At 50.6% G+C, this 71,202-nt stretch overlaps 2 protein-coding genes across 2 annotated transcripts; one reads left to right on the top strand and one right to left on the bottom strand.

The window, feature by feature from the left end:
• The first annotated feature begins 48,657 nt into the window (after positions 1–48,657).
• Pomgnt2 (protein O-linked mannose N-acetylglucosaminyltransferase 2 (beta 1,4-)) lies at positions 48,658–50,857 on the top strand. The gene is given in 2 exon segments (XM_051202794.1): positions 48,658–50,389; positions 50,392–50,857. Coding segments are annotated over 2 exon segments (1,866 nt in total). The 5' UTR covers positions 48,658–48,678; the 3' UTR covers positions 50,547–50,857.
• Positions 50,858–54,031: 3,174 nt separating this feature from the next.
• Gask1a (golgi associated kinase 1A) lies at positions 54,032–66,707 on the bottom strand. The gene is made up of 4 exons (XM_051173679.1): positions 65,463–66,707; positions 56,418–56,540; positions 54,842–54,945; positions 54,032–54,242 (listed from the first exon to the last, which is right to left on the bottom strand). Exons 1-4 carry the CDS (start codon positions 66,669–66,671, stop codon positions 54,032–54,034), a joined length of 1,647 nt encoding a protein of 548 aa, XP_051029636.1. The 5' UTR covers positions 66,672–66,707.
• Between the last annotated feature and the right edge of the window lie 4,495 nt (positions 66,708–71,202).

The raw sequence follows: 71,202 nt of genomic DNA, 5'->3' as shown, positions 1-71,202 counted from the left end.
AGCACCAGCCGAGCTTACTCCTTAGCTGACCACTGTGGGAGTTATGCCTCATCTCTATCTGGGACAGAGGTGGCAGTGAGGTCCCGTCAGAGGCAAAAGCAAACTTGTTAAGGAACAAAAGGCCCAACTCTCTTTCTGAGAGAATGAGAGTTGGACAGGCCAATCCCTGAATAGGTGCATGAGCCGGGGGAACAGGAGGCTGGAAAGGGTGCATGTCAGTCCTAGCTGTGGATCACAGGGAGGAGGACACACAATGAGCTCTATGGAAGAAAACCTGAGTCCCTTTGGTTTGTGAGTGTGTACTGCGGCCTCACCACACCAGCCAGCTCCCTCCAACACCCTGGGCCAGTTTGCCGTATCCCATGTCTGGGCCATCTGCAAAGTTTGTTCACAGAGCCCCCACCCATCTCCAAGACCCCAGAGGACAAAGTAGGGCCTTTTGACTGGATTCACTGAGTGAAAACAGAAATCACCCAGATCTTACAGGACTTGAACAAGAGAAATGTGTCCAAGAGAGCCAGGAGCAGATAGATCAGGGAGAGCAGGCCATTATCCGGGGTTGCTTCCCTACGATGGGCATTCCTGGGAGAGCAAGGTGGGTTTAGAGTAACAATTCTACCAATGTGGAGAGCATTTCCTTGTGAAAATGGGCTACGGTCATTGAAGACACGGGAGAGAGCAAACAATGCTACTGCCTCATTGTTCTTTAGACATTCTGGAAACACGAGCCCAAACTAGAGGCGTCATGCTATTTGGGGTCTTTTGGAAATTTAAATAAAGAAAACTACTCAAGGAATAAGATTTGATCCTAAGATTGGTTTTATTCCCCCACTGTGACACACACACACACACATGTGCACAACACACACACAGACACACACATGTGCACAACACACATACAGACACACACATGTGCACAACACACACACACAGACACATAGACACACACAGACACACAGATGTGCACAACACACACACACACAGACACACACACAGACACATACACACACACACAGAGACACACACACACACACTGCTACCACCATCATCTTTTCTCCTAGAATCTCAGCCTTACCTCAGCTTCCCTGCTCCAGTGTGGTTTAGATTCCAGCTCCAGCCTCGTGAGTACGCATAACCATATCTATGAACAGCAGCATCGGCGTCAGGGACTTCCTCCATGAAATGCATATTCATCATCCCTTCGTAGGGTTACCATGGAGATAAAATGGGATCCTGGGCACCTGCTCCTGTACCTTCCTTTCACCTAACACGGTGCCTAAGGTATGCTTCTCCTGGAAAATAACTCAAAGGCCATGCCAAAATGCCAGACATGCCTCTGTTGGAGTGTGGTGATACTTTGTTTATGATCTAATAAAGCTTGCCTGAAGATCAGAGTGCAGAGCTAACCCATTACTTAGCCACACACCTAGGTAAGAACTAAGCCACTAGTTAGCCACACACACACTAAGCCAAAGAGGGCAGGTAGTGGTGGTAAACACCTTTAATCCCAGCACTTGGGAAACAGATGCTGATGGATCTCTGTGAGTTTGAGGCCACCCTGAGCTACATGAGATAGAATCAGTCTAAAAGAGAAACAGACTCACACTTTGATCCCAGCACTGGAGGTCACAGGCCTTTAATCCCAGCACTAGAGAGGCCTATAAGGCGGGAGGAGACAGAGCAGTCTAAGCAGTCTGAGGACAGGATCGCCCCTTGGATCTGAGCATTGGTAGAGGTGGCTGGCAGCTTTGCTTCTCTGATCTTCAGCTTTAAGCCTAATGTCTGTCTCGGTTTTTATTATTAATACCAATTATTATTCATGCTACTCTGGAGAGAATCCTGCCAGAGCCTGGACACCAAGGCCTCTCTTCAGTCTTCTGCTTTTCAGTGTCCCTGGGTTATGAGTAACAAGAAGCACCCTTCTGTGGCGTCCTGACTGAGCATGCTCCAACACCCCAGGCTCAGGTCCTGCCACAGTCACGTATTAATGCTCACACAGCCTTCCCCATCTCCATATCCACAGCCAGTGACAGTATCACCGTCATGAATTACACCTCGAAGAAGAGGCCCACAGTATTCATAGAAGAGTCATATCCGATCTACCATACAGGCCTCCGCAGGGTTGGGTACCCCAACTTCTGTTGTGCCTTCTTCCTTCTCCACCCACTTGGCAACAGTACTGTTCCCTCTTTCTGGAACTTTCTCCAAGCAGTACAATGAGAGGAAGGAGCAGGTGAGCAGAAACTATGTGAATCTCAGGACAAAGGGCTTTTGGCCACCGTATGGGTGCTTGTTTTGGTTTTGGATTTTTGTTGTTATTTTGGTTTTTCTCCAGGTCTCCAACTGATAAGGACAATGTATTTTATAGAGATGGCTCTTCAGAAGGGTGCCTGCTGTGCAAACATAGGACCTGAATGCTGGACACAGAAAGCTGGGTAGACAGTCATGCAATCATCACCACAGTGCTGTGGGAAATGCAGGCAGGAGGATCCAGAGGGCTTGCCATCCGGGGCTCGCCACCGTCCATCAGAATCAGGGAGCTCCACGTTCAGTGGGAGACCCTGTCTCACAAGACAAGGTAGAGAGGAGCTAGGGAAATCTGTAATGCTGATCTCTAGCCTTCACATTTGAGTACATATAGGTACACACACACACACACACACACACACACACACACACACACACACACACGAAAGCACAATGTGTTTTAAAAACCAACAACAAAAGCAAACGTCAAACCCATTCTGGGCTGCATCCTGGCCTTGACCTTAAAATAGCTTCTAGTCCATGAGGACAGCGTGTGCACACAGCCAGGATTTCCTGAGCCTCTCCTTTTCCTCTTTGCCTCACAGCTGGACCCCACCCCCACCCCACCCCACCCCACTCCATTCATATCTGTGGGAATGTTTTGGAAGACAGCAACTCTAGCAGACACAAGCTCAGACTCCAGCTCAGCCACGGGCTTTCTGTGCAGTAACAGGCAGTTATCAGGATTTTGCCTATACCACCTGTCAAAGGGAGCGAGAAAGCCCTTCCCCAAGGCTAGATGGAGGACCCAGGTCCCCTCGCTCGTCCACCACCTTCACCTCAGGCACCATCCCCGCTGCTCGGAGCTCTCCCTGTGAGCTGGACAAGCCCTGTCTCTCTAAAGCCTCTGCGTCTACCTACCTGAGAAGTACTGGCCAGAACAGGGCCTCAACTGGCGACATTTGTCTTAACACAGTGTCTCAGAGACACTTTGGGACAGCTTGAGCCCAACATCTGTCACTAGACCAGAAACGCCCAAGTGTAGGGTCAGACCATGAGCTTGCTTAGGGTGCCTCAAAATGCCCAAGTCCCAGAGGGTACTGATGGGACGGCAGCCGCCTGGGCAGCCGCGGGTCAAGTCCATGCAAGAATTTTGCCTTGAACTTGCCTCATATTATTGCCCAGGTGAATGGTTAGCCAATCTGTGTATCCACAGCATCTCCTGACCTCCCCTCCCCTGGAAAGCAAGAGGTACTCCTGGAGCTAAGTGCAGAGCTGGCAGTCTCTCTCCCTGTCTCTCCTGTCCCTGGAGAGGATACAGGGCTGCGCCAGCGCCAGGGTCCAGAGATCAGGATTCCATTCCTCTCGGCTCATGACTCACATTTAGCCCAGTGCATGCATACTGGATAAAAGGCTGTGATGGGTCTGGCCTCCTCAGAGGAGTGAAGAGGGGTATGAGCATACAGCTTGGTGAACGGCTTGGACGGCGCGCCACTAACTCTTTCACAGAGCCCATGAGAAATGGCAGAGGTCAATGTTCTGTGTACGTGAGGCTTAGGACCCACGTGTCAGGTGATACCTCTCCCAGTGCGTGTGGCACTGAGCCCTAGTCTGCATCACCGCCCCTCCCCTCATGCCCAGAGGACATGGTGACAGTGTGTGCAAGCAGGGAGGGGCCACATGCTCCAGAAGCAGGCTCCACGCATGCTGCCGAGGGCTCCACGGGGCAAGTCAATCAGGGGCGTGGATACTGCCCGGCCCTTTGGAAGCTTCCCATAGCAAATGTCAGAGACCGGACTGACGGCCCCTCTGAAGGTTACCCTGATTGTGACCAGGACTGCTCTGTGTGTCCCTGCCCTGGGATGTGAGACTTGCTTCTTATATAACCCGGTCTTGTTATCTTCCCTGGCACCTGGTCTACAGCACTGGTGGCGGAGGCCAACGCTCTGGGAGGGCAGGGGGTGGGGGGAGGAGCAGATGGCTGCGGGCTCCCTCAAGGAGCCAACTTGGAGCAGCCTGCTTCCTGCCCCTCTATGGCTTCTCTGGCTGAAAATTGAGGGCTTCCTGGGTAAAAAGCCTGGATAATGTCACACTGATCCCTAACCCGGAGAACAGGGCAGATCCGTGCTGCTTAATTTTGCATGTTAGATGATAATTCATATGGTCAAAACGGTGGTCAGTTTCCCATCTGCCCCTTCTCTCATGCTCCTCCTACAGAGAGCCACTTGTTTAATTCCCGTATTGCCTTCCAGTATGTCTTTATGTAGATCCAAGCATGTGTTTTGTTTTGTCATGTCCCTTAGGTACACAAAGGTTTGCATGTGGTGCTCCCCACAGGGGGCTGGGAAGCTGGAACTGGATAGCCCAGGGCCTGAAGGGATTGTTAGCCAGGGTAGGGAGGGCGGGCGGAGGTGCAGTCTTCCCGACTGAGGACAGGAGGGGAACCAGAGAGCAGGGAGGGGGAGGGGGAGGACAGAGGGCCTGCTGTGTGCGGTGTAGCAGGTGAGTAAGGAAGTACACAGGCCCTCATGCCTGCCAGCCCTGGCTCTCTTCAAGCCCTCAGGCTCTGAAGCAGGCCCTACTGGCAATGGCCTCTCAGAAGTCCCAGGATAAGGAGGTCTATGAAGCCTACGAGTCAGCTGAATGGACCTAGAGCATTTTACAATCACGGGAGTCATTGCACAGCCCACAGGCACAATTGCATTCCGCTATAAAGAAAGGAGACAGGGCAGAACCACGCACGTCATCCTGCTAAGTAAGATGAGTCAGACATAGAAAGACAGACACCACGTTTCTTTCGCACATACGCTTACATCCTCCATGTGTGGGTGTTTGTATGTATGCATGTGCATGTGTAGGTCATGAGGCTGGGAAGGGGACTGGGGGACGGGGAAAGGAGAAGGTAGTGGGATGCGCATGATTTGATCGTAATGCTGGTGTGAGGAAGGGAGCCACAGAGAGGGGGAGGGGAGGAGGAAGGGGAGGGGAGGGGCGGCAACAGCCAGGGGAAGATTAACAAAAGCAAAGTATGCTGACATATTTGTATGGAAAAAGTCATAGCAAAACCCACCCCTTTGTATGCTGACTTTAAAACAATTAAGTAGAGGAAGATGTGGGTGGCCAGCAGGGTGGAGGGGTCCTCATGCTCCATAGCAGTTCACCCTTTGGTCATCAGTGCCCATGCTGGACATCTTTCCCTGTCGTCAGTACTGTGGGTTTTCCTCTGTTCATGTTCTTCCAGGCTCCCCATCTTCCCCCAGCCCGGCGGTTACACTCCAGGATGAGGGTGGCTGCTGTCCACTCTGGCAGGAGTTGAGTACAAGCCCTGGTGTATAATAGAGTCCCCAGCCTGCTTCCCTTCAGAATCCACACATATGCCTCAAACCCCTCGAACATCCTCCCAGCACGTGGGTGCTCTTCCAGACCCTTCTAAGGGCTGCTGGGGGTGTCATGCTTGCATCCCCCGACTCTTATCCTTAGCTCTTGTCTCTCTTTCTCTCATCCTGCCTGCATCCTTGTGCCTTGTGCCTTGCCATCCTCCCCAGGCTCCGCTTTGCTCGCCATATATGCTGTTTCCGAGCCCCATGCCCATGCCTCTAACTCCCTGAATGTGTGAGATGATGTATCTCCGGGTATGGGGACAGCATACAGCAGAACCCAGCTGAAGACTCACTAGCCGGCATCACAGGACCTGCTGAGCACGGCACAGGAGCTAGCTCAAGCCTGCCTGGTGAGGCCCATGGGCTTCATTCTTCGTGCCTCTGTAACTCTGTAGATCCTCTGTGGTTCTTGAACCCTCAGCCCCACAGCATGCTGCTTCTGTTGTACTTTGCCAGTCTCCTGTGCTCTGCACGGACACCCTGTTCCCTAGAAATCTCTTGGTACATCTGGCTGTCCACAACCACGACACTGTTTTCATTTGATTGTTCCAGCGGGACTTGGGGGAGAAAGGAGTGTGTCCTTAGACACACTCGGCTGTGACATGCATATTCTGCAATTAGAATTACTTCATGAGACTAAGCTGCCAAACTTGGGGTTATTGGACCAAGAATGAGGAAAGATTCTGGAGCTGTTGATACATTTGCCAGCTGGTCACCAGGCTTAGAAGTGGATGAGAGGGAAGGCATCAGGGGTGAGCTATGTAGACTATCACTTCAGCCATCTAGACTGATGACGAGATATTTCTAGGGCTAGAGATATCACTCAGTCAGTAAAGGGCTCACTACTGAAAGCACAACAACCCAAGTCATGCAGGCATAGAAATGCCAGGCATGGTGGAATACACTCATGATCCCAGCAATGAAGAGGTAGAGATGTGAAGGTCCCTGGGAGTCACTGTCCAGCCAGACTAGTCTAATAGGTGATACCCAAACTGATGAGAGACCCTGTCTCAAAGGAGCTGGACAAAGCACGTAAGGATGACAGCTGAGGTTATCTCTGGCTCCTACACATGTACACAAACATGTATGGACACACATATGTATGATTTAAAATTTTAAAGAGATTGTTCTGAGCCTTAATCTCCTCATTAATAATCTTGGAATGTTGTTTTGAGACAGGATCAACACAGGAGAGTGCAGCGAGGCTGAACTGTGCCGGACATCTACCCAAGCCCAGCCCTTAAACAGGGCTCATTGAAAACTAACAGTCAGAACCATTCATCAACGAACTGTGAACTCAACTGTTTGGGCAGGCATTCTTCTCCTTAGTCATTATCATTTCACAGGGTAGATCACTGACCATCTCAGTGTCTGCAGCTCCAAAGATGGAAACCTTGCTGCTCCCTGCCTATCATGATTCCCTTGGAAACGCCTGGGTGGGAAATCCTGCACAGACACAAGGCTGTTTGATTGGAATGACCCCAATCCTGAGTCCCTACCTCAAGCCAGAAGGGAACAGTTTGGAAGAGACTTTTCTCAGTCTAGCCTGGTGCCACTTGACAGGTTTCTCTCCACTCACCATGTCCCTGCAGCTGCTTATAAGATGACCACTCAGAGACTTAATATATATTTACAGTTGTTTGGTCAATGGCTTAGGCTTATTACTGGCTAGCTCTCTCTCTTTTATACATTAACCCATTTCTACTAATCTGTGTATCATCACATGACTGTGGCTTTACTGGTGATGCCTGGCATCTTGCCTCTCCAGCAGCTACATGGCGTCTCCTCAACTCCACCCTCCACCCCACCCACCCCCTGTTTGGACTTCCCACCTGACTTTACTCTGCTTAGCCGTTGACTGAAACAGCTTTATTCATCAACCAATAAAATCAACACATATTCGCAGCATGCAGAAGGACATTCCACATCAGGGCAGAGACAAGATGTGCTCCTCTTTCTGAGTTCCAGCATATGTTAGCACCTGTGGAAAAGATAAGAAAACAGCTGGTACTGTGTGGGTGGGGTGGCTCAGTGCAGAGCACTTGCATAAGGCCTGGGTTCAATCTTTAGCCCCCACCACAAAGAATAATGCCTGGTCTTTGTTCTAGGCCAAAGCCCAGATGCCTAATTTCTTCCTCAGCTGGGACAAAGGTTCTTATGGCTTCTTTTTCCTGTTTGACTTGTTCATCAGAAACCCTCAGAAAAGCTGCTCCAGGGAGGCAGGCTGTACCATGGCCTCGGCCTCATGTTGGTCTGGGCCCAAGATGCCAGAAAACAAAATGTTTCCTGTGCATCCAACTGAGAGGAAGCCATGGATGGTGTTCACTAGCAAACTCCAAAGCCATTGGCTTGGATGCAGTGGCCTGGCGATGTCAGGAAGCACACGAGATAAGAATATTTTTTTAAGGACAGTTCAAGGCCATGGGGCAGATTCGAAACTGCGTGCGCACTTCCAGAAGGAATGCAAGCCAAGAGAGGTGGTCAGCCAGGGGCCAGGACTGTGCAAGGTCACCCAGGCAAGGTTCAGGTAGACAGGAATGAAGCTACACAGGGCATGAGCGGGGAACTTATTTTACTATTTGTCTTTTGCTTCTGCATTGACACTTGGGAGACCAACTCAGGTTCTTGGCCCTTAGGGAAAGAACCATGCCCCCAGCCCAAATTTAAATCTGTGTTCTGTGAGCTCAAAAGGTTGTTGAGGCCCTCTAGTGAAATTTCCATTGTAACTATTGGATATTTCAATTATAAAATTCTACATGGTACCTAAAAATTAATTTCTGTCTCTTCATTTAAATTATTTACCTGGTAGGACATTATTCCAGTGGCTTCATTCTTGAGACATTGTCACCTATAATTTTTTTGAATAATTTATAATAGCTAAAATCTTCATCTAAAAATCTAACATATGTCCTTGGAAGTTTTCTTCATTGGTCACGACCCCTGCCATTTACCATACTTTAATATTTCTTTCTATGTCTCATGGTTCAAAAAGGAAAAAAAATAGTATAAATGCAGCAAATATAAAAACAGATCCTTTTATGTGTTGGGTATTTTGACTGCATGCACATATGTGTAAAAACTCACTACAGTTGTGAGCCACCATGTGGGGGCTGGGAATTGAACTTGGGTTCTGTCCATGGGCAGTCAGTGTTCTTAGCCACTGAGTTATCTTTCTAGGGCTTCTTATTGTTCCTGCTGAGATTGTTGTTGCTGCCTTTGTGTCTGGCAGCCCTCGGAGATGACTAGGGGTAGTCTGTATTTCCTGAGGTAACAGGGACCACAGGAGATACTGCTGGGTCCACTCAGCTGCCAGCCGACGAGTAAACAGTGATTGCTCTGAGTATGTGGAGCCCACGGGTCTGCAACCCTTGTCCAGGAGCTCTGTGTGGCCTGAAGCATACCTTCATCTCTGCTTGAGCTTCTTTCTTTTGCTTGTGAAATGCTCCATGGAAGTATGGGGCTTTCACATGTATACACACACTCACAAAATACACATATACTCACACATACACATACACACACATGTACTCATACACACACATGTAATCACACACACACACGTGTAGTCATACTTACGTATATACATACTTATACACGCATATACACACACATACACACTCACACATACAGTCATACGCACACATACATACTTATACACACTCATGCATATATGTATACACATACATACACACACACACACTCTTACACATTTCGGTACAGAACCTTCTTGCATATGATATGACTTTTGAGATTCTCCAGGCAATGCCAAAGCTTTATCTTTATTATAAATATTTGGCCAGCATTATTTGTATCAGTTTTCCCACAAAAGTTTATAAAAGTTATTTCTAAAATCTTTATTAAAATTTTACATTAAAATTTAATTTCTATGTGTTCTTTGCCTGCATGTATGTATGTGCACCACTGTCATACCTGGTGCATACTGGGGTCAGGAGAGGGCATCTGATCCCCCAGAACTTGCATTGTCAATGGCTCTCAATCACTATGGAACTCCGCCCCCCCAAGACGGGGCTTTCCCTGTGTAACAGTCCAGGCTGTCCTGGTACTCACTCTGTAAACCAGGTTGGTCTCAGTCTGTACCTCCCGAGTGCTGGGATTAAAGGCATGTGACTTCACTGCCTGCCTTTCCATGGAACATTTTCAGACACTACAAACCCAGCCTTAAGATCCCCTGCAGCTTGGATGGTGGCTTTCTGTTCGAACCATTTTTATTCCAAGGAGCCTCCATCTACCCCTACCACTCTGTTTAAAATAAAGAACATGCTAAAGTGTCTGCAGGTGTGTTCTTATTCAAAACCAGGCAGAGGTGGGTTTGATGTGTTTGATGCTAGAGGCCACATAAGCCTGCTTTGCTCTCTTTGGGTTGATGAGACAGAGCCCCTTTATTGGCCCTCACACTACAAGAGCTCTTGTTGCAAGATGAAATCTACACAAGTCAGCTCAACCTGGGTCCCTCCTGATTCCTGCAGGGACACCACGGGATGAGGCATACATACTACATACGCTGACACTTGCCCTTCTCTGTGATTCGAGAGATAGCAAAGGGACTGGTACTTAGGGAGGGAGCACCTACAGACAGACATCGTGGGGCCTCTATGGAGATGTCATTTTAACTGCAAAAAAAGCCAAGACCTTCTTCCTCGGTGTAGCCATTCTGACCACACAGCAGCCTCTGGAGAGATCCAGATGCCACCACTCTGCCAATTCTCAGTGCTAGCGCCGGGTTGGCAGGGAGCATGGCCAGCAGCAGATGGGACAAGGCGCAGAGGAAAGAACATTCTGAACTGTTTCTGCAGAGTCACATTTCTAACTTAGTCAAAAGTAGACTCTTCAATAATATATAGACTTCAAGCAACCAAGGGCTTGCCATTGCCAAACTCTAGCATCACGCAGAATCTCCCAGCTGGACGGTAAAACCCTACAAGACAGCACTCACCTCGGAAATGCTGGCACGGCCTTCCGTTCCCTCTTGGGAATTAAACTCCTCATTTCAGTGTGGTTTTCTTTATTTTGAGTGGAGTCACTTACAAGCCCAGGGAACATGTCCCATCTTGATAGAAAACTAAATGCTGCCCCCTGTCAGGCCCCAGATGGAAGTGTACTTACATCACTGAGACCGTGTATACACCCAGGTTTGGAAACTCACGGAGACCTGGAAAAGAAAATCTTCAGAGACTTTCCCTGTCTCTTAGGAAAAGTAAGGAGGGGAAGTGGGAAGGTGAAGGGGAGGAGGGGGGAGGGAAGGAAAGAGGGGGAGGGAAGTCAGGAGGAGGGAAGGGGTATGCTAGTAACAGCATCCTCTGGGAGCAGCTGGAGACTGGGCCCTTGGCGGAATTCTGGAAGCAGCAGAGTGGAAGCTGAATAGAGTCTACGGGAAACACAGCTGACTCCTGTGCCCGATGGAAACTTTGCAACAGGGATTCCCAGAGTACGCTTTGTGGACAAGCATCCCAGAGAGAGATCCTCAGAACAGGTGTAAGCCCAGACAGACACAGACACAGACACACAGACACAGACAGACAGATAGACACGCATGCACGGCCAGGCCCCTTCCCCAGGACCTCTAACTGGCCAGGTCCTGCCCCCCACCCTACAGAGTAAAAAGCCACATCTCTGGACATGAAATTCCACCGTTCTGCCCTGAAAAGTCCCACCCCCTTCCCAAGAAACTCTGTATAAGCTCTGCATCCTGTTCAGTTTGCTGCTGTTTCTCACCTGAGCAGAGGCGGCCACCGTCATGGTATTTTCCCCCTCCCAATAAATCTCTTGTGTGAGGTTTGTTGTGTGGTGTGACTCTGGTACTCCTTGGCTCCCAGCTGCCAGGGTATCTTTCCATCAAGCAGCAACGCTTACATTTGGTCTGAGCCACACTGGGACACTATCTCATATCTCCAGTCCACCTGAAATGGACTCACCTTTGGGCTCATCATCCATCACTCAGTATCTCGTCCACTAGGGGCAATTAAGTGAGTTCCCCTTTAGGTCAGTGTAGACATTGCCCTGAGTCTGAGGAGGTGACCATTTTTGGGGGGGCAGCACCCCTCTAGTACTCTTGGAAGTGCAGGTACCCCAGCTACCGTCTTCAAGGCTACAGCTTAAGAGAATTTAAGGTCCCCATCCCCCCACCCTTGGAGCTGCAATCCTGCAAGTTCCTTAAGCCAAACCAGGCTACCGAACTGCTCTTCTTCCTCCTCGTCCTCCTCCTTCTACCTTCCCCCTGGAGCTGCCCCTTTAGGCCCCTGTGGCTTTTGTGACCCCATTCCCTGACCCTTTCCTGTGGATGAGGCCCCTCCTCCCAGAGGTCCATTTTCTTGCTTGCCTTCTTACTCTATGAACGCTCTGGGACCAGGCACTGAGTCCCTCTGCTGGCTTAGCCAGGCTAAGCCTCTGATCCCCATTAAGTGTGGTGACAACCCAATGACCTCATTCAGTGGGGATGCCCATGGCTACAGGCTGCAGTGACATTTCCCTTCTCCCTCATCCACAGGGGCATGAAAGGTGTCTTCCACACTCTCTCATTCCCCCTTGGGATGCCTCTTAGAAAACCTCCAGCCTCTTTACCTGGCACTGACCCGAAGGGCACTCAATTTATTTGCTTTTACAATCAAATTTGGCATTAATACCCCTTAGATGATCAACCCAAAGGGCCACCTAATGGCACCTTAGAGCCTAATATTATTTGGGACTTTTGCAAATACTGTGAGTGATCGGGAGAAATGGAGGTCCCTCTTTCCCTGTTTTTCAGCTCCAAGCCCTGTTTGCTTTTGTCTGGTCTCCCTCTCACATGCACTGTGCGAGTGCCCTGTCTTTTAAGTTGCCATAGATGGATCTGTAAGTTTGTGGGAGGTAGGGGTGAGACCTAGCAGGAGGGGGGAGGAAGCAAGTAGGTCAGCAGCAACATGCGCACACCCTGTACCCTCTCTTCACCGTGTTGCTCTGAGAACCCTCCTGCAGCATCCTTCATCCACAGCCAGGACTCCGGAAACGTCCTATCTCTATGCCTTGTTTGTTCACTAGATTCAGTTTTGCAGGGATTCGGGTGCCCTTTAGGTGTGAGTGCCATTGGACTGTTGTTTTATGCTGTCCTACTTGAATTAAAATCTTGCTCTTGAATTAGGGTATGGCTCCCCCTCCTCTACACCCAAGCATACTTGTTTAAAGGGTTTTTATTTTTTTTTCTCCCTAAAATCTCTGTCCCATGTCAGGCAAGCCATCTGCTGTGTGACTAAGGAGAGCAAAATAAAGTAAAGGGACAGACTACTCATCTCATACTCTTTTTGGGTTTGGTTTAACTTTATCTAAGGTATAAATCTTACCTCAAGATCTGTAAGACTATTGTGTAAACTTCCTATACCCCAAGATTTGTAAGTATATTGATTATGATTAAAACCCCGTAAGGTCTGTGACAAAAGAGTTAATTTAAAACCCATGATGCCAGGATTGAGAGTTTTAAAAAAATCTATACATAGGTAATCTTAAAGGAAGCATGTGGCTCACTTAGCTGATATCCCCACACTGGGATGGAGGTAAAGCCACATGGCTGACAGCCATCTTTGCTTGGGTTGGAAAGAATGAGCTTTGTCATTCATGCGATGGACCTCAATCCCATCTTGGTGAAAATGACCCAAGGAAAAAAACAGCTCCTCCTAGCTGTGAGGCCCAAACCAGGTGATGATTCCACTATCTTTGATCACATTAACAAGCCTCAGCCCACTGACTCCTCTCTTCCTCTCCACGTCTCTGGTTTCCCTCCCTCCCTTCCCAGTGGCAGGCTGCCCACCCATCAGGGCTGAGGAAGTCCCTGACCAGGACCCTGGATGACAATACCCCAGAAGGCACACCCTTGCTAGGAATTGGTTTGTAACTTGCCCCATGGTTAGCCACCCTTAAAGAGGTAAATTATGAGAAAATCCAAGAGATCATCCAGGACAGACATGACAACATCTAAATTCCTAAACTGCCTCACAAAGGCCTTCTTACAATGTAACAATCTGGATCCCGGGACCCTGATGGGGGTTGTCTTTCTGTATATATGCTCCTCTTATTGGTTAATGAATAAAATACTGTTCAGCCAATGAGGCAGGAAAATAGGTGGGGCTAGAAGACAAGGAGAATTCTGGGAAAGGTAGGCAGAGGGAGCCAGACAGAGTTGCCATGCTACTAGAGTAAAACCATGCCGGGGAATTACCGGGTAAGCCACAGCCTCGTGGCAATACATTGATAGAAATTGGTTAACAACTAAGACAGAGCTAGCCAATGAGACGCCCTAGTCATCGGCCAACAGTTTAATAATTAATATAGCATCTGTGTGTTTATTTGGGGCTAACAGCTGTGGGACCAGGCTGGGACAGGAAAACTTTCAGTACAAGACCCCAGATGGAAAACAACTCCACATGACTGTAAGGAGTAGAGTTTTCTCCTCCCGCCGCCACGCCAGCCCCAAATAATGCACAGAGACTCTGTATTTGATATGATGCTGTTGTCCAGATACTAGTTACTTATCAGCTAGCTCTGCCTTAATTATTAACCCATCTCTATGTATTTCTACGTGGTCTTACTGAGAGCAGAGGAATGGCAGTTCTGCTCTCTCCAGACTCTCCATGCTGACTCCTCCTATCTACTTCCTCTTTCCTCCTTGTCTCCTAGTCCCTCCTATCTTCCTTTCCTATTGGCCAACAGTGCTTTATTTATTAACCAGTATGAGAAACATATATACATAATGGCATCTCCTATCACATGACCTACTTCTTCTCCCAGAATTTCCCTGATATCAGGACCCCAACTCCTCAGGCAGAAGCCTTAGCAATGGCCTTTAAGGTGTACTATGGGAGAGATAAAAAAAAAAAATCAAACAAAAACGCCTGATACCAGCAAAGGCCTTTGACTGGCCACAGCAACTGCCCAGGCTCCCTGGCCTCCCAAAGCCAGAGATGCTTGGGGCCCTGTTCAAATGCAGTCAGGAGAGTCACTGGGCCCAGTTCTGTCTGGCCTCTCATGAACCACCCACACCATGGTCAAGGCGCCATCAAGAAGGGCATTGGGGTGTTGACTGTCCCCATGTCCCTCAAAGCATAGGGACTTACACCGTTCTTGTCTTTAACAACAGATTCAAAATGATCTCCAACCAGACTTTCAATCAGTAACTATTACAGGATAACCACCCCCTAGGCACAGAGCCAGAGGCTAGTGACTCCCGAGTTTCCCCTGATGGTGAAGATCAAGTTTACCCCCATGCCTTGATTTAGCAGGAAGTAGTCTAACGATAACATCACCCCCTTTCCCATGACCTGTTTATCAATAATAAACAAAAGGGGGGAATGTAAACCTCTTGAGTATCTGGGCCCCTCCCCTGAGAACCTCTAACTGCAAGGTAATACCCACAAAACACTCTAACTGCCTTGACAGCTGGACTCTGCCCCCCACCCTACAGAGTAAAAAGCCTGATCTCTGGACATGAAATTCCACCGTTCTACCCTGAAAAGTCCCACCCTCTTCCTAAGAAACTCTGTGTAAGCCCTACATCCTGTTCAGTTTGCTGCTGTTTCTCACCTGAGCAGAGGCAGCCACCGTCATGGTATTTTTCCACTCCCAATAAATCGCTTGTGTGAAGTTTGTTGAGCTGTGTGACTTTGTAGTTGGTATTCCTTGGCTCCCAGCTGCCAGGACACCTTTCCATCCAAGCTTCCATCCAAGCTGCAATGCTTACAAGGGTTCAGAGGTCAGGGGAGGCTGGGAATATCACCTAAAGACCAGAAGATGGCAACAGAAGAGCTCCTAGAAGCAGGGCAGGAAAGGAGTCCAGCTGGCTTTGCTAAATTCATCCCTGAGCCACTTTAAGTGAAGCCCCCAGCATCCTGTAACCACACACGGAAGATGCTGGGTGTTGGAAGTCCTTTCCTGAATCTTCGGGTGCTATTACTTGTGTTATAAAAGCACACACGTGTACTGTAGAAGAATCAGAAAGCTGGTGTCCTAGTTTGCATTCTGTTGCCGTTATAAAACACTGACCAATATCAACTCGAGGAGGAAGGAAAACTCTTGTATCCCATCTTACAGTTTGAAAGTGTTGTCACTGAAGGAAGCCAGGCTTAAGGCAGCTGACTTTGATGGAGGCAGTTCCTCGCCAGGTGACTCTGCTTTGTGTCAAGTTGTCAAAAACAACCTCAAATAAGCAGAAAAGGACAAAAAGGCCCAGAGGCACAAATGGTCCTGTGTGTGACATCCCTTGGAAAGACTCTGTGATGAGAGTCAATCCATGTCTCCTGAACTGCCCTCTGCCCTGTGGCCCCTGATTCTAAGTAGCAGGCTTTACAAAATAACGCACATATTTTATCTCACAAAGGCCAAAGAATCCTGAATATGTCCCAAAGCTCCTCCAACATCCATTGGATCTTTACAGGGAGTCGCAGGCCATGAAAATGGTGAGGAGGGGGTTAAATTTGGAAAATACTTGTTATTTTAAAGATATGAGAATTAAATAAACCCCAGAGTCAGTGAGTTTTGCTTTGAAGATGAGCCTAGAAGCGGCTTTAATATTCCTTTGGGCAAAAGCACAAAGGTAAAGGGTTTTGTTTTATTTATTTGCTTTTGAGACAGGCTCTGTCTGTGTAGTCCAGGCTGGATTGGACCCATGATCCTCTGTCTCCACCTCCTGAGCGCTGAGATTATAGTCCTGTGCCATCATAGCCAGCAGGCATTTTTTTTTTAAAGCATACCCTCTCCCACCTTGCAAAGCTAAACACATCCAGGACCCAAGCTGAATAAAGGCTTCGGTGTCTGTGGGAGCTCTGACTAAGAGATGACCATTTGGCTTCCTCAGGAGCAGCCAGCCATGTTGAGGGCTCACAGTAGCTCTAGGAAGTGGGGGCTAATCATTCTCATTGACCTTGGGGCGCCGAAAGGAGGAGATGACACATTTTTTCAGCCCTGTGAACACAAAAGAGCATGGCTTCCCTTGAAGCATTTTCCTAGAGGCACACCTCTAGCTTGGTTTGTTGATCAGGTATGAACTCGGAAAGTGTCCATGAGTAACCCAAGTGCACACGGTAGAACCTACATTACCCTACAGTGCCAGCCTCACAAGCTTCCAGCTCTGGAGGTTTCCAGTGAGAGAAGGGTTCCTCAAGTAGGACATCCGAAGTCCTGTGCTGTCTGAAGCGGGTAGCGCCAGGCACGTAACCTCCATCTTCAGGACAAGACTTGTCCGAAGAGTTCAGGGGCTGGAAGGGCCACTGGGGGCATCACAACCCTGCGCACAGTTCCCCCAGAGTGCTCAGGCATCTATGTGCTCCTTTGACTCCCACAGCAAGAAACAGGCAGCCCTGTGGCCCCCAGCAGTATGACAGAGGGACCTAGGTGATGCCACAGGCTTTATCTATTGTTCCATTATCAATAAAAACTCGGGAGTCAGGTATGGGGGTAAAAACCTGATAGATCAAGAAAGCGAGAGAGGAGGAACAACCAACCTACCTCTCTTCATGCTTTCCTGATCAAAGGGGCCCTTGAACCTTTCTAAGACCCTCCCTACTCTTTCCTGTGCTTCTCTATCCTACACAGGGTCCTCCAAGGTCTCTATGGCTAATTTCAGTCAGCCAGTTATTGACTCCACCCCGATTCAAGGTTAACTTTATTAACAGTCTCTCTCGGGGTGTGATCACATATCCTGAAGCATCCATCTTCACCGCGTAGCACCCAAGGTCATGCTGAGCATTGTCCTTGAGGTAACAGAACAGAGAGAGGGTCACACAAGGAAAGCACTCATTCAAAACATTGCCCTGTTGCATTGGCTGCAAGTCAGTCAGTCACGTGACTCTCTCTCCCCCTCCCCTCCCTCCCTCCCTTTCTTCCTTTCTTTCTCTCTCCCTCCCTCTTCCTCTCCCCCCTCTCCCCCTCTCTCCTTCCATCTCTCCTTTCTCCCTCCCTTTCTTTTGTCTCCCTCTCCCCCTTCTTCTCCTCCCCCTCCCTCTCCTCTTCCTCCCCCCCCAAGAAGGTCTGGAAATGTGGCCCTGGCTGTGTACACAGGAATGACAGAGCAAAGAACCAGGTGAACGAGTCAGCTCCGTCTCCGTCCTGGACTTCACAGCTGTTGCCTTGGAGACCTGAAGATGCCCATCCTTCAATATGCATGCCTTGCCTCCCCGGGTCTTCCTGCCCACCTCCCTGTCTGTTGCTCTGCCATTCATATTACATTTAGCTTATGACCATCTCATGGATGCCTGTTACCTCAACCCAGAAGAGTGCTATATATTTACTTGTACTTCAAAACTGTGCTTAATGAGCTGGGCCTGTGGGTACAGACCTGTAATAGCAACCACGCAGGAGGCTGAGGCAGAAGGGTTACGAGTTCTAGGCCTGCCTGGGTAAGCAGAGTGAACTCAAGCCTAGTCCGAGCAAATTAGTAAGGCCCTGCCTCAAACTATTATTATTTGCAAAGGGGATTGTGTGTAGTCGAGCACTTGCCTGGCCCTAAGTTTCATCGCCAGTATTGAAAAGAAAGAAAGGAAGAAAACTCCACTCTTGGGGACTTTTACAACCAAATAGATAAAACCTGAACAACCCAAAGCAGCATTTTGGCAGAGGAAACTCACTTCCTCCCCTCGGTGTGGCCACAGTTGCCAGTTACTACCCTGCCCAGGAGAGGGTATAGACGATGGCTTGTCTTTGGGGAAGAGAAAGACGGAAACGGGGTCTGGTTCCATCTTAGGCACACAGCGTGAGGAGGTCGGGCACTTGGAGCCAGTGACCAGACTGCCCGTGGCTGAGGACCGTGCCACAGCTCCGGCCCAGATTGGGTGGACTCAATTGTTTTGGAGTTTATTTGGTCCCTAAAGTGTGTAGACCTGAGTGACTCGACTTTCCCCTGGATCTTTTATCCTGTTTTCCTCTCCCTGTGCGCCCTGACCCTGAAACTATCAAAAGCCTGGAAATGTATCTGAGGTACCAGGAAGCCAGTCCCCGCACTCACCTGTTAATACGTTTATATTATATTATATTATATTGCCATCTTCATGCAACTATGCAATGTACACTGAGCACATTCTGTCCCCGTACACGCTTCTCTCCCTTGCCGATGCCTCCCCAAGCCCCAGCCCCCAGTCCGCTCCCCTCCCTCCACCCCAGGCCTGGATAGCTTTGTTTCTACCTACGTCTCATCTGTTTATATGGTTTTATGTATCAATATAACATCTAGGACCCACAGAAAATATCCCATACTTGTCTTTCTGAGTCTCACTCAATTTGCTTAATATGGTTATGCCCAGTTGCAGACAGTTAGTTCTTTCTGGGCTCAAAAACATCACGTTTGGGAGGACAGCCGCAGCGGGGAGACAAGTTTCTGCAATGCCCACAGCTGAACACAAGGGGGTGCTCTCAGAAGCTGCCGGGCCATCCCAGGCTGCCCTTGGCTGTGGAACAGGACTCCCAAATCCACTAACGTCAGATTTAAGACAGAGGTTAATTCCTTTCCCTTCCTGGGCCTCAGATCCTTAAGTTGAAAGATGCAATGGTCCTTGAAAACTCGGACTCACGTTAGTTGTACAATTAGACTCAGCAGGGCTTGGAGGTTGTTGCTAAGGTGCAGTTCCACGGCGTGCCAGCAGAGGGAAGCAGGCAGTAACCAGCAGGTGCCACCCGCATCCTGGCCGAGGATGGATTTCCCCAAAGAATAAGATGTAGAGTTGTGACCACCGCAGTTGCTCTAGCTGCCTCCTCTTGTCATAGCGTGGTCTGAGACACCCCACATCCCTGCTTTTATTGATACCCAGCAGCCCCGCGTCCTTTTGGCACCACCCCCTTGTCTTCTGTAACGTTATGCCTGGATTTCAGCTCTTGTCTCTTGCAGAGGAGGGACTCATACACTCTGAGTACCACCCTGGTGCCTTCTCTGCGTTTATTCTCGTCCGTGTGTCCCCCCATCCCATCACTTCCCTCCCCCTGGCCCCCATCCTCAGTGCACACTTCCTCGGGTAAGGGATGATAGTACCCCGCTCCCTAACAAAGAGTAGCTGTCTGTCATCCTGGCTTCCAGGGAAGATGAACTTATCCTCAGCCATCTACACGGCACGTCTCAGTTCTAGAGACACGGCAGACTTTCTCCACAAGTTCACTACACGCCACATTCCTCCACACCTGTTCTCTGGTGTTTTCTACACAGTATTCCGGGAACAAGGCACTAAACACAAAGTGCCCTGTCCTCACCTCCTTACGGTCCAGCCTTCTCCCATCCTCTGGCTCTGCAAGCTGTGCCACCCTTAGATGGGACTCTGGCCTGTTGCCTTTCAATAACTCGCTTCAGAGCTCAGTCCTGTGGGCCTCTTCTCTTTAGCCCACCCTCCCAGTCCATCCCTCACTTGTGGCCTAATCCAGTTAAATTGACAGAATCCTTTAGGGGACTTAAGCAAAAGGAGCACCCTGTGTTAAGGATTTCAGACATCACCTAGTACGGACCAGAAATTGTAGCGTCAGAAGTAAGGATGGAGGATGGGATACAATGACCTAGTTGTCTTCTCTAGCTGTGTGCTAGGAGTGAGCAAGCTTCATCCACTGTCCCAAGACACTCAGCCAAAAAACAAAACAAAACAAACAAACAAACAAAAACAAAACTGTGGCTGCTTTGGGTGGTCACTGGGCTTTGGGCTCATTGTGGACCAGTCTCTTATGCACACCCCCTCCTAAGCCATCATAATGAAGGGTGGACAATTCCCAAAGACCAGGGTGCAGGAAGGATGGGCAGAAGGTAACCCAGTCCACCACAGTTGGTGCAGGTACCATAAAGCCCTGGCACACCGGATTCCTCGCTGGCCACGCTGGGATTATTGACTTTATCCCCGCTGGACTGAGTGCCTGAGGTTGAGGAACCTGTTCTCACGACACGGCTCAGCATTCCTGTACTTTTAATTTATTATTAGCGTGTGTGTGTGTGTGTGTGTGTGTGTGTGTGTGTGTGTGATGGGGGATGCCACAATGTGTGTGACGGTCAGAGGGCAACTCCATGCAGACAGTCTACACCTTTTACATAGTGCCAAGGGTCTAACTCAGCTCATCAGGCTGTCTGTCACCACAAGTGCCTTTACTAGATAATCCATCTCACTGGCTCTAGTCGAGTGTTTTGACCTGGTTGGTATTTGTGGCTATAATAGAATACCTGATGTCCACAATTTATGGGGGGCAGGGAAGAGGTTTCATGAATCCACAATTGGAAAGTTAAAATGCTAAACATCCGAGTACCGTGTGAAGCTCTGACAAGGGTGTTCCTTGTCTCCATCAACATCACAGAACCTCACTGAAGTTCGTGTGTAAGAGTAACTGTCTCAGTGCCAAAAGTAGGGTGCTAAGGTCCCTCCCAGGACAGACAGCCATGACCTAAGAACTTAAGATCTTCCTCAGACAGGTCTACCTTCCAACACTGTCACACGGAGGGCCAGGCTGCTGACACACAAGGCTTTGGGGACACTCTCAACCCATATCCAAATCATAGCAGGAGAACTCTCAGGACAAACACCCATGGAAAGGTGAGCTCACATGCAGGAAATGGGCGGGGGCTGGGAGGGTTGTGTTGAGCTGTGGGCAGCACCATCACACCTTGGGCTCTGCCTCCGCTTCGTGTTAGGGCAGTTTTCTTGAGATGCAGTGTTTCCTCCTCCCCCCCCCCCCCCAGCTCTTGCTGGCTGACATAATGCACGGCATCAGGTTTCAGGGTTACCACCCCACATCTTGACTTCTATGTGACCAGGGACATCAAATACATCTGATGATGGCTAAAATAAATCCCATTCAGGGAAGTATCCCATTGCTTATTTCAAAGTCAAAAGTAGTTTGTGTTAGCTGACAAGCTTGCCTTGCACGCACGTGCGTGTGTGCGCACGCACGCGCGCGCACAAACACACACACACACACACACACACACACACGTACTCCAGGACAATGAGCTGGCAGCTGCCTGGGGGATGGGATAGATGCGTCTCTGGGCTGTGGCCCTCTCCCAACAGAAAGCAGAGGGCTTGACTTTGAGGGGTGATTTCTCGGATGCAAATGTATTTTCTGATAAATAACTGAAGCAGCTCTTTATGAGATGGCAGCTTGTTCTTAGTGGCCCTTGAAAATCCCCAGTGGAACAGCCTGCCCCTTGCAAAGGTCTCCGCCACCAGCCTGGGACCTGAACCATCAGCTCAGAGGCCAGGAACTTTTGTAGCACAACCTTGTTAGGCCCCCATGGAGTAGGAAACTGTGCAACAAGCTGTCACTCCAGAAGGGATGCATCCCTTGACACGGCCCTTGTCCATGACATCACCTGCACAATTGTCCTGAGTGACAGGATGGTCATTGCTCCTGCCCCTCCCCAAGGCCACCAATGACACACATGCTACTTGGTGTCCTTACCTGCTGTTACTTTCCTTTCTTAGCTGTAACAGTGGCTGGGGTGGGGGTGGGGAGGAGGGCAGTGTTTGGGCCACATCAGGAAGGGCAGTATTTGAAAAGCCTAACAGCTTTAAATAACCACAAAGTTTAGGGAGCCCATCGCATAGTTTCAACCTTGCCTTTTGTGTGTGGGTTTCTGTGTCACGGATTTTTGAAAGTCACCCAGCGTTACCCTGCAGCTGCTCTGGGTTGCAGTAAATATGGGCAGCTGACACCTGGGAAGGGGCAGGCTAAGGGGCCTGGGAGGGCAGGCGGTTGCTTTCCTCTGCCTACCCTCTCCATACTGAGTGAAGGTGTGGGTGGGGATACACAAAAATAACTTCAGAGAGATCGAAGGGGACAGCTAACCTCAATGCAGAGCCTTCCTGCATTTCTAATGTGTTAGCAAGCCGAAGGCATCCCTACCCACAGTGCCCTCTGTCCTCATTTCCCCTCCCTCCTCCTGCAACAGGACTCCATGGCTGAGCACAAGCCCCAGGCAGGTTGGATCGCAGCAGGCTGAAGCTAGGGACTGTTCTGGGCCTGCCTGTGAACTGCTCAGCTAGCTGGTTAGAATTCAGGTGCCTCTGCTGTTTCTGAGGCATTCCCTGAACACGCATTGACAGACACACAAGAAAGACACGCCCTCCTTAAAGCAACTGTGCCTTGCTGGCTGTGGTTGCAACCTTCTGTAATGAATCACCCTGAGATGCAAAGGTCCTCTTGGGTCTCTCTGCAGGGAACTTGATTAAATGCATCAGGGACTGGGAAGACATCTGAGCCAAGAACGTTCTCGCAAGCATGAAGATCTGAGTCCAGTTCCCAGAACCCACGTTAAAAACATTAAAATAAAAGAAAAGCAGATGGATATGGTGGCACACATAGTTCTAGTGCTCGGGAGGCAAACACAGCTGGTCTCTGGGGTTTGCTGGCTAGTCAGCCTAGACTACGCAGTGAGTTCCAGGCCACCAAAGCAAAGCTTCATTGCTTATTTATTTATTTATTTATTTATTTGCAATAAGTATTGAACCCAGGACCTCAGACTTGCTAGGGTAAGTTGTCCACCACTGGTGCAGCCCACCCCAAGTCTGCTTAGACAGAGAGTCTCTGCTCCATCTGAGATCATGTGGGTCATGAGAAATTTGACAGCAGTGAAAGTTGTCTCACACTCAGTAAAAAGAAAAAAAAAGTTGTCTCACATTCAGGGAGCAAAACTTAGGTCAAAATCAAACGATCAGTGCATCTGAGATGTCCCCGACAGCTATGTTAGATCCCGTGACTCCACAGCAGCCTGGGCTCTGAACACACTGCGTGTGCACACATGCACAGCGCATGGCGTCATGCCATTCACCAGTGAACCCTCCTCAGATCTGATGTCATATGCTATGCACTGCAGGGTTCTCACTATACACACAGATATCTGTGCTCTATGTTGCGAAGAAAGAAAAAAAAACACTGTAAATGTTTTCCAGTCATCGTTCTTCATCGCGCAAGCATCAAACTAGTGTGCCCGGGATATAAGAGGAGTAAGTGTGTAAGAAGAGCAAGTACATCCGCCTCCTTCGTCTGCAAATGGGCTTTTATCTTTAGTAAGTGGTGTGTGTAAGAAGAGCAAGTACATCCACCTCCTTCGTCTGCAAATGGGCTTTTATCTTTAGTAAGTGGTAAAAGCGCATGTATGAAGCGAGAAAACTGTACAACAAAGAACTGCTTTATGCTGCTTGGGATGTCCTTGCATGCCACAAGAGCGGTCTCTGACATTTGGGTAGTAGCACTGGGATGGATTCCCATGGCTTGCAGATGCAGAAGCCGGTGCTTTGCTTCCGTCCCCTTGTTTCCAGGGACCAAACTCAAGCCCTCGGGCACCGTGTCGGGCTCCTTAATAAGCTGAGTCCTCTCATGTTCCACAAAGGGCCATTTTAAAATATACTTTTTATGATTTATTATCAATAAATGTCGGGTTTAATAAAACCTTTTGAGGGTGGTTTGAGACAGTTTCTCTGTATAACAGACCAGACTGACCTCAGAATCACAGAGATCCACCTGCCTCTGCCTCTCAAGTGCTGAGATGAAAGGTACGCACCACCACCGACCAGCTATAATTCCATTTAATATACCTAACTCCCAGGGTTGTGTTAAAAAAAAACTCCCAGGTGAAAGGGGTCAGGAGTAAGAAGTCTAGGAAACCCTGAAGAAAAGAAACATCAAATGCAAGGAAGGAAAAGGACCAGGACACTGACCAGTCACAGAATCCCACTGCCACTACCCACGTGTCAGGAAATCCTCAAGCTCAGGAAGGTCCTGGACCCATCTGTCTTCTTTGGGAAAGGCCCAGTGACGCTTCCTACTGTCCATTGTTTAGAGTCACAGCCAGTATGTATTCCCACCAGCCTGGTCCTACAGCCTCGCCAGCGCCAAATAACACACAGAGACACTGTATTAGATATAATTCTGTTGGCCTGTTACTAGTGTTTCTTACTGGCCAGCTCTGTCTTAAGTATTAACCCATTTCTATTCATCTAAGTGTTTCCACGTGGTCTTATCTTACCGCAGAGAGGGTCCAGACCTCTGGTCTCTCAAGTCTCTACATCTTGACTCCTCCTACATCTCCCAGTCTTGTCTTCTAGTCCCACCTATCTTGTCTTCCTATTGGCCAACAGTGCTTTATTCATTAACCAATAAGAGAAACATATTTACAGAATGACATCTCCCATCAAAATGTAGACTACTAAAGGGACTAAGGGGCTGAGAAATGGTTGGTTTGTAAAGTGCTTGTCCCTCCGGTGGTTGCATGCCCCTGTATCCCCGTCCTGGGTAGTTGGACAACAGGATCCCTGGAGGTCACTGGCCAGCCATTCTAGCTAAGAGAGCAAGCTCCAGGTTTGGTGGGAGGCTCTGTCTCAGCACACAGGTGGTGTGTGGTCAGTGAACGGCCTCATAGTGCAGCTAGCTGTTTCTGCATACATATGGAGGGATACATTTCTTTTTAGAAGCAGAAGCAGAATGGGTGGGGAATGCCTGAGAAGCTGAATTGATGGGGTTTAAGCATAATTTTCTCATGTAAACCCTTCTCCTCCTATGTTATCCCAACTTGTTCTGCCTCCCTGAATCTGTCTGACAGGCCCAGGCCCCAAACCCATAGTGGGTTCAGCTCTGCCCCTGGCTCCACCCGGATTTGCCATCAGTGTCTTCCAGCTCTCCTGTAATCCTGAGTCCTGGCATGAGAGCTAATGGGCTGCAAGATGGGTTGAGCAGACGTCATGGACATCCAGATCACAGAACAGCCCAAGTGTGTGTGTGAATCCCTGGATATACTAACCCACCAGCCCTACCCCACCAGCCTTCCTAGACACTCACTCCCGGCAGACATGACTCCTCAGGGACATCACAGCAAAAGTAACGGGATGAGCCACCAGGCTATAAGCACAGCAGTGGGGAGGGAGGGAGAGGGAGGGAGAGGGAGGGAGAGGGAGGGAGAGGGAGGGAGAGGGAGGGAGAGAGGGAGAGGGAGGGAGAGGGAGGGAGAGAGGGGGAGGGAGGGAGGGAGAGGGAGAGGGAGGGAGAGGGAGAGGGAGGGAGAGAGGGAGAGAGAGAGGGAGAGAGGGAGAGAGAGGAAGAGGGAGGGAGGGAGAAGGAAAGGGAGAGGGGGAGAGGGAGGGAGAGGGGGAGACAGAGAGAGACAGAGAGAGACAGAGAGAGAGACAGAGAGAGACAGAGAGACAGAGACAGAGAGAGACAGAGAGAGAGACAGAGAGAGAGCCTGCCTCTAATGGTTCCCGAGAAAATACAGTATGTCTTTCCATTCCTTCTTTAAAAAAAGAAAACTGATACAGGTTAAACTGTGTTCCTTGGCAACTAGAATCCATGGAGTTGTCATGGTTACAGGTGAGCAAGAGACTGAGTGGTTACTGGCTGGGCTCTGAGCTCATGGAGCTGAGCATCTCTAAGTCACACCCATTGTCCTCTAGTGACTCAAAAAGATGCAAAAGTGCAGACAGACACACAGCACACAGCACATGTAGGCAGACACACAGCACATGCGGGGGGGGGGCCCTCAGAGACCAAGGCAACATGTCCATCCTTCATCTACTCATGCTAGGGAGCAGAGGACAAACGCCCCGTGGCCCCAGCTCCAAAGGAAGAGCTGGTCAGACCTCAGAATAACTCCTTAGTAAGAAATGAGAAGCAGTGCCTCCCTCTCACCGGCCAGGTCCCGGTGTGAGCCCTGGGCGTAGTTTTACAGTTCCTGGGGGTCACACTTAGAAGGGTTAAAAGAAACTACTGAAATGTATGTATGTATGTATGTATGTATGTATGTATGTATATATGATTTTTAGCTTAGTCTGGCCTTGGACTCTCCGACCTCCAGCCTCAGCCTCCTGAGTGCCATGGTTATAAACCTATGTATGCAACCACATCCATCTCCAAAATTAATCTTAGTAATGTATATTTAACTCAGTGTATATAAACTACCACATCAACATGCCATCCCAAGGAGGCAGCCATTACATGGGTTTAAGCCAAGTGAAAGTCTTTACTAGCCAGCCAGTGACTACGCTGGGTGTTGGGAATCCTAGTGTAGCATTGGGCCTTTCTGAGGCCGAGCTTTTAAGCACAGAAACCACGTCCTGGATTAGCACACTTCAGTTAGCAAGAACAAGTTAGCCAGAAAGGGAAAAACAAAACCAAAAGGCAAGGTTAGTACATTTGGAGACTTTTCCCGAACTATGGACTTTGGTGGATGAGATTAGGTCCTTGTTTTCATCTCGGCAGGTGGTGCTGTCTGCTCGCCAAGTTTCATAGTCTGACTGGTACCTCTATCATAGTACCAGTCTGGGGTCTCTTACAATGTAATACAAGCAATAGACATTTTACATTATTTTTTTCATGCTAAACCTTTCGACTGTGTAGTTTACACATCTCGGTTTGCTTTGTTTTAAGACACACTTACCCTGTAGCCCAGGCTGGTCTAGAACTCACTGTATAGCCCAGGCTGGACACTACAACATTCATGACAACCGTCCTGCTGCGGCTGAGATTACAAGCATGAGCGGGTTTATCTGGCTTATTTCTTAGTTAACATATAATCTGTAAATGTCTCATCAATATTGAGAATATATAAAATGTTTAGTTTCAAACATTGATTTACGTGCTTGAATGCATCCAAATATTAAGTGTTTTGGATATAAATTCAGTATTGTCTTAAACCTTAAATTTAGAAAGCTTACACATGCCTCTCCCGACTCTCTGGCTGCTACCGAGGCTCTGCAGCCGCCTGTGAGGTGTGCCTGTGGTGCACAGCATGGAGCTCAGGTTCTGATTCTCAAAGGGATGTCCTCAGGCTGGTGTGAAGACCCTTCCCACACATGGCCCTGGTGTGGCTGGTGAAACTCACACATGTGTCACAGACACTGAGTGTTGTCCAGGCTGTGTGGGGGATAATTTCTCAACCCTGAATCACTATCTGGTCACTACAAGCCAGGATCACCCCAAGCAGGCAGGTAGCGTTGGGGTGTTAGCACACAAAACAAGCTCACTGCATCCCAGTTCATCCAGATGTTGGCCCTGTGGTGGAATAGCATCAAGACCAAAGGACACTAGAGTCCACGGACATGAAAATGCTGGCCCGTGGCGTGTATTCAGTCGTTCGTAAGGGTAAGTATTGTGATGCATCATCATCTCCTGGCCAGGCACACTGCTCCTGTCCTGAAAGCAGGGGCCACACCCAGGATGCTGGCAGCTCCCCAGGGTAGTGGTACCCGGAGCCTCTAGCAACTGTTTAGCCTTCTGCTGGCTCCCACAGCCTCACCACAAGCCTGATTTCTACGTCCCTTCAAATTCATGCATCTCCTCTTTTTATCATATTTAAGAAGCTTGAGCAGAAAAGAGGTTGTTTTTCATGGAGCCCTATAAATGAGAGAACCCTTATCTAGAATGCCCTCATCAGATCAGAGGTGGGTAGACAGGCCATGCCTGTGGAGCACATGGTCGCTGTCCATTGTTCTGAACAAGGGCCTCCTAAGGCACAGTTTGCTGCTGCAGACTGCTCAGCAGACCACTGGTCTGTGGGGAGACCTAACTCAGATACTCAGGTCAGGAGTGAATTCATTCGGCTCGACAGAGTCAAACACAAGAGAGGTTTGCTACTGCTGGGAATCTTTACTTCAGAGCATCAGAATATATACAATCATTTTAAAGAACAAACTCTTTGGCAGGAGTCCAAAAGATTACACTCTTGTTCAGAAATCATTAGTGCTGACACAATTGGAACATGAGAACATTAGACATAGACTTCATAGGAAGAGAAAATTCTATTTTATGCCTATCTGTGGTCAGCCCGCCAGACATCTGGTGTTTGCTAGTTTTGATATTTATCATGCAGCCCTGTATCTCTACCATAAGTCCTGACTTATAACTTAGTATTTCTTCTTTGGTTCTGGGGTGGCCGAAAATATTATATTTAAGATGATCATGACAAGGAATTTCCCGATTGTTTCCAAATATCAAAAACTTATATACTTGCCACCTCAACTGCCATTGCTGTTCTTCAGAGGGGCACACCATGGTGCTTGAGCTCTCCTGATTCTTTCCCAGATAGATAACATATTGAACTTAACTCGCTTTCCATTCCCCATCACCCATCTAACTAGGTCCTTTATCATAAACACCTGTCCAAGGGAGTGGAGCATCTGTGGGACTGTAAATGTATGGGCCTCTATATCTGGGAGGCTGCCACCAGGAACCCTTAATCAATATTTCTAGGGAATTGTTTATTCACCTGACTGTTAATCCCTTTTTCTGTAAATCCTCCATTTCTAATTGCACTTTGTCTTTACTTTCATTTTCTCTCTTATTTCTAAACTTTCCCTCTATTCCTAACTCAAGTGTTTGAGTCTTCCCAAATGATTCATTAGAACTTTAAAGCAATTGTAGCAGCAACTGCTTCAAGTTATGATTCCAAAGACTAATAGAAGAACACAGATCCATGCACTCACGAACCCAACACCCGAACCAAGCAGGAAGCTGATTAAACACCTTCTTCTGGGATCATGCCAGGGACCCCCAGGAGGCCTAACCACTCATGGTGCAAACCTCAGGACAGACAGCCACAAGCTCTTTATGCTCCATACTGCACCATCTCCACTGGAGCAGTGTGGCAGTACCCAGAACACGGATGCCTGCTGAACGGCTTCAGATTCTGAGCCTGAGAGAAGATAAGGAGCCTAGCTGAGGCCTGGTAAGATCAAGGCAAGTAAATGCCTAAGCACAGGCAAGGATTTTCTGAAAACTCTCCAATAGTGCAGGAAGTCATAGCCAGTACAGACAAGTAGGATTACGTGTAATTTGCAACCTTCCTTGCAGCTAAGGAAATAACAGAGTGAAGAGAATGTCTTTGCCCGCCATACTGCAGAAGGGAACGGTGTCTAGAATGTAGTTTTTAAAACTCAAAACATTAACTCTCCGAATAATCCAATCCACAAATGACAATTGAATCAGGTCGTTTTCATAAAAAGAAGTGAAAATGGCTAATGGATGTATGAAAAATATTCCGCATCAGAGAGCTGTCAATCAAAACTATATTGACGTTCCATTTTCACCCAGAAAGAATGACAGTCGCCAAGAAACAACAGCTGAAGCTGGGCATAGTGTCACGCGCCTCCAGCCCCAGCACTCGGGAGGCAGAGGCAGCTGGAGCTCTGAGCTGGAGGCCAGCCTGGTCTACAGAGTGAGTTCCAGGGCTACACAGAAAACAACAACAAAAACAAACACAGGCAAGGAAGTGGAGGTGATGTGCTGGAGAATCCGTAAGCTCAGCCAGGATAGAAATCAATATGGAAGCTCCTCGCGCAACTAAAATCAGAACTACTGTGTGACCCGGCTGTGTACCACTCCTGAGCATATACCAGAGAGCATCTAACTCAGCAGACTGCAGAGATGCCAGGGTTAATACATCATTTCCAGAATCACGATGTGGAACTAGCCTAGATGCCCAACAGCAGGGAGGTGGACAGACAGAGGTGTGGTATGAGTGCACAGAGGAGTTCTATTCACCCATATAGTGTTGTTTTTCCATTCTTTACCGTGGCTGCACCCCTAAAGCTGTAGCCTGGGGGGGAGTTCTGTTCCCCCAGACAACGGTTCTGTTGCTGATGCTAAAGGTAGTTCTAACTAAATCTCTATCATTCTAATAAAACTCGAGATTCAAAGATTAGGGAGAAACCCTGTAAGTGCAGTGAGTTAGAGTAGCAACTGGCTAATTTTCTGTCTTTGCTGGTGTCCCAGAAGCTACTCCCTTTCACACTGCCTCAACTAAAAGACCCACACCGAGCTCCTCCCTGTTACTTCCTGTCAACCAATTGCTAACCCCTCCTCTCTGAGCCCAGGTTAATTTTACTTAATTAATGCAAATGCAACACATCTTTACACAATTAACAAATGCCGCATCAACAATGTAACACACCGTCACACAATTAAATTAATACACTGTAGCAGAAACAAATGTAGCAATCTTTAGTTAAATAATATTCTGCAACAATAAAGAGGAACAAAATTATGCCATTCTCAGGAAAACTAATAGAACCAGAGATCGTTATGTCAGGAGACACCAGACACACATCATATGTTTAGCTTCATCTGTGGAATCTAGATTTGAATATGTGATCTGAAAGTAGGAGTGAGAGAGAAGTTCCGCAGAGGGGAATATGATAAAAAGAGGAACAAAGAACAAATGTGAATGTCTGGAAACATCTTAACGAAATCCTCGATTCTGCACAATGAATATAGATAGCTAAAAAGTTGAGACAAAAGAATAAGAAAGGCCATTAGAAGGCTACTGTAGAAGGCTGTGGTGGGGACTTGCTAAGGTGCTGGAGAGGAGAGAGAATGGAAGACAGACGTCTGTCTTTCTGGAGTTTTCGTGTGACAAGAAATGCAAACTTCAGCCAGCCAGCCCTGAAACCCAGACGCCAAAGGCGAGGAGCTAACAGTGCACCTCGGGTGTGCAGGTTCCGTGTGCGCACCCATGAGAACAAACAAGCAGATGCCAGTTCAGTCACCAGTTAGTTGCCTGGCACTGGCCAGGCTCACACTTGACACTGAGTCATGCCGTGGTGTGTCCAGGTTTCCTTCAATTTGTATTTTCTATCTAGACAGAAGTTGTTGGAATTTTTTTTTAGCACCACTGTATAACAAATCATATTAGAAGTCATAGCTCACGACTTACATGATTATTGTTAGTGTGTAAACTTTATGTGACTGTCACACAATTGGAGTATGTTTGCCTGGAAGGAAGATGCTCCCGGCCACTCCTACCCAGCATGTCTCTTTTTTTAGAGACGCTCATGTGTTTTTACATGTGTCTCCCAGATGGTGGTAGTGTTTGGCAGGTCACAGGACTTTTAGGGTGTGGAAACTCGCTAGAGGAAGTGGGTTCTGCAGATGGGCCAGGTTGTGAGGGATGCAGCCTCACCTGCCTTCTGTTTCATCTCCTAGATCCACCTGGGTGTGAAGCAGCCTCTCTTCTCTCTACACGAGGATGGGCTGTTCCCTCAGACTGTGAGCCACTCTGACAGGCTGTTCCCTCAAATCATGAGCCACGCTGACACCTTCCTCCCTTGCTGGTTCTTCTCGGGCCACAGCAAAAAGGAAAATGGCTGATGCGCCATCTGATGGCAAGTGGTCGGCAGTAAGCCAGGAAGAGATTGTTAACGGGACCCAAGGGAAATTAGATGGTTTAAAATCATTGTGCTAGGTATCCTCTTATTTTTTGTGTGCACACGTGTGCACGTGTGTGCCTGGGAGCACAGGAACAAGTGGGCAAATGCAGGTGGAGGCTGGGGCTACCATCAGGCGTCCTCCTGAGTCACGCCCGGGCTTACTTATCTTTGGACGCACCTGGCCTTTCATGGAACCTGGAGCTGTTTCGGCTAACTATGGTACAAAAATTCCAGATCCTCCGGCCTCCACCTCCTCTGTACTGGGACTGCAGGTGTGTGTCCCTCTCGCCTGGGTTTTTATGTGGATGCTGGGAATCGAACTCCAGGGAGGTGTCATTACAGGAAAGGCCAGGAGCCTGTGGATAAGCAGTTTCTCAATCCGTCACGCCTGTCTCCCATGAAGGAAACAGGCAGCCCATAGACGTTCAGCAGGACCCATCTTGGCAGTTCTTAGCTGTGGTACCCACACCCCACCCCAGGCCAGTCAGGGTCAGACTCCAGATACGGGCAACTTTAAATGTGAATTCCTGGAGATGGACAGCCACGGGGCCAAACCCGAGCTTTTCACACTTAGGTGTGCATTTGCCACCACTCAGTGGATGTGTAAGGAAGACGGACCTCTGTTTACCAGAGGATGTGGCTTGGTAGCTCTTAAGGACACTCAAGTCCCCAAGCTGATGCTCCCAGCCCAACCACCACTGCATGCACCCTGGCCTGGCTCAACCCCTGCAGGTTTCTTTCTTCCTTTTAAAAGATTATTTATTTCACATCCCTACAGTAGCTGCCCTCCCTTTCTCTCCTCCTAGTTGCCCCCCCCACACCTTCCCTCTGCCTGCCCCCAATCTCCCCCCTCTCCATTTCTATCCAGGAAAGGGCAGGCCTCCCCTGGATATCAACATGGTATATCAAGTTGCAGCAAGACTGAGCACCTCCCCTTGCATTTAGGGCTGAGCACAGTGACTCAGGGCAAGGATTAGGATCCCATAAGCCAGCAGAAGAGTCAGAGACAGCCCCTGCTCCCATTGTTAGGAGCCCCGCAAAAAGATCAAGCTACACAACCATCACACATATGCAGAGGGCCTAGGACAGTCCCATGCGAGCTCCCTGGTTTTTTGCCTTAGTCTCTGTGAGCTCTTGTGAGCCCAGGATTGTCCTCTCTCTCTCTCTCTCTCTCTCTCTCTCTCTCTCTCTCTCTCTCTCTCTCTCTCTCTGTGTGTGTGTGTGTGTGTGTTTGTGTGTGTGTGTGTGTGTGTGTGTGTGTGTGTGTGATGTCCTTGTCCTACAATCCTTCTCTTCATCAGATTCCCTGAGCTCAGCCTGATGTTTGGCTATGAAGCCTCTCTGAGGACAGTTGGCCTAGGCACCGATCTATGAGTGCAGCAGAATGCCATTAGGCATCATTACATTGATTTTTTTCCCCCTCCGGTCATGTTTGGTTCTCTCCTAGGTCTCTGAACCATCCAGCCTCTGGTCCTGATGCTCCAGGCAGTGTGAGGGGTGGGCTTACTTCCCTGCCATGGGTTTTAGGCTGGACCATTCACTGGTTGGCCACCCTTACCCCAGCACATCCCATAGGCAGGACAGACGGTAGGTCGAAGGTTATGTGGCTGGGTTCCTTCCCTCCACTGGAAGTCTCGCTGGTCATAGGAGATGGCCAGTTCCGGCTATGCACCCCCTATTTCTTGGAGTCTTCGCTGGATCCCCTTTTGCGGACTCCTGGGAGTTTCCCTTGCACTAGGTTTCAGTTTCTACCTCACCCCAAAATGCCCACTTTCCAGTCAACACTTTCGGTATTCTCCTCTCCAGCCCTTCCCCGCCTGATTCCCCATGTTCCCGTCCCCATCAGTCCCCATCACCCCTGAGTCCACCCATGTTTCTCATGGTTACAAGGTCCCAGATCTGCCTGGAGTTCTCCAGCTCCTCCCTCGGCACACCTCCACCCTCTTGTGTGGCTTTTCTACAGTTGCTGCGTTCCCTTTGGATCCTCTTGGATCCTGGTGCCATCAACACCATTGCCAGAGTGTCTGCTTTTCCCTGTCAAGCTGAAATGGGCTGGAGTCCCCGCCTTGGGCTGTGTTGACACATTCCCACAATCTTACAACCTTCCCACAAGACCGAAGCAGAAGGAGCTTTTCAGAGCTCCTAAGTGGCATCACTTCCTGTCTTTACGATTAGAGCTCCACCTTCGCCCCCTGTCTTGGACCTCACTTCTCTGACTCACAGAGGAAAGGAATTGGACTACATTGTTGCTAAATTCCCTTCCACCTGTATAAAGTAACTTGTAATCTTAAAGAGTGAGCTATTAGCTCACTTTACTGGTTCACTTAAATCCACCTCAGTGGGATAAAATGTATTAGTGTCAGAGAAGGTAAAAATATGACCCCATAGCAAAGAGAAATTAGGAGCCTATTAAGCATAGAAAATGATACCTTTTAAATGTCTGTCTGGGCTCATCTCTATAAAGGAAAGTAGTTTTGGCTGAGGATGATGATGGTCAGGTCCTTCATTGCACTCTGTTTCTGCTTCCCTGAGAACTATGGTTGCATCTCAGCCTCTGGCCAAACACTGCCTATCCAGAAGGGCCAAGAGAACAATGTACACAGGGTGACCTCATTTTCATATGGGCTTCCTACCTTGAGGGAGGGAATTTGCCAAAAATCTACCCAGGGGCTGTCTGGCTGGTGGTTCTAAAGGTGACTTTAGATGACATCATTTTAACTTTTGATGGCTTTCCTTCTGCCTGCAACAGGTACATATTATGCTTCAATAAGAAACATACAATTATGACTGAGCAGGAGAAGGAGAGACTTATTCTAACAGCCGTGTAGCAAGGCAAAGGATACACTGTCTTAAAAACCTGTCAACACATTTCCTTTGATGGAAGGAACAGCCTTTTGGAGACGTGAAATGCTTGGTGAGTAGCCAACTGGCTACCCCACTCTTACCCCAGAGCTCCTTGCCAATGCCCTCCACCATGGAGATGAAGAGCTGCAGACTCCATTTTCAGGACCACTTGCACATAGGTGATGGGAGATGTCATTCTGTCTGAGCAATTTGAATCTTCGGTTTTGAAGCAAAGAACTAAGAGAGGGAAAATGCATTGGTCCATAAATGGAGGTATGTGTATTGTATTCTGATAACCAACAGACACACCTCAAGACCGAGGATGGCTACCCTTGAGCACCTTCCACAAGGAGGGTAGCGTCTGATGTGGTGATGGCGTTACAGTGTCAAACTCCGTGTTGCATTGCATTTCTTGTCTTTTTGTTTATATTTTAATGGTTTACTTTAGTGTGTGTGTGTGTGTGTGTGTGTGTGTGTGTGTGTGTGTTTCAGATTTCATGGATCTAGAGTTACAGGCGGTTGTGAGCTATCTGATATGAGTACCCAAGTCCTCTGGAAAAGCAGTGAGCACTTTTAACCTCTGAGCCTTCCTTCCAGCCCCTTTATGAGTCTTAAAAGCTTGTCAAAATATGAATTATTTTTCCTCTAATACGTAACGTGTGGATATTGGTGTATCTTGCATTTATATTTATTACCAGAACTCTCATGATTGGGTAACATTAACACCAAGTAGAACTGGTCTGAGGCTCGGCCAAGCTGTTAACCTGAAAACTACAACTCCCAGGATCCAGTGAGCCGAAGGGATGGTCCTGCCTGAGGCCTGAGAGGCGGATCCCGCCGCCCGAGCACGCGCTCTGGCTCCCGTGTGTGTGTGCGCGCGCGCGCGTTCCAGGCCGGCGGGCGCACGGTGGACACCTGCGACACCCGAGCGTCAGGTGGGCAGCGCGGGGTCTGCGGCGCAGCTGGGCCCCGGGCTCCAAGCGGGCGGGGTGCAGAGCCAGGCTTCAGGTGAGACGCTGGGCCGGGCTGGGCTTGGTGGCCGGCCCTGGGCTGCAGGGGAGGCCGGCGGGTTGCAGGACCGAGGGTGGACGCCTCCTGAAGCAGGCGCGGAGATTGGAGGGGTGGGCCTGTGCAGCCCGGCCTGGGTGGCGCTCCAGGCCTTCCCTCTGGAGCCTGCGCTGCAGCTGACAGCGGGGACGCACATGCTGGTGCCTGAGAAAGAATGGTGCGCGTTTGGCACAGGTGGCGTGGAGCAAGGAGAGATGAGCAGATGGGCCTGGGCAGCGCCAGCTCCGTTTAAAGCAGAGCCTGGGCTGGCCTGTCGCTGACCCTTCTGCGGTTGGAGCTCCGTAGGGAACCAGCCGGGCGATCGGTGATAGCAGCTTGTCTGGCCTGCTTGACAGTGCCCGGGGGAGCCAGGAAAGGAGAACCTGATGGGCTTGCCTGTACCAATCGTCTTCTCATCATTGGTAGGAATCCTGGGTCAAAGTTTGGGACCCTTCACCAGAATCGTGCTGCAAGAGAGGGGCAGCCGATATCCTCTTATCTTTTGTCAGCCAGCCCCAGAGCCTGTTGGATCAGAGGATAAATTGATATCAGCCCAGTTCATTCCCAGTATCTGGACTGTTTGGGGACTGGACGTTGAAATTTTGGCTCCTTTACCGGCCATGTCCCCTTAAGTAACTCATTCCTCTTCTCTGGTCTCCTCCTTTATCTTCTGTACAATAGACTGGTGGGATGGGTGGGGGGAACCTTCGTAGAGCTTCTGTGAGGAGTCCATGAGGTAATGCTGGCCAGGCTTTCTGTCTGAGTCTGGAACACTGAATGCATCAGATGCTACAACCAACTGTAGAAAAGGAAAGGTTGGAGTCCTGGACCCAGGTCCTGTCTTTCCCACAAACTAGCTGTTCCCAGGCTGCCAGGATCTGGAAGCTCAACCAGCCTACCCTTTCACATGAAGGATCTCAGTTCTGGGTGATGATGGGCTAGGAGGAAATTAGGTTCCTGTACTCAGAGGTGGCTGTCGGGTCTCTTCTGAGCTGAGAGCCCCTGGGTGCTGGTGAGCGGATTCCCTGTGGCTGTTGGATTGTCGGGGCATGGTTAGTGCTTTTTTGTTTGTTTTCAATGCTGAAGATTGAATGCAAAGCCACATATGTGCTAGGCAGATGATCTACGATTGAGCTACCCGCCCCCAGCTCTCTCCTTACTTTTTGCTTTGTTTTGCAGTCTCTCTCTTTTTGATTTTTTGAGACAGCATTTCTCTGTAGCTTTGGAGCCTGTCCTGGCATTTGCTTTGTAGACAAGGCCGGCCTGGAACTCACAGAGACCCGCTTGCCTCTGCCCCCTGAGTGCTGGGACTAAAGGGGCATGGGCCAGCACTGCCCAGCTGTTTTGCTGTGTCTTTAAGTTTCCCAGGCTCACCAAAGCTGTGGTCCTCCTGATTCATCCTCCCTAGTAGCTGGGGCGGCAAGTTTCTACTCAACCTTTTGGTTGGCAAGTTCTTGCTTTTCAATAGCAATGATAAGCAAAGACTTTTAGAGAATAATGAGAGAGAATTAAATTACCCAGCACTCCACTCCCAAGAGGCCTCGTCAGTCCCCTCGACTTGGTTGCTGCGGGACACGCTCCTCAGGGACTGCTAAAATGATCCCCAGGGTTTTCAAGTTGGATGAGATATTGGAGAGAAAGGGAGAAACTAAAGATGCTACCATGGCCTTTGCAGTTTAGGCTTGAGTTTGAGCTTCAGCCCCATCCCATAATAGCTATGCGGTACTGAACAATCCATACAGTAGTTCCCAGCTTTTGTCCTTTAGTGTGAATGGGGTTCCTAACACCCTCAGAGGACTTGTCGTGAGTCAGTAAGTGGGTTGTTGTCGTCGTAGAACTGCTATTTGAGAGTAACTGTAGGCACAGTGCTTTGTTCCCATTGGCTCTTTGAGTCCACAGACCTGGACCCCACCCCCACCCTCTGTGAAGTGGAACCTGGCTTCTCTGACCGGGCCATTCCTTTCTCTGCTGCCTGTGGGCCCGGATGTCCTAGAAATCTGCTTAGGACCCATGACAGGCATTTCTGGTGTCACAGTGGGGTCTTGGTGACACTTTTGTGTTAGAGATGGCGCCACATGCCCTTCTGTCCGGTCAATGTGATGCTGAAGGAGGTGTCCCCTGGGTGAGATTAGGTGAGGTGTTGGGGAGGCAGCCTACAGGAAGGCCTTCTTAGCTCTCATCCCTGGACCTCATGGGTTGCTGAGAACAGCCTGGGTGGGACCTGGAAGGCTTTAGTTGGAGAAAACCCCTGTTTATCTGCTGGGAAGAGTTGGAGCTTGTGTGTCTCAGGCAGAGTCCTCTTTGGGTGCAGAGCTGTGGGTGTGAGGTGGGAGAGCCCTATGCTGAGCCCCCAGGCAACCATTGCAGCCCTGGCTGACTGAGAGACCTAGCTTATAAAGACTTGGGAGAATTCATTTGCAAAGACTCTTTTAGTTCTAAAAGGTAGCGGTTTTGTAGTCATGTATTGACGGCTGAACCTTCTCTGCCCAGCACCAGGGCAGTGGGGATAATTGTCACCCCAGCTTGCCACCTAGACCACAGCTTCCAAAGCCACCAGCCACAGCCAGGTGTTCTCTCTGCCTGGCTGGGAGAGAGTAATGACAGCAAGAAGCCTTGGGTTGCTAAGTTACCATGGAAGGCCTATGTATCCGTGTTTCCAGAGCCTTCCACGCCTGCTCTGCCCTTGAGTCGTAAATCCCACTGCTCCAGAGTTCTACCCTGCACGCCTAACACTGGAGGGGCCATCAGATATGATGGCGGCTGGGTGTGGGACTTAAAAATGACCCCTGGAGTCAGGCATGTTCACATCCTAATGACTTTACTTGGGCTAGATGCCCTTAAGCATGTAACCTACCCGTCAGGTGTGATTTTCTCATATTGAGAGAAAATTAAGGGCGGGGGTCATAGCTTAGTGGTTTGCCTAGTACAGAGGAGGCCCTGAGTTTGACCCCCCAGTACCCCCAAAGGGAGCTGGGGACAGAGAAGCAAAGAAACGAACCCCCTAGGCCCTCATCAGAAGGCCTTGTGGGTACCCAGGAAGGGGAGGCTCAGGACAATGCTTGAAAGGAGCTGGCATTGGCCTTAACCCTTTGTTTGCACCGGAGGCCAGCACAGACAAATCTTTCATTTTCTCTGGCTTTGCACACTCTCACCAGTACCTACCCCCAGCCCCAATGTGTCTACCAGAAAGTCAGACTTTCCGTGCTGCAGGTCCCTTCCTTGCTAAGCAATGTGCACACTGGCCTAAGCCACACCTCAGGAAGGAGAGCAGGACCCTTGCCCCGTATTGCCGCTTTTGCAGTACCAGCTTTCCGTGGGTGGCTTGCTTTCCAGTGATGGACCATACCCAGGGGCCTCCAGTGGAGGTCCGAGGCAGGGATCGTAGCACATCCTGAAGTGTCTTCAGGAGCGGCCACTGTTATGCTGGGTCCCGGAGCCTCGAGGAGGGTCCTGCCTTCTCGACTGCCAGCAGGATGAGTGCCCCCACACGGGTAGCTGTTTAGAATACTCTCCTCTCCTGTGGCTTCCACACCATAGACAGGGTGTCTGCCTGGAAAGCTAAGGCCCCGGCAGCTTTTCTAGAAAGTTTTAAGTGTGGAAGCTGTCTCAGTCTGCCTTGGACAAGATGCTTGACTGTCATCTTAGCAAAGCTGGCCTTGAGAAGTGGAGGGAAATCCTCAGCTGGGTCCATCATTCCCCTGTGGCTGGGTCCTGTCAGAGGACCACGGGACTGCATGTCAGAACAACTGGACATCGAAACTGAGCTTGTGGCAGCCATCTGGAAGTTTTGTGAAAACATGGGTTCCTAGGCCTGACTGAAAGAATTCTGGGGTCATGTCTATGTGGGTCCCATGAGTAGGAGTTTGCACCCGATCCCTTGAGCAAGCTGTACAACCTTATAGGGCTCCTGGGTCTTCCTTTCCCCAGGGATGGGGCCTGTTCCTTTAAGTGTCCTATGTAGGGTAGAGTTTCTAGTGTTTTCCCCACGGGGCTGCCTCGTGGAGAGTGTCTCACAAAGACTCACAGAGTGAACTCAGGGGTCAGGTGTGTAGACTGATTCTGGGCATAAGTGCATACCCTGAACTTGATAAGAAAGGTAAAACCCAGATTGAGGCATCTGTTAGAAGATACCTATCTGGCTTAAAATCTGTCAAGGTTAGGGCTGGAGAAAGGGCTTGGAGGTGAAGATCGTTAGTTGCTCTTGCAGATGGCCAGAGATTTGATTCCTAGCACCCACATGATTGTTCACAACCTTCCATAACTTTAGTTCCAGAGCACCCAACACTGTTTCTTCCATGGGTACTGTACACGGGGTGCACGTGCACGCACGCACGCACTCAGGCACACACGCAGGCACAACACAGTTAAAGAAACTGTCAGGTCATAAGAAAGACTAAGGCAGAGGGTTGAGAGATGAGACTCTCTTCATCCTGGGTTGGATTTTGGACACAGCCTAGGGACCATGGATAAAAATAGTATCAGTATTAATTTTGTTATGCTCAGAAACATATGCTTATGTAGTAATGGCTATCAGGGAAGATGTCTCCAGAATGTTTTTGTTTGTTGTTTTTGAGACAAGGTCTTGATAAGTATCTAGGCAGGTCTTAAATCCTCCTGTCTCCATTCCCAAGTGCTGGGGTTACAGGCATATACCACCACACCTGGCATCTGGTTTATTTTAAATATTTTTAAACAGTTTATTTTTAAATAAGAGTTTGTTTGTGACAGAGAGTGATACATGTGTCGGCTTAGGGAAGAATTGGGGTGGGGTGGGGCGCCGTTTCCATGCTGGGCAGCTTTTGTAAGTTGGAGTTGTTTTCCTGTACAGTGACGTGATGGTTGCAGACCCCGCAGCCAGCCCCCACGGGCCAGAGCTCCACCCTGAAGTCTCACGTGTACTGGAATAGCTTCCTGCTCTCCCTTCTCTCTCACCGTCCTTACTGTAAGTGTAGATTGTCACCGTGGTGACACAGAGGGCCCTGCCTGCACCCAGTGGCCAGCCAGTGGGTGTTAGCTACGTCATCGTTAGTGGGCATCAGATGGCAATGGTGAGGAGGACAATGACAGGGGAGGCTGAGGGTGAGGGACCAATGGAAACCCAAGCTGAGGCGGTGGCCGCGCTCCTGTCATCAAGGCAGCGTTGCAGAGTGCCTGGCTGTCTGACGGCCGCCCAGTGGCTTCCTACAAAGGGCTCTGCACAAGTCCCCCCTCGAGCCTGAGGAGTCTCCCTACCCTGCTGCTGTCTCCAGCCCAAAGCCTGAAGTTCTCATTGAACTGTGTGGCCTGGGCTCTGCTTAGGTGGGCTCTGCTTGGAGGTCTCGTGGTTTGCTGGGGCAGGCAGAGGAGCTGGACCACAGGAACAAAGCATTCACCACCGACCTACACCCGCTAAGCCCTTGCCGAGAGCTCACCCCGGTGCCCGCCTCCACCTAGAACTCTTTTGGATAGTCTCTTGTTGTTCCTGTGTGGGCTGGGCATTTTTTTATGGGGGTGTTTTTAACTGTCTCTCCTACCATGGGCAACTCCTGGAGTCTTAATGGATTCCATTTCACACGGGGTCTAAGTCCCACCTGACATGGATGTTTTTGGTGTCTGGGTAGTCCCTGTAAGAATCATTTTTGAGCCAGGTAGTAGCGGTGCATGCTTTTAATCTTAGCACTCAGGAGGCAGAGGGAAGTGGATCTCTGAGATTGAGGCCAGCCTGATCTACATAGAGTTCCGGGGCAGCCAGGGCTACACAGAGAAACCCTGTCTCAAGAAAACAGAAAACCAACAACAACAAAAAGTTTTTTTTTTGTTTTTTTTTTTTTTTCTCTCTGCAGTTTCACCTTAAGACCTTGCAATATGTTCGTATGCCCTGTTTGAGCCTAAGGCAGGTTTATACTCTTCCTTTCCCATCTGCCTCCCTGTGTGTGACCACATGGTGACGCTCTGACCCCAGAGAGGAGGCTGAGCCGGCTTGCAGTGAGTCACTCTTGCCCAGAAGGTGGGCACCAGGCTGTGATCGGATGTCTGTGTTGCTAGACAACAGTACCCCAGTGAGAGGGTTGCAGGCCAGCCGGGGAGGCTGAGCTCAGCTGAGCCTCCTTCCAGCAGGCCAGGGCTAATCACCCATCACACCAGAGGGAAGGAACGTGGGCCCCTTGGGAGTTTTTCCTTTCCGAGTTGAAGCTCATTCATTGTCTCAGCTGCTTACATGGGATTCATGTCTCCAGCTCCGAGTTCAGGAGGGTGTTTCCCAGGGCAGGGTGTCAGTATGAATGTGAGTGGGCAGAGGTGAAGGCTGGAGAGACGGCTCGGTGGTTAGGATCCCATAGTTCCGATCCCGGCCATGTCTGCTGGCTCACTCACCTCTGTAACTCCAGCTCCAGGGGAACCCAACACCTTTGACCTCCGCGGGAACTGCACTTATGTGCACACACACAATTGCACAATTGAAAATATAAAAATCTAAGATCACGACAAAAACCCGCAAGCGCGTGAGTTCAGAACTGCTCTGTGCACTTTTATAGTTAACTGCTAAGTGCCACAAGGGTGCTTGGGCCATCCTGCATCTTTCTGAAGGAATGCTTCCCTTCCCCGGAAGTCCAGTGTGCAGGGTTTAAAAGCACAGGTTTTCTCCGCCTTAGACTCACACGTAGTTTTGCTGCACATACAGCCATGGTGTAACACATGCTAGGTCATGTACTTCCTTGGTAAAGAGGAAGGTGGAGGAGGTTGGAGGAGATTGCCCTGGGGGCCTGCCTGACCTTGTGGAGAGTTTGAGTTTACCCACTCAGAGGGATGTGACATCCATGTGTCACCCAGAGCTCCCATAGCTCAACCCTGATAAACATGTTGGCCAAAAACACTTCAGTGTCAAAGTAGGATTCTGCCATTTCAGCTACAAATCTGGACAACTTTTAAAAGTCAGACTGCTGTGATGTTAGTGTAAAACCTTGCAACCTTCTCCCCTGGCCCTGGCCTCTGCCTACGCCTGGTAGAACCTGGCAGTCCAGACCCCTCTTGCCAATAGACCTGCTCTTGGGGGAGTGATAGGTAAACAGCTGGGTCTCAGTCCTGCTGTGGAGCCCAGGTGCCAGGGTTGCATCCTTGGACCAGAGCTTATGAACGAACGCTCACCGGATTTTGCCAGGTGGTGTGAAGCTGATCACCCCATCCTTCTCTTCATTCAGTTTGTACAGTTGCGAGAAATGGCAGGTTAGGGCTTTTCACGTTTTCTCTGTGGAAACCAGAAGAAAACTGTGAAAGACTGCACTGTGTCCGCCCTGGCCCAGGGCTAACGCTGGATCTCCAACCTCCAGTACTGTGAGGAGGTAAGTTTGTTGTTCAAGCCACCCAGTTTATGATGGTAGTGGCGCTGCAGCTGAAGGCGACTGTTGTCCTGGCAAGCTCCCCCCGCCCCAGGTTCCAGGTCATGTGGTCAGCCCTGGCTTTTCTTCCCTATTGGCTCCTGATGTGTGACTTTGCAGCTCTGACTTGTCTAGGAATCCAGGGATGTTTGTCAGACCGTATGCCCATGTGTGGTTGTCTGGGGCTGGGGCTGGCCAGGGCATTCAGAAAATGGAGTCTGTGCCCATGCAAGATGTCCAGGCTGGCAGGTGATCTGACCCTCACTGCCAGGCGGCTGTGTGTCAGGTGTGTCAGAGTCCTTATGTCTGTGTGTAAGGGCTTTTGTGGACATGTAGTCTCACTCTATCAAGCTTTGTCCCTGGCTGAGCCACTAAACCTGATGCATCTTAACCACGCTCCCATTAAGGTTTCTAACTGTAACAGTGGCAGACACATGTGCCCAAGTCCCCAGATGAGGAGAGACAACAGCACCCAAGTCCCCAGGTGAGGCAAGGGGTTTGGAGAAGAAAAGGAACCAGCCCAGGCCTCAGAATTCTCAGTGTCCATGTGAACCGCTATACCCACCTGACCCTGCTCCTCCTCTGGGGACTGTTAGGCCTAGCCCCTTGGGAAGCAGGAATTATTAAACAAAAGCCAGACCAGGTGACCGTGTGCCACAGTGAAGCAGAGGGCTCAGCAGATGGGAATTGACAAGGAGCTACTTTCATGAGTGATGGCCACCTCATTCCCAGCAGCCCTGCTGTGACCACTGAATCATGTCAGGTGTCACAGGGGCTTCAAGCCTGCTCTGCTGCAGGAAGAACTTTGAGTCCAAGGATGTCATCCGTCATTTTTGTGTCTGACACAGGACCAACCTGGCCTCATTTCCTATTCTGTTCATGTTCTTCTAAGCTTTTGGACTTTGTTCCCTAGAAATGTGCACACACGTTATAACACGTAATTTACATGTCTTTGGACATAAATTTGCATATGCATATATCCTGGATATGCAAGCACTCACACACACTGTATGGTTCACATCCGCACACACTGACTTGTACATAGGATCGGGGTGGGGGGTGGGGGATGGGGAATCAGGTTCACTTACTATGACCCTCTCAAAAGCAGGGATGCTGGCTCAGCAGTGTCGGCTGGTGTGGGTCCCTCTATTGGTAGTAACACCACACCAGTGGTTAATCATTTTCAGTGTTGGGCCTGTCCCCACCCATCCAGTGCCTACCATTGGGACGATGAAGGAAGAACACTAAGATCTTTTGTCATGAAAGACTTGAGGACACAGCTTTTCAGAGTCATAGCTCCAGGCCTTAGCAGGCATGTTTTGTCTCCAAGGTAATGCTAGATCCTGACAGGTTGCCAATAGGGACTCGTCCAGAGCCTGGCTTCTTGCTGGAGATAGAGGGTGAAGCTATCTCCCACTCTGCCTCTGGGCGTCATCCTGAGCTGTCTGCTCATCTCTCCTGGAAGGAAGGCCCACTGCACAGACCAGGCTGTACCATGGCAGGAGACAGGAGACGGTGCATGCTTTCCAGCTCCTTGCCTGAGTCCCCACACCAGGAAAAAGGGTGCTGGAAATAACCTGACTCTGGCCATTAGTGCTTCGCCTTCCCTCCATAGTGGGCGTCTTTCCCATATCATTTCTAGGGGTCTGAGTTCTTGAGTAAAGTAACCTGAATCTGAATTCTCCGCACCCACATAAAAGGCCATGTGTGGCGACTTGTAACATCTGTAACCCCGGTGCTGGGAGCTGGGGGTGGGAGCCAGACAAGAAGATCCCTGGAGCTTGCTGGACAGCCAAGCCAGGCTAGCCAAATTGGTGAGCTCTGCAGTCAGTGAAGAGACCCCCCCTCCCCCAAATAAGGTGGGGACGGGGCGATGGCTGGGCAGTTAAAAGCACTTGCCGCTCTTGGGTCTCAAGTTTGATTCCCAGTTCCTGGGTGGCTGCTCACAACCGTCTGTGGCTCCAGCTTCAGGGCACTGGATGCTGGATGTCCTTTCTGGCCTCCAAGGGTACCAGCGCTTACATGATGCACAGATTATACATGCACACAAACACTCAGACGTAAACATCTCAAAAGAATAAGGTGCAGAGCCATCGAGGAAGGCCCTTGCCCACCAGTGGCCTCCACAGGCATGTGCACACATGTACATGCACACCCTCGTGTCTTTACACACTAGTTACACACGTTTGTTTCCAAAAAGTGTACAGTCCTCTCCATCCCACCCCACCCCCGCAGCGGAGCGGGGGAGGGGCCACAGAAGCCACTTCTTCTGAGGGGTAGAATTGTGGTTAGAGTCCATTTAAAGCTCCAAGGCCGTTTCTTCTCAGAACAGTGTTGAGATTGGAGCTGGCCCTTTTGAACTTCTCTGCCCTCAGCCACGCTTGCTTTTAAACTGTCTCCATAACCAAACTTGATGGCGAAAACTGCAGGGAACCTCGGCCTCCTTTTCCTTCTATGAACCTCCTTCCTGCAGTGAAAAGTTGCAGCCCCCAGCCAGCAGTTAGGGAAACCTACACAAGGGAAGTACAGATCTCTTACATGTAAGGTGTGTGTGGGGGGGCGGGTTGCTATGTTAGGATTCTTTTTTCTATTGAAAGAGCCTGGTGTGGTACAGGCAGGGTTTAGTGTAGCTGTCACGGGTGCTACAAACGCTAAAACACTGAGCAGGACCAGGCTATTTCCAAGATGCACACAGTCGGCCTGCACAATCCAGAAACTGACAGGCTTTGCGTGTGTGTGAAACATCCATCACAGACCCTCCGTACTGTCCAGACCCCATCTTACGGGAGGCTCTGGGTGGGTGTCTCCTTCGGTCCTCACAGCATGTTTACCCGCAGACCCTAAAGAATCAGCATACGTGGAGACAAAACATGTTTCCCATGTGACCTCTGCCTCTCACCCAAGGTGCCTTGCCAGACACCATTCATTTTCTGATTAAAGTGCTTCCTGCTTCCATCTGATACCTGATCCTGCCAAAACTTTCCATCTTGCTGGCTTAAGGAGGATGCCACAATGCAGAGGGGGTGGGGTGATGCAGGAGAATGTGAGAAAGGCAGGAGGGATTTTACAGTGACCACTGACTGCCCCAGACCTTGGCTCCTCCACAGTGACAAGGGCTCCATTATGAGATTCCCCAGAAGGAGATTTAAAGCAAGGATGAAGAACAAGCGTTTGTCTGTCCTCCATCCTGGCTCACCTGAGTGAGTGTAGGGAGGGGAAGCGGTAAGAAAGGTTGAGCCAGGATAGCTGCAGCCTTGCCCCATGGGTAGACCCAGAGCCCATATGGAACAAGGCTGCACACAGTCCGGGCAAGGTTGCTAACCAAGCTGACAGGGTTTGGTGCTGGATTCCTGTCATTCAGCCCTGGTTAAGGCTGCCTGACTATAAGTAACAAAATTGGTCAAACCCAGTCAGTTCAGCTCATAGTTTAGACCACACAGTTCAGAAGGTTTGCTTATCAGAGCTTCACATTTCCCCCCTTGAAAGGGTAACACGAGAACCTGGCATGCCCAGTGAAGTCTTTGTAGAACATTCCATGGCTGCCCTGCCCTTTACCAGTGCCCTGGGATGGGTGTTTACATCTAACTAGAAACACTGTCCCCTTTCCTAGGGCCTAGAAACAGCCAAGTCTTGAGTCTCCCTGCTTTCTACGCTTAGGTTGCCGCAGTCCTGCTTCTGTCCAACAGAGGGCACTCATGTCAAGCTGTTGGTCCTCTAACTCGGTATTTGTTGCAGTGCTGGAGATGTCTTAGGGAGACAGTTTCCTATACACAGGTTAGGAGGGTCACGGGGAGATGGATGCAGCATCATTCCACTGGGTCTAAGCATGTCGCTTAGAAAGCTGAGCCCTCCTGTCCCGTGCTTGTCAGAGAGAAGCCAGAAACTACAATTCAGTCTGGCTTCAAAGAGGAAGTAAGTGCTCTCACAGCAGACGTGGAAATGTCACCAGGGTCCCCCGTGTCTTCTGCTGTGCCATCCTTAGCACACTGCCTGTGCCCTCAAGCAGTTTGCTTGTGGTTGGCAGATGGCAGCCAGGGACACCACTTTCCTCCTATCCCCCGGGATAGGAACCGAACTGGCTTCTCTCCAGTCTGACTGCTCCCTCTGCAGCATGGCAGTATCACTGGATTGGCCCACAGCTCCAGAGGTGAGCTCTGTGCACCCTGAGAACCACATGTCTCTGCCTCCTCTGGTTACAGGAGACTCAGCACAGGGGCTCAGGGGATGTGTGAGCACACTGGAGAATCCTTAGGGAGAGGAGACATATGTGTGGATGAGCATCTTGAGCCAACTTAACCTGGAGGTCCAGGCCAGGGCACCTCGGTCTGGTGACTTCTGGCCATGTGCACTGACTGGCCACTGTTCTTTGGAAAGATTTCTGAAATGGCTGTGATGGGAAGGGCCAGCACCTGCCTAGCACTGGCCAACCTTGGCTCTGAATCATGAAGACAGCCATGTACCCAGCGTGCTTTGGAATACACATGATGTATGTATGTGGGTGGCCCTCCATCAAGCGTCCCAGCCCTTTTCCTGCCATGGGGGGGGTGTCACCTATCGGGGAACATAACTGAGTGGTGAAGTGGCTCCTTTTGTACATCAGAAAACAGTTGGGTACCAGGACTAGAATTTCAACCAGTGTTATCATCACTCCTGACCACCAAAGCCTGTGATGGGGCTGCCAGATGCTTGTCTTTTCTAAAAGGTACCTGAATTCCAAAAGGCAGCCACCCAGGCCAAGCGAATGAGCATACCTGGCCTTTTGTGTGCCTCTGTACTGGCACGGTCTAAGGACTACACTGTCCCAAATGTAAGGGGTTCTGTGTAGAGGTAGATGTTGGCCCCAAACCTGGACATTGAAGTTCCGCGGAGCTCTGGTGGTGGTAATGTTCTTCCTTCATAGCACAAGGCTCCCCTGGGCATGTTCAGAGGCTGCTGAAACCACGGGTGCTGCATGGTAAAGCAGGACAGGTTCCAGCTGCTGCTGCTATTGCAAGGGCTGCTACCTGACACATGGGCATTGCAGGGGCTGCTACCCGATACACGGGGCTGCTCATCCACAGCTGAGAAGCCATCTTCATCCTCCCAGCTCTGCATCTGAGTGATGCCGGTGTGGTTGGAAGGGTAATCCTTCTAAACAAATGGCTCCCTGGGCTGTTGAGACGACTCAGTAATGTGCTACCCCCTTACCTGTATAATGCTAGCACTGGACAGGCAGAGACGAGAGGATCCTGGAGGCCACTGGCCAGCCAGTCTAGCTGAATTGGCGAGTACCGGTTTCAGTAAGAGCCCCTGCCTCACAAATACAAGGTGTAGAGCAATCAAGGAAAGACACTTGATGCTGACACATGTGCCCATAAACACACACAAATGAAACTTTAAAAAGCCTAGGACTTGTAACTTGACCCATGACTGCCTTTTAGTAAGAGTCAATTTTTCTTTTCCCCCCATGCCTGGCTGTAGCTGTTACCAGGGAGCTTTGCTGAAGCGGGTGTGGAGGAGCACACGGCGTGGGCAGTGGGCATGTGCTCTATGCCTGGCTGGGTTGACTCCTCTCTCTCTCCCCCTTCACAGGCTTTTTCTCGTCCTCCGCCACACATGGGGATGGATGGGTGAAGCCCACCTGGGCTGGGGCACTGCGCAGCAGCCATCGTCTCACTAAGGCCCTCCGGCGGCGATAGGATGCACCTCTCGGCAGTGTTCAATGCCCTCCTGGTATCTGTCCTTGCTGCAGTCCTGTGGAAGCACGTGCGGCTGCGGGAGCATGCGGCCACCCTGGAGGAGGAACTGGCCCTTGGGCAGCAGTCTCTGGATCCAGTCTCGGGGCTGAGGATCGACTACCCGAAGGCCCTGCAGGTCCTCATGGAGGGCGGCACGCACATGGTGTGCACGGGCCGCACACACACAGACCGCATCTGTCGCTTCAAGTGGCTCTGCTACTCAAACGAGGCGGAAGAATTCATCTTTTTCCACGGCAACTCGTCCGTGATGCTGCCCAATCTGGGCTCCCGGCGCTTCCAGCCGGCCCTCCTGGACCTGTCCACGGTGGAGGACCACAACGCCCAGTACTTCAACTTCGTGGAGCTGCCCGCCGCGGCCCTGCGCTTCATGCCGAAGCCGGTGTTCGTGCCTGACGTGGCCCTCATCGCCAACCGCTTCAACCCCGATAACCTCATGCACGTCTTCCATGATGACCTGCTCCCCCTCTTCTACACGCTGCGGCAGTTCCCCGGCCTGGCTCAAGAGGCCCGGCTCTTCTTCATGGAGGGCTGGGGCGAGGGCACCCACTTTGACCTTTACAAACTCCTTAGCCCCAAGCAGCCGCTGCTGCGCGCGCAACTCAAGACGCTGGGCCGGCTGCTCTGCTTTTCGCACGCGTTCGTGGGCCTGTCCAAGGCCACCACCTGGTACCAGTACGGCTTTGTCCAGCCCCAGGGCCCAAAGGCCAACATCCTCGTCTCTGGCAATGAGATCCGGCAGTTCACCCGCTTCATGGCCGAAAAGCTCAATGTGAGCCAAGCAGGTGCACCCCTGAGCGAGGAATACATTCTGGTCTTCAGTCGCACCCACAACAGACTCATCTTGAACGAGGCGGAGCTGTTGCTAGAGCTGGCGCAAGAGTTCCAGATGAAGACGGTGACGGTGTCCCTGGAGGACCACACCTTTGCAGATGTGGTGCGGCTCGTCAGCAACGCCTCCATGCTGGTCAGCATGCATGGGGCCCAGCTGGTCACCGCCCTCTTCCTGCCCCGTGGGGCCACCGTAGTCGAGCTCTTCCCTTACGCCGTCAATCCTGAGCACTACACCCCCTATAAGACTCTGGCCACTCTGCCTGGCATGGACCTGCAGTACGTAGCCTGGCGGAACATGATCCGGGAGAACACCGTCACACACCCTGAGCGGCCCTGGGACCAAGGGGGCATCACCCACCTGGACCGGGCTGAGCAGGCCCGCATCCTACAGAGCCGGGAAGTGCCCCGGCACCTCTGTTGCCGGAACCCAGAGTGGCTCTTCCGAATCTACCAGGACACGAGGGTGGACATCCCGTCCCTCATGCAAGCCATTCGGCGTGTGGTGAAGGGCCGGCCAGGACCACGGAGGCAGAGGTGGGCAATCAGCCTGTACCCGGGCAAGGTGCGGGAGGCTCGATGCCAGGCGTCCGTGCAGGGTGCCACAGAGGCCCACCTGTCTGTGTCCTGGCAGATCCCGTGGAACCTCAAGTACCTAAAAGTGAAGGAGGTGAAGTACGAGGTATGGCTGCAGGAACAAGGCGAGAACACATACGCGCCTTACATGCTGACCCTGCAGAATCACACCTTCACGGAGAACATCAAGCCTTTTACCACCTACCTGGTGTGGGTCCGCTGCATCTTTAACAAGAGCCTCCTGGGACCTTTTGCAGATGTGCTGGTATGCAGCACGTAGCCCGCGGCCAGGCCTCAGGAGGGTGGCCTTGGCCGCTCAGCTTCCCAAGGTCCGAAGTCCTGCTGACAGCTGTGGTGATGACTTACCTATTTATTGAGCAGGCCTGGGCTGGGCCCAGTGCCTAGCGCCGTCTTACAGTTGTGGGTGTGCTATTTGCAGAATTCTTTGCCCGGAAGAGGTGGTCTCTACCGCCTGTAGCCACTCTGGTCGGAATCCCCACCCAGGAAGAATTCCTTGGTGGTGAGGAGGCACAGGCAGGCCCCAGGGACCTGCTCTTGCTAATTGGTCATGCTGCTTCCTGTCCTTGGTACAGGTCCTGGCTTCTAGAAACAGTGGTCATGTGGTTGGTGGGCTAGGCAGATAGTCTCTGGAAATTTCACCTGTAGCTGAGTGACAGGTGTGTTTGGAGCAGTCATTAAATGATTATGAACATCTTGGGTCAAGTGTCTTAGTGTCTTCTAAGCATATGTGGATTATTTTCATTTCAATCCCATTCACCCTGTTCCCCGCCTTCTGAGCAAGCTCTCTCCACCCCACACCCTTCCTCTTCTCATGCCCTTTCCCGTGCGACTTTTCTAAGGGTTGCCTAGAAGCACACGGGTGAGGGTTTGTTCCCATTGACCTTACCACTGACTACCCTGACTAATCCTCAGGGAAGGATGAGACACCCCACGAGCTCCCCCCCCCCCCGCTTCCAGAGCCGGGTATGTGGACCCCATCTTGTATTGGCCTTCTGTGAGTTCAAGAATAGCACAGCCTCGTCATACCCAGAAGCCAGTGCCCCACACCACCACAGCCACTCTTTTTTACCCTTTTGTAATGCTCCTCAAGCCTTGGAGAGGGTGAAGTAGATGCCTCCTGGGTGAGAATTCGATAGTCACCCACCCTCAGCACTTAGACCAATTATGAGTCTGCAGGCCCTGCTGGCCCCTGCAAAGAAGTCTACCGAAGCTGGCAGCAGCACTGGCCCATAGGTGTGACGTTATTTAGAAGACAATTTCATAGGCGTCACATATCCATGAAACGCAGCAGGCCCGTGACCTCCCCAACCACAGGCTTCTGAACAGGTTGTGACATCAAACCTGAATTCTGTCCTGTGAAATGGTCTTCAAATCCAATCAGCTGGCTGCCCCCTTAACGCACCTGCCACCATTGCATCAGTAGTCATATCTTGCCTGGATGGTTGATATTGTTGCACAGACAGAGTCTGCAGCCCAATGAAACTGTTATTTTCCCCCTCTCCCCCCCACCCCCTGCTGCCCGCAGAAGCCTGCACGACACATTATAAAACTGTGACGGTTAATGGGCAGGGGGAGGTAGCTTCCAATTCCAACTTGATGTCTCTGTCACATGACAGGTGTTTGGCGTCTTCAGTTGTAGGGTTTTATCTAGCACAGGTGGGCAACTAACAGAGTGGCGATTGCCTATATTTGGGGGTGGCCTTAGGAGCTACCTTAAGCTGGCAGCTCATAGGGAGATAGCCTTTGGGCAAGTCTTCTTGAACAACCGTAAGCAACGTTAGCAGCGAGTACCCAGGTATCAAAGGGGACGGCACAGTGGGTTAGATCAGGACTGTGAGGGAGCGTGCTGTGCTCACCCACATGGGCAATGTCTTACACACAGGCTATGAAGAGAGGTGCATCCATGGGACAGCCATACGATCAGTCACCTTTGACCTGCGTAGTACCTGGTCCTGCATTCTCCCTGATGGTTAACAATGGAACCACAGGCATGCTGTCATTAAAGTCAGATATAGACATTGCTGCAGCTGTTACTCAACCTTTCTCCCAACAAACAAACAATGAAGGTCACACAGCGTCCTAAATGAGGAAAAATTGAAACTGAAAATTTGATTTTTTCCCCTTAAAGACTCAGATAAATATTTCACCTAGAGGGCTAGAAAGATTACTCCGCAGTTAAAATCGCCATCTGCTCTCCCCAGGGTCAGAGGACCCAACTTCAGTTTCCCGCACTCACAAGGCAGCTCACGGCCATCTCTAACTCCAGTTCCAGAGGATCCAATGACCTCTCCTGGCTTCTGTGGGGAGCGCATGCATGTGCACAGACATACATGCAGACAAAACATTCAAGCACACACAAAATGACATAAGCATTTTAAGTGGACACTCATGCTACCAGACAGAATAAAGTAACTTTGATTAGAACAGTGCCCCATTGAAGCAGGGAGTTAGGAATCCCTATGAGCAGAGCATAGTACAGCTCACAAGGGGACCTCTGTGTGCCTGGGGATTTGTCTGAGAAGAGTATTACTTTCGGATCGGTGGGAACAAAGTAGGCTCTTGAGTAGAATCGGGAGCAAGGAAACTTCAGTTACACCCCGGACTCAAACCTCTCTCAAATGCAAACTTCATACAAAAAGACACGAAGAAATAAAAAGCACACAGATATTTCAGTGATCTGATGAAGCAACAACCTAAGAAGACAGCAACCCCAGAAGAGTCACAGGCAAAAACAAACAAATTTGACTGCATGGAGGACAGTCAAGCCATAGACGGCAGACTGAGAGGAAACAGACAAGTCTAACAGCAAGGGTTGAGTACATGCGGCTCAGAGTCAAAACTCTAACACACGACCAAGGAGGAACAAACACCCCACATTGAAGTCAGCTCACAAAGCATGCAACAGCTAACATGGGAATGAAGATCTTCTACAATAATAAGGGAAATTTGGTTTTTATAACAGGCTTCTCCATGTTGCCACTGGAAAAATGGTTCAGTGGTTAAGAGCATGTGTTGCTCTTGTAGAAGATTACATAGAGTTCATTTCCCAGCACCCATATCAGGCAGCTTACAACCACCTGTAAGTCCAGTCCCGGGGAATCTGGTTTTCCTCCATAGGCACTGCACACATGTAGCATGCATACACACACACACACACACACACACACACACACACACACACATAAATAAAAATAAAATTAGGGGCTGGAGAGATGCTCAGTAACTAAGAGCACTGACTGCAGGTTCAATTCTCCCAGGTTCAATTCTCAGCTCCCACACAGCCACTCACAATTGTCTGTAACTCAAGTCCTAGGGGTCTGGCCCCTCTTCTGTCCTCTGCAGTCAGCAGGTAACACACATGGTGCACAAATGTATAGGCAGGAAAAACACCCATGCACCTAAAAATAAAAAATTTAATTAAAAAAGTAAATCTTAAAAAGAACAGGCTTCTCCAGTTGGGAATATAGTTCAGCTGGTGGGGAACTTGCCTAGCATGCATGAAGTTCCAAGTTCATACATATACCTACATGCCTCTGCGCACATGCACACACATAGCACTGCATGTACATGTGCAGGGAGCAGTTCATACGCTGTTCTTAAACGTATTTATCGGTGCATGGGACTGAATAGCCACAGCTGAAAATGCAGAGGGAATTTGAGGCCAGAGGCTCTCCACCATCCCCAACAGGTAATCCATCCCCTGGCCCTTAGGCTGCTCCAGCTGCTGGCTTTTCCCATTTGTCAACAGAACAGCTATCGGCTAGCTAGTGTTGTCAAGGAAATGCTATCATTGGGAGGAACACACCAGCTCAGGTTTACATTGTGGCGAGTCCCCTAGCAAGCTGAGCTCTCCCCAGACAGTGTTGGGCTCACAGGTCCTTGTCTCTGAATAGTGTGAGGTTGTGCTTCTGTATGTGTTTCAGCAGGACCTGTCCTCGCCTCTCCAGCATCTCAAGAGCGTGCTTCAGACCTCTGGCTCCACCTTGGCTCTTCCAGAACACCTGGTCCATCTGTAGGGACTTGAGCAGCAGGTTCTGTAGGCATCCTGATGCAAGAACCTTCACGACAGACTCGGGAAACCTGCAGCCGAAGCCCCAGAGCCCATGCAAGAAAGGAAAGGCAAAAGTGAGCTCAGAGAGCCTCCACAAGGTGTGAACCCCAAACATCCCCCCCCATGGGAACCCGGCACAGTCAGCCAGGAAGTGCCAGGTCTGTGCCTGCTAGCTCCTTATCAGTGGATTCTGCAGCCTGCTGTGTCCTGAAAGCAGAAGGCAGAGCTCTCGGATGGACCCCATCCTAAAGTGAAGCCTGGGGGACCAACCCTACCACTCTGGGCTCAGCTGGGCATACTTGGGGCCCCAGAAGGCCCTGAGAAGTCTAAGCTGCCTTCTGGGAGTGCACAAGGAAGGTCAGGTCCCCAGGCTAGCTCTTTCACAATGATCCAGGATGAGCTAGCCTTCACACACTGAAGCAGAGCAGCTGGTAATCTGCAGGGATACCCAGGTCCCCCTCTGGATATAGGGGATAGGCCCAAAGACTATAGCCCTTCTCAGTCTTCCTCAGCCCCTGCAGCCTCAGATCCAGCTTTGGTCTGATGGACTTCAGCCCTCTGAGGAGATGTAGTTGAAGGTTCCACAGTCTACAGCAGGGCTCTCATACCCAACGCCCTGGATCCTCACCCATCTATGCCTTCCAGCAGCCGAAAGTTCAGCTTGTCCTCAGGATGCTGAAGGTTGCCAGCATTGTCTATGAACACCAGGTGAGATGGATCGCTGCTCCGGACCTCAGGAAGAAGATGGACAGGGGCATCCGTTGGTAAATGGTGTAACTGGTACCACTCGGTCAGTTTCAAGGGCACCCTCCGCTGTTTGTGCCACAATCCCCTCACTTGCTCACAGGGTCCCACAACTGACGGCTCACTCTACCCCAGTCCCGTGTACCATTGCTGCAAATCCTCCCAGCAGCCTTGGGAGTCACGAAACACAAGCTCATACAGCTAAGGAGCAACTAGGGCTAACTCAAACCTGGATGCATAGTAGTGAGTCACAGCTGCGCCTTCTAAATTGCGAGGCGAGGGCGCTGTTCCTGGTATAGTGGGTACCAGGGTCAGGAGCATGGGTGGGAACTGAACTTGCAGGTGAAAAAGGAAAAAGCATACTCTTCAGGGTCAAAAAGATTCATGTCATATCACACATAGACCCCCCCTCTCGTACACATGCGCGCACGCACGTGCGCACACACACGCGCACATGCACACACACGCGCATGCACGCGCGCACACGCGCACACACTGTCTCTCTTGCCATCTATGCCTAAGTATCACCAGGAACATACAGTGATATCTGTTATCTCTGTAGGTCACTGGCCACACCCTTAATTTCATCACCCTGAAGAATCTTTAGCATCTCTTAAATCCTTTCCACATGGAAACAAGAAAAAAAAATGGAATTCTCTGGTACTTTAAAAATATGTCATGGGCTGGGGAGATGGCTCAATAGGCAAAAGGCTTACCACACCTTTATGAGAACCTGAAAACTCAGAACTTCACTGGGGGTGGGGGGCAGAGCCAGGTGAGGTTCCGTGTGCCTGCAATCCCAGAGCGCACAGGAGGGTCCCTGGGGCTAAAGGTCAGTCTAGCCGAATTGGCAAGCTCTAAGTTCAGTGAGAGACCCTACTCAAAACTGATGAGGAATGATGGAGGAGGACACCAGGTGTCAACCTCTGGACTCCACATTCATGCACTCCAGGGGCTGCACACGCTTCTGAAATCTGGTGTTTGGCAGTGACAGGCCGTCTCCTCTGGCCTACACTCCCAAGCACACACTCTGCTTCCTCCAGAATTCCATGTTACTTTCCATAGCCATTCCTAGCAATCTAGGCTTCAGAACCCAAGCATTCCCTCTGTCTCTTCACTCAGAGCCCAGGTATCAAACCCCACCCCTAAAAGACTTCAAAGTTCCCTGAAGCGTCTTGAGGAGCCGTGAAAAGGGGTTCACATGCAAACCGATTCCACCTAAGCTGCACGCTCAACATCCATTTTGTCTGACTTATACATTTGACTTCCTAGAAGTCTTATTTAAGCCAAGGTTTGCTGGCAAAGAGAAGGAGCCTGGGGAACCCCGTGTGTAGCCGTTGGGAGCATCCTCCAGCAGGAGAGAGGCATCACCCGGCACTCATTGGGAGCATCCTCCAGCAGGAGAGAGGCATCACCCAGCACTCATGTGGCAAGGTAGTGTGCGTGCAGGAGAAACATACCAGGATGTGTACCAGCCGCAGCTCATCTGGGTTCCGACACTTCTCTCGGAGCCCCTCTTCCACACAGGGGTCTGAGGGCTCAGGCTCAAAGCCACAGCAGTAGCGATCCAGGCGATCGTGGACCTGTGGAAAAGGCTGGCATGGTACCTGGCTTCTCCGGACCCAATATAAGGCCACTGGGCCCCTCACCAGCCCAAGGCTGCTCAGAGACAGTCCTCAGGAGCCGTGTGTGCTGGTCAGCTCCACACCGACCTCCAGCTAGAAGGGGGAGTCTACCCTAATCCTTTCCCTGAGCTCCTGAAGGTGAGCTCCTCCGGGTTGCGGGACCCCGCTATCCACTCCTGCTTCCTCTGCTTGTCACCATTACTCATCTCTTCTCATTGGCACGTTAGGAAGGGTGGCCAAGCCTGGACCATTAAGGCTGCCAGAGTCAGTCTTCTGTCCTGAAACCCCAGGACCTACCACTGACCTTAGACTGTCAGACTGAGGCAATGGCAGCAGGTCGGTGTGCGTCACTCACGGCCAGCGTCACTCACGGCCAGCGGTCACTGACATCCATGCCTCATTCCCTCCTCACGCAGACTCTATCATCCTGAGTTCAGACACATTCCAAGCCATAAAGGAGAACGCACACAGCTGGGATTAGAAGTCGGAGTTGTTGAAGCATAGGTTGGCCCCCATTTGTGGACAAGGCGGGCTACATATGGAACTGGGCAGAAGATGGCGGTGCCCACAAAGCCTGAACCGGGTCTCTAGCCTGGCTGACTGAGCAGCAACAACAGATGATGGCGGTGGACGTGTGGCCGCCACCATCTGTGCTGGTTGCTGTTTCCACACTCACAGGGTGATGGTCCTGGAGTCTCTGGAACCTTCTCCTCTTCCTTCAGCCTTAATTAACAAGACTAGGACCAAAACAACCAATCCTCGATGAGCAATGGTGGGCATTCCTTGGCCTTTGTGAGTGGCTTGCCCTTGCCATTCCTTCAAGGAAGCAGGGAGAATCCCAGAGAGGGTGTGAGCTACTGGGGCACGCACACTGCTCATAGCACGCAGACTTTCTGCATGGAGCCCCTGCCCTGCTGAACTGTGTCTGCTGGCCTCACCAGCTGAGGTCCCCTAGACTGTCACTCTATTACAGACTCCCCTGACCACATGCTCTCCCTGCCCCATCCCCCAGGCTCCCTGGAGCTTCATCTTTGTTCTCTGAAGTTCTTTCCTTCCTTCTGAACTCAAACTGAGCCTTTGTCATTTCTCAGAGATGTGCTCCCCAAGCCTCCGACTCCCAGCGCTGTGCTCCCAGAGCCTCCGACTCCCAGCGCTGTGCTCCCTGAGCTTTCTCCCTTCCAGGTCCAAAGTGTGTAGTTGCTATGGTTTTAGCAGATGCTCTCGATGCCCGACCCATGAACCCAGGCTCACAGGAAAATGTCCCCATCATCCCATTCCCGAGTTCAGAGGGGCCTTCAGCCCCTGAGCAGGCTTTGCCTACCCATGTGACAGACTGAAGTAATATAAAAGTTAATGTTCCTCCCATCCAGAGGCAACCTCCAGAGCTGGTATGCAAACACTTCATCCTAGAAGGGAGTAGATTTCTGCAGCTCCATTGAGTCTGGGAGGCATTTTCTTGACTGATGAGTGACATGGGAGGGCCCAGCCCACTGTGGGTGGAGTCGCCCCTACACGGGTGGTCCTGGGTGTTATAACAAACCAGGGTGAATGAGCCGTGCGGAGCATGCTGGCGAGCAGCACCCATCCATGGCCTTTGCTTCAGTCTCTGCCCTAACTTCTCCTCAGTGATGGACTCGAAGCTGTAGGGTCAAATAAACCCTTCCCTTCCCAAGCCACTCTTGGTCAGTGTGCTCATCTCGGCAATAGAAAGCAAGTTAGGACAGTCTGTAAGCCAGAACCCCTGCCTGCTTGCATTGCCTTTGGCTGGAGGGCCAAATGCTGAAGCAGCCCTGGTGAGGCTGGGACATGGACATGGTAACTGCTCTGCCCTGGACATACAGCCAGAGCCAGCTCAGGACCGCTGTTGCTGCCAGCACATCCCCCCCCCCCCACACACACACACACACCGCCACCAACACCACATCTCCAGGAGTGACCATGCTCCTGTCAAGCCCCACCCACCACATCTTCAGCAGCCAGCTCCTGTCCCCGCCTACATCTCCAGGAGCCAGCATAGGACCCCTGCTCCTGCCCCCACCCCCCATCTCCAGGCTGCTCTATCCAGATTTCCTGTCCTGCAGCATTTATTTGCCAGAGCAGGATCCAAGGAGCGTCAGCCAGCAAAGCAGGGGCAGCACTGGCCTCCTGCTATCTACGCCCACCTGGGCTCTTGGCAGGAGGAGTATGCTCACCCAGGTGCCAGGCTGATTATTTTGCCACGCTGTTGGTTTTGTTTTCCCACCAGCTGAAAGCGAGCAGGCTCAGGCTGCAGCCCACATTCCTTCAGGGCTTTGCCCTTCCTCCACTCTGGAAAATGAGGAGTTGCCCAGAGAAATGACGGACGGTTCCATGCGGTCCCGGTGCACTGAGCCTGCCCTGCAGGGCTGCAAACTGTAACTCAGTCTGGGGCCTTGCACAGCTCGGGACTGTGGAGGTGCCACCCTGACAGCTTTACCCAGCACAGTGCACTGGGTCCCTTCGGGCAGAGAGGGGGACACCCATTCCAGCTGTGAAGAGGACGCGGAGCCCTGGGAGGTGACTCCGGTGCTGAAGGCCACATAGCTAAAGCTGCTGGCCCATGGCTTTGAAGCCAGGAAATCTGACCCTGACCATGAAGACAGATGGCGTGGCAGGCGTATCTCCTCTGGCACCCAAGAGCTGTGAATTCTTAGACAGGAAAATAAACAGTCTAAATAAAATAAGTAATTAAAAGAAACCGCCTGACCCAGAGCTCAGAATGCACTCAACACAATTTAAAACTTAGTGAGGTCTTCTGAACGCAACAATAAATGACTCACGAGGAACACACAGGGTCCCCAAGGAGGCCTGTGGTCACTGGGACCTGCCCTCCATACCCACCCCCTCCTGGCTCTGTCTCCTCCCAAACAGAGTATGTGGCTGAGACAAGACACTGCAACTGATCAAGGAAGGCCACAGGCCCTTCTGCTAGGGATAGAAGGCCAGGGAGGGGCCTGCACAGGGTGTGGGTGACCCTAGTCCTCTGACTAGGCTCACCAGATTCCTGGACCAAGACAGGCAGATTCCAGAAAAGATGTGTGGTATTCTTGTGGGCCACACCCTTTATCTGGGACCCTCCTCACTTCCTTTTCCACCCGGAAGCCCAGGTACCCAGAACCTTTGCTGGGTAGGGGGTCATTCTTTCCTCCACAGAAACACTATCTTTCCCAGAGAGCCAATTCCTCATGTCTCAGCGACACACACATACACACACACACACACACACACACACACACACACACACACACTTGCACGCACATGCGGATACATATGCACACATATGCAAACAAAATTAAAGTAAGCCAACAAATAAACTAGGCGTGATGGCACGTGCTTCTAGATACAGCACTGGGGAAGTAGAAAAATGGATTCCTGTTTCAGCTGCCTAACAGGCTAACCTAAGTGGCTAGCTCCAGGCCAATTAAAGTCAATGGGCACCTGAGAGATGCAACAGTTCATGACCTCTGGCCACACACACACACACACACACACACACACACACACACACAGGAGAGGGTGAAGAATAAAATAGAGTTAGTGGGGGAGGGATGACAAGATGACCATGTAGAAATCACAGCCACTCTCAGTCAATGAAAAGCCTCCCTGGACATATACTGGAAGGGAAGATCCTGTCTTTGATGGTCCCAAGGAGATGAAAGGAAGAAAGACCCTGTCTTAGGGTCACTGAGGCTGTAATCAGACACCATGAACAAAGGCAACCTGTGTGGCTTACACTTCCAGCTAATACTCGGTCACTGAGGGAAGTCAGGACAGGAACCTGGAGGCAGGAGCTGATGCAGAGGCCATGGAGGGGAGCTGCTTCCTGGCTTGTTCCTCATGGCTTGCTCAGCCCATTTTCTTATAGAACCCAGCCCAGGGATGGAACCATCCACTGTGGTCTGGGCCCACCTCCAACAACCACTAATCAAGAAAATACTCTACAACTGGATCTTATGGGGTGTTTTGCTTGCTCCAGCTGGATTAGGAAGTGACTGAGACAAAGCTGGAGAGGTTGTAGTCAGAGGACCATTCTGGGTCCTGAAGGCCTTGCTTTGTCTGACAAGGACCAAATGGGTCTGTGACAGAAGACAAACACCCTCTGACCTTTCCCACCTGCGTGGCTCAGAGCCCTTCCTCTAGGCTGCAGCTTCCATATGGCTTTGCTGTGGAGGGCTTCTCATCCATGCAGTCAGAATAGTCCCCAGGAACATCCCCCAGCTGCGGCCTGACAGGGATCTGATTACAAGCACCCGAGTCTCCCCACTCCCCACAGACTAGCCCTGAGCCAGTCATCTCTAACCACTCTGTGAGCTTCACTGTGGAGTTGAGTACCACGTGCCCTTGGGTGGCCGCCTTCACTCCTGTGCTGGTTCTATCCCATTGGCATTGGGCTCTGCTGCTGAGAGCTGAGAAAAAAGTATCTCTCTGGTCTCCGTGAGGAGACAGGGTTGGACAGGCCGTAACAGAGACAAGAGACATGGTAGGAGCCATTGTGATGGCCCCAAGAAGAGACAGAGCCGGGCAGCTTGGGCCTAGCTTTGGGGGCACGAGCCTCCTTCAAATGCCAACACTAACAACTTCCAGGTGTGACATGGTCACTGCCAGCTGGAAAAGGGTAGCTATGATTAGCCACAGGCGCGCTCACGAGGTGGGTCTCTAATCCCCTGTGGAGGAACTATAAGCAGTTAACAGTTGTTGGGGGTGGAGGGTTCTCAGTAGCACAACTGTCCATGACCTGGTAAACCCTCACCCATTTTTCCTATAAGCAACCCCAAGAAACTCAGGTTGGGGGAGTTCAGTGGAAACGTTTCTTCTCTCTCTCCCAAATAGACATGGACTCCCTAGGAAACGTGGAAGAAAAACCCTTGCACAGAGAAACATGTTGGTATCAGACCCCAGCCCTTTCTCCCTGGCCTCTGAGTGTTGCTAAGGTGAGTGTGCTGATAGCAGACCGACCCCAGAGAGCTGCATAAAGAGTTTGTGGACAGCTGTGGGTCAGCACCTCAGATGCCCGTGCAGAAACACATTCTGCAGCCTCGCTGAGGTTTCTAGGAAGGTGCTGTCAGCCAGATGGCTGTTCTTTCTTGACTGCTATCCAGCAAACTAGGGAAAGGTGGCATGATCCCAGCCCAGTGGTGTCTGACCACACAGCTAACCTGTGTGTGCCTTTGGCTACAGAGATTTCTGTCCACCGCAGAATTTGGCAGCTGAGGAAGGGTCCCATGCTTCAGCCTTGGAGAGGAACAGAGAGGTCCTCTGTGTAGAGCAGAAGACTATCGTGAGCACATTGCTTTGCAAACGGCTGCTCCCTAGGTCTCGGGGCTCCCGGGCCTCCCTGCAAATGTCCCCTTCTGCCCCCATTACTGGCCAACTCAATAGTGACTCTGTGAGAAGGGAGTGTGCTTTGGGCCAGGCCAGCCAGGCTGCCTCCCAGTTCCCTGCCTGTGACCTTAGACAAGGGACTTAATCTCTGGGCCTCAATGGCTCCATTTTATTTTCCACTAATGATTACTAGTGTGTGTGTGTGTGTGTACCTGTGCACATGCGTGCACACTTCTACATATCTGTTTGTGTGCATATAGGAGCCAGAGGTCAGATGTATTCCTTGTGCACCTTTCCCCAACCCATCACTCTCCAATCAGACCCAGGGGTGCTCCTGTCTCCTCCTACCCAGCTCTGGGAGCCATCACCTCCACACTTGGCTTTTTACATGGGAGCCAGGAATCACACTCAGGTCTTCATGCCGGCACAGCAGGCACTTTACCCACTGAGCTGTCTTCCATCCAGCTCACTTTAGAACATGAGTAAATGTGGCATCTCACCAGTAAGGTTGCCATGGGGATGGTCTGGATCTGTTCCTGGATAGCCTTGGGTATGGAGCCCATTGCTTACCAAGTGTATACCCCTCTCTGGGTGCCTGTGTTAATTATATCCATAAATGTTCTAGCACGCCTCGAGCTGTGTGGAACGTGTGCATGGCGTCTTGGTTTCCTTTCCCATTGCTATGATAAAATACCCTGACAAGAAAACAACTCAAAGGGTTTTTTCTGACTCATGATTCAGAGGTGTAGTCCGTCATAACATGGGAGTCACATTTTTATCATGGAAGGGATTTCCTGGGTAGAGGATTCTAGGGTGTGTAAAATAGAGAAAGCATATACCACTCTCTGCTTCTTGGTTGTGGGTGTGAATGACCAGCTGTTTCAAGCCCCCTTTGTTCACAGCCAGCATCACATATACAAGCCGGGAGCAATTGCGCTCCAACGGGCCAATTGAGCAGCTGATGCTCTCAGCCTCCAGCTGGACCTTACCCCTGTTATTCAACTCTACCTTGGATCCCACCTTACCCCCTCCACTCAACAACTTTAGGCTTTCTCTTGCCAGACAGAGAAGGACCTTAGTTGGCCACAATGAATGCTCAGTGTCCAGATGGAGGGGCACCTTCCATTACAGCTTCTCCTTCCATTCTTTCTGCCTCTGTCTCTCTCTCTCTCCCTGTGTGTCTGTCTCTCTCTGTCTCTGTGTGCGTGTCCATCTCTGTGTGTGTGTGTTCTGTCTCTCTGTGTGTGTTCCATCTCTCTGTGTCCATCTGTCTCTCTCTGTCTCTCTGTCTCTCTGTCTCTCTGTCTCTCTGTCTCTCTGTCTCTCTGTCTCTCTGTCTCTCTGTCTCTCTCTCTGTCTCTCTCTGTCTCTCTCTCTGTCTCTCTCTCTGTCTCTCTCTGTCTCTCTCTCTGTCTCTCTCTGTCTCTCTCTGTCTCTCTCTCTGTCTCTCTCTCTGTCTCTCTCTGTCTCTCTCTCTGTCTCTCTCTCTGTCTCCCTCTCTGTCTCTCTCTCTGTCTCTCTCTGTCTCTCTCTGTCTCTCTCTGTCTCTCTCTCTGTCTCTCTCTGTCTCTCTCTCTGTCTCTGTCTCTCTCTGTCTCTCTCTGTCTGTGTATCTCTCTGACTCGGTCTCTCTGTGTCAGTCTCTGTTGGACTCTGTCTGTCTCTGTCTATCTCTCTCATCTCTCTCTCTTGATCCCTTATTTTAAATGATGCAACACTCTTGACTCCATGTTGGCTCAAAGATATAAAATTATAAACAGTGTTGAGACTGGACCTGGGTTTGACCCCCAGCATCCACATGGCAGCTCACAATCATCTGGACTACAGTTCCAGGGAATACAATGCCCTCCCCTCTGGCTTTGATGGTCAGCAGGCATGCATGTGATAAACATACATTCACACAGACAAAACACTCAGACATTAAAATAAATACATCAAAAAATGTAAACAGTTGCAAACTGGTATTTTAACAATAGGATTGGGAGGAGGGGTCCTGATTCTGTAACTTGGGATTAAAACAGAATTTCCCGTAATTTCTGACATGGCCCTAAACATACTTCTGCCTTTTCTGTAGAGAATGTGTGTGTGTACATTCTCATGTGTCATGAAGGTGTGCATGCATATGTGAACGTATGCATGTGTGAACGCATGCATATGTGGAGGCATGTATATGTGAACATATGCATGTGTGAACGCATGTATGTGTGAATGCACACATAGGTGAATGCACACGTGTGCAAGCGCACACGTGTATGAATGCATACATATGTGAACGCATGCATGTCTGAACACGTGCACATGTGAGCACATGCACATGTGGAGGCATGTATATGTGAACATATGCATGTGTGAACACATGCATGTGTGAATGCACACGTGTGTGAATGCATGTGTGTGTGAACGCATGCATGTGTGGAGGCCAGGTTTTGTCTTTGGATGTCTTCCTTAGTTACTTTTTGAGGCAGGGACTTGCACTGATCCTGGAGCTCACAGTTCCACCTGGCTGCCTAGCCCCACCTCTCCCCCTTCCCCCAGTCTGAGACTGCAGGTATGTACTGCTTGGCTGGGCTTCTAGTGTCTGTGTTGGGGACCTCGGGTCCTCATACTGACATGGCAAGCTCGCTCTTCTCAGCCCCCACCTACTTATGCGAAGCAGCATACCCAGCACTGTGACAATAAAATCAAAGTGTCAACCAAGTGAAGTGTTGGAGAGGCCCCTCCATCCTGCAGGGCCAGTCGACCCTTCATTTAAAATACATAAGCATATACCGCTCATTAATATACAAATTTGCTCTCACCTTTAATAAATGGCAAGATTTTATGTATACCTGAGAAATGTTTTAAAATAAAATTTTCATCATCATTATTTGTAAATATTTCATTTATATACCTATTTTTACATTTCTATATAAAGATTTCTTGGGAAAGCCAGGTGGTGGTGGCGTATGACTGCCTTTAATCCTGGTACTCAGGAGTCAAAGACAGGCAGATCTCTTGTGAATTTGAGGCCAACCTGGTCTACAGAGTGAGTTCCAGGACAGGCTCTGAAGCTACACAGAGAAACCCTGTCTCAAAAAACAAAATCAAAATTCTTGGGTAAAACAGAGTTACAAATGGGAATTTATTTTATTTTATTTTTTGTAGTGGTCAGGCTTTTTTTTATGTTGTTCTGTCTTGTTTTTTAATGTGTATGGGCGTGTTGCCTACATATATGTCTGGGTACCATGGGCATGTCTAATGCCTGACAAGGCCAGAAGAGAGCATCAGATCCCTGGGACTGGAGTCATAGATGGCTGTGAGCCACCATGTGGGTCCTGGGAATCGACCCTTGTACCTCTACCAGAGCAGTTCTTAACCACTGAGCCATCTATCCAGTCCCTGGATGGAAAGATGTTTAAGAAGTGCTACGCCAGGATACCACAGGATAAGCAGGCAGAGAAGTTACAACAAGAACAGTTGCTTGACAATAAAGCCAGGCCAGGCAAAGCTGTCCTTCACCCGAGGCTTCCTACCTCCACACCACCGCCCAATCACACCTACCTGCAGCAGGAAGTCAAAGAGGGCCAAACGAGCCCACTCGGCACGGTGGATGCCGGGGCATGGGAGCTGGCCCAGCGAGCTGCAGCCTCGAGCCAGCAGGGCCTGGTACTGCAACCAGCCCAGGACCAGAGAGTTCTGGTCCTCACTGGGGTCTCCTAAATGCTGCACATCGGGTGCCCACCAGATGACGGGCCTCAGACTGCCATCCGTGTAGCGGTAGGGCAGAAGGGGACTGTGGAAGCTCCGCGCTGCCGCTGGCAGGCTCCGTTGCAGACCCAGGACACGGTCCACGTGGAAGGACAGGACTTCAAGCAGGTCCCTGGGCCTCTTGATCAGGCCGCAGAGACCCTGGGAGCAGAGCTGGCGGAGTCTGGGAGGAGGCATGCTGAGGTCACCCCCAGCAGATAGCCCCACCTGCAGCACCTGCCCATGGGCAGGGACCCTGGCCTTGCCCACCACCTCCCCATGGGCCAGTAGCCCCAGAGTCCGTACGTCATGTTCCGTGAACCATGGTGGGACCTGCCCCCCAGTCACAGCACTGGCAGATAACCCAGGGGGCTCAGTGTGACACCATGGGGACCTTTGCAGCTCTCCAACAGAGCCATGCCACCAATGGGTTCTAGAACCTGCAGAGTCACCCCTAGCCTTCCCACCAGTCAAGACTCTGTCCTTGGCTCCTGGCAGGGAATCCCCACCTTCTGCTGGTTGGGACCTAAAATTCACTGCAGCAGAACCTCTCCATGCCTGGGGAGTTGCCAGGCTGCTCCCCGTGAGTGGGCTAACCAGGGTGTCTGTCTTACTCTGTGTCTCTTGGACAGGGCCATCATGCCCAGATGGGTCCTGGGCTGTGCCTCCTGCATCTCTGACCTCATCCTCCACAGAAAGCATGGGATGCTGGGCACTGAGTGTCACAGCAGCGTCTCTCCTGACCCTCAGTGCGTGTCTGCGTCTGTCCACGGGCCTTCTGTGGCTTTGTTTCTCAGTGCAGACCAAGATGGAATTTCTGGGCAAAGGCTGGCCTTTCCAGAAGCTCAGGTTTCTTGCCTGCTGCTTCTGGCTAGAGTTCAAAGCCTGCCAAATGCTGGAGTCAGGCATGCCCATTTTCCCCTGGGGACCCATGGGCCCAAGTCCTGGAGTGGAAGCTGGATGCTCTGGAGGAAGGTGAGTGACAGCCACCACGGACAGAATCATCAAGAGGCAGAACGCCATCCCTGGCCGCTTCTTACCACGAAGTCTTCTCCAGAGCCAGGACCCCTGAGAACAGGGTTCAAAAGAAAAAGATAGCATGAGAGCTAGGAATAGCATGAGAGCTAGAAAGCATCAACTTCAAACCACGGAACGATGACAGCAGTGAGCAGCACATAAGGGACAGAAAACACCAGCAGGACACCTCGCTGCCCCTTAAGGAGGGACCCAATAGCCCAGCCAGCTGTATCCCAACTTCAGAGATGGCTGGCTCCTGAGCCAGCCTTCACTAACCCTTACACACACACCTGGACCTCCCTGGGTAAGCTACCATACATAGGACAGTGCTCGGCCGCCCTGCCTCATAACAGACTGTCTCCACCCACCATCTAGTCCTGACCCCATTCTCTTCAACCCTGTGGTTTTTATTACCATTTCAAACACAAATACAAGAGACTCCTGAGAGGGCAGGCACCCGTGGGAGCGTTGTTTGGATTCTCCTTCTTCTAAAATGAAACAAAACAAAACAAAAACCCCAAAGATGTGTTTTCAAATTGAATGCATTTCAAATTGAATTCATAATCTGTGTTCTCAAAGGGCCGGATACCCTAAGGAACAATAAACCCCTTCTACGGATGGGTTGAGAGGGCGGGCTGTTTGGGTTCAGGAAACCTGGGGGGGAGTTGGCAGTTGTACAGACAGAGGCTCAGATGGCCGTGAGCATATGTCCCTGCAGGGCCACACACATGAAACTCTGGGAAAATAAAAGCGTTTGTGAAAAGGCAAAGAGAAAGTCGGGTGGAGCCTGGGCTGACCTTCCCTGCATGCCAAGACCACCTTCCCGCCAATTTCCAATACCCCAGCACGTGCACTGTCTCCCTGAGAGGACTGTGGCGCAAGCAATGAGAGATAGCCAGTCCTCTGCCCGGCTCAGCGGGCGCTCTCCTCTCAAATCCCACCCTCTACCAGACACCAGGACACCTTTCAGTTCCTGCAGGGATGATGCCATGAGCCAACAGCTACTTCCTCCCAGAGCTGCAGAAGACAGGGAAAGCCAGAAAAGCTGCAGCCCGGGCACCCTGGGTCCAGGCCTGAGCTTCCGAAGCTATGAATAATGTGTGAGCCAATGGGATTATTGCTCCCTCTCCCTCTGAGCGCCCAGGTGAGGACTAAATCAAACAATGTAATACTGCACCCTTCCCATGAGTCCTGGGGTCACCGCTGCACATGTCCCATGAGTCCTGGGGTTTGATAGGTACCTGTGTTTGAAAACTTGGTCCCCAGAAGTCGGCACTGCTTCAGAGAGTTGTGGGGCCTTTAGGAAGTCTGGATAGAGGAAGGGGCCACTGGGGTGGGCGGGCCTTGCATTGTGACCCAACTGCTTTATGCTCTAGCCTCCACACTTCCTCTGCCCTCCTTAAACCGTGAGTCAAATAAGCCCTTCCTCCTTCAAGTTGTTTCTTCCAAGGGGAAAGGTAACACATGCCCCCACTTTCCAGACAACTCCTGTCTTTCTGGGGTCTTAAAAAACCAGCCCCTCAGGTTTGGGCACATTGTAAGATCAAGACACTCAAGGCAGAGGCATAAAAGGAAGTTTTTTAAATTCTGAAACCTCAAGTGTGGGCTGGGGGGAGACCACCTGGCAGGGTCCAACAGAGGCTCTGTGCATGCATGAGAGGTGGTGGGCGAGAGTTTGGACCATAGCATGTGGGAGAGAGCCTGGAAGGGAGGGGCCAGGGGGATGAATAGAGGGACCAAATCAGAGAAACGGTCCCTGGAGGAGGAAGGGGGTGCCTTAGCAGCCGGGTCTTGTTTTAATTCTTATTATGTTTCATTTGCTTTGTGTTTATGTTAGTGTGTAAGCCCTATGCATGTACACGCGTGAGTCCTGTGATAGTGTGTATGTGTGAGCTCAGAGACAGTGGGTCTGTGAAAATCCTATGCCTATGAGACTTCGTGTGCAGTGACAGTGTCCTGTGGCACTGTGTGTGTTTGGTAAACGTCAGCTCTGGGTCTGATTTGGGGGGTCATTTCTGAAGCTGTGCCTTAATTCTCAACCTTTGTTTGTTTCTGACTTCCTTATCCTTTACCACCGACTACTGACTCAGACCGGGGCTGGCAGAGGGTCTGGAATGTGGAGAGCCTGTATCCCTTTCCTCGGGTTTAGTTAAATAACTACCATGACAAAACTCTGGCTGGGTCGAGAAGGAACACATGAGCTGACTCTGAGATCGTCAGATTAAAGCCACATGTCACCACCATCTCTCGTCACTGTGACTGCGGGGCTCTGCTGCCCTTACTTCCCAAAGCAGGCAGGGGACACAGTATGGGCATGGGCCTGCTGGCAATGGGAACGAAGGCAACTGGCCCAGATCGGCGGGGCGTCAGGAACACAGAGACCCTCTCCTGACCAGATCGGCCGGGCGCCAGGAGGCTGAGCTGTCCCTTCCACTGTGGGCCGAACCCCAGGCTGTCTGTCTCCAATGCCACCAGCTGGCCAGGCTCCAGTGCTCAGCCCCTGGGGGGGGGGGTTGTGATTTTCTCTCCACACCAAAGCAGGAAAGGGCTTTCACCCCTGCAATTTCTGGCTCGGCCACTTTAAAGAAGATAAGCTAAGGAATGAATGGAGACTAAACATTCTCTAGGTGTTCCTTGAGTGCCTCGGGCTGGTTGAGAAACTTATATTCACTCATTGATCCTCATGCCTGAGTTATGAGCCAGAGAATAGTGCAGTGGCTTATCCATTGTCCCCATTTTACAGGGAGGAGATGAGGCTCACACAGGCATTAAGGGCAGCACCAGGCACAAACCCAAGCTGGCTGGCTGAATTGCTGTTATATCCAGGCAAGGCCTCCCAGCTTGAACTCCTGGAGATTCTGTTGGGTTTCAGGAACGGCCCAGCTCTGAAGGAGACCTAACTGTTTAAGACTGGCCATCTAAATGTTTTGAGCTACACACGCATTCAAAACAAAAAGTGCTGTGTTTCTTGCCTGTGTTGTTCCTTAGTTTCTACAATCAGAAGACTAACGATATCAAATTAGAAATGCCAGGATCTGACTCCTCCTTTTCTGGGCATATTTGGGAGGAACATCAGAAGTTTCTAATTATCTGTAGTACTCAAACAAAAACAGAAGAACCAGGCAGGTTCTACACTTCCCGATTGTTCCAGAACCAGCTCAACATTCAAGAGGAGAGCCCGGAGAGATGAAAACATCTGGCCGAGGTGGCAAAATGGCTATGCCTGGTAACAGCCATGGACTGCCCACATGCCCTGTGCCAGGCTCTCTCCATGCCCTACTTGTGTACACATGCAATAGTGACCTTGGTACCAGAAACAGCCTCACAGGACTAGTATGTAGCAGGCAGGGTTTAATCGTTTTCCAAGATCATACACTTCTCTCCCACCACGGAACGGCGGGACCTGAAGTCCTGAAAAGCAGGAGTTTACAGAGGGTTCCAAACTGGGGAAAGCCGCCATTGCGGCTGTCTTCAAACAGCTGCCGCTGCCACGTCACACAGCTCCTTCCCTAACCTTCATGCAGCCCTGTAACGGCATACAAACCCTTTCTGCTACTTCACAGCGCCTCCCCCAGCCTACACACAGCCACCTCAGCACAGCAGCACCGGAGATAGCTGACAGCACCATGGAAGGAAAAGAGGTTGCTCTTCTCCCGGGTGAAATCTGCAGAATCACCGGACTCTTGACCTCAGCAGCCAAGACTCATGTCAGAATCAAATGAATCCACACGTGGCCCTGAACGCTCCCAATCTGGTCTGATCTCAGAGGGGTTGGGCCTGGTTACCATTTGGATGGGAGATGTATCGTAACCCAAGGCCCCGGGGCATTGAATTAAGCCAACCAGAGCCCAGTGAATATTCATCCTCAAGCACTCAGAAATGAACGCCAGAGGAAATGGCTGGGAAACAAGGGCATTGGGCATTGCTCTGCTGTGACCCAGCAGCATCCCTCAGCCCAGAGCCATCCAACCAGAAGGGAAGCAAATCACACCTGAAATTTAGTGTTCTTGTAACTGGGTGTGGCGGCTGACAGCTATAAACCCAGCACCGAGAGGCTGAGGCAGGGGGATTGCTGTGCATTTGAGGCCAGCCTGGGCTACAGAATGAAACTCTCTCATAGGTAACAAGTTCAGGAGCACCTTCTGCCCAAAAAAGCAGCAACATGAGTCTCTTTCAAAAGCCCTGGGGAAGTGTGGCCCCTCGCTGCCAGGGGTCTCCCAGAAGTCCCCAGTTCAACACAGGCTGTCCTAATAAAAAGCTGAACAGCCAATAGGTAGGCAGAGGAAGGATGGGGGGGGGGGGCTGTCGGGCAGAGAGAATGAATAGAAGAGAATGAGGGGCACACCTAGGGAAAGGAGCTTCCCTGTGTCTAACAGGCGAGCAAATTCCTGCCTTCTTACCTAGGGCAAGTCCCTCCTCTCCCCTCTTGTTCTTCCTCTTCTCCCTCAAGCCTGGATCTCTCCTGTTTATCTCTCTGCCTGACAGCCCCGCCTACCCTTTCTCTGCCTACCCATTGGCCATTCAGCTCTTTATTAGA

This window comes from Phodopus roborovskii, unplaced genomic scaffold (genome assembly GCF_943737965.1).
Source record: "Phodopus roborovskii unplaced genomic scaffold, PHOROB, whole genome shotgun sequence".
Lineage (NCBI taxonomy): Eukaryota > Metazoa > Chordata > Mammalia > Rodentia > Cricetidae > Phodopus > Phodopus roborovskii.
The sequence above is the reverse complement of the archived record's forward strand: the minus strand, read 5'-3'. Positions and strand labels throughout refer to the sequence as shown.

Excerpts from the sequence above, each read along its gene's own strand:
- Gask1a (XM_051173679.1), bottom strand. The coding sequence starts at position 66,671 with ATGGCGTTCTGCCTCTTGATGATTCTGTCCGTGGTGGCTGTCACTCAC. Across the intron at positions 56,541-65,462 it reads TCTTTGACTTCCTGCTGCAG|GTCCACGATCGCCTGGATCG; the intron begins GTAGGTGTGATT and ends CCTTTTCCACAG. Across the intron at positions 54,946-56,417 it reads TGCGGCTGGTACACATCCTG|GTCCGGAGCAGCGATCCATC; the intron begins GTATGTTTCTCC and ends CTTCTTCCTGAG.